The 72089-nt window shown below is 37.5% G+C and overlaps 3 protein-coding genes, 2 long non-coding RNA genes and 1 pseudogene across 9 annotated transcripts; 5 read left to right on the top strand and 1 right to left on the bottom strand.

The window, feature by feature from the left end:
- The first annotated feature begins 4453 nt into the window (after window positions 1-4453).
- LOC148296257 (uncharacterized) lies at window positions 4454-6309 on the top strand. Its single transcript, XR_015833566.1, has 3 exons — window positions 4454-4556; window positions 4658-4742; window positions 6223-6309. It is a non-coding gene; the product is annotated as an uncharacterized LOC148296257 (long non-coding RNA).
- A 16992-nt stretch (window positions 6310-23301) lies between these two features.
- On the top strand, window positions 23302-25032 carry LOC148296256 (uncharacterized). Its single transcript, XR_015833676.1, has 3 exons — window positions 23302-23430; window positions 23532-23616; window positions 24917-25032. It is a non-coding gene; the product is annotated as an uncharacterized LOC148296256 (long non-coding RNA).
- A 15844-nt stretch (window positions 25033-40876) lies between these two features.
- LOC110772727 (DNA repair protein XRCC3 homolog pseudogene) lies at window positions 40877-41419 on the top strand (annotated as a pseudogene).
- Window positions 41420-42118: 699 nt separating this feature from the next.
- On the bottom strand, window positions 42119-43309 carry LOC110772728 (uncharacterized). Its single transcript, XM_021977186.1, has one exon. It carries the CDS (start codon window positions 43307-43309, stop codon window positions 42119-42121), a length of 1191 nt encoding a protein of 396 aa, XP_021832878.1.
- Window positions 43310-49825: 6516 nt separating this feature from the next.
- Window positions 49826-69538, top strand: LOC110772333 (uncharacterized). Of its 5 annotated transcripts, XM_088249417.1 has the most exons (8): window positions 49829-50184; window positions 50274-50333; window positions 50422-50615; window positions 51315-51397; window positions 52544-53007; window positions 53530-54399; window positions 54766-55354; window positions 69266-69538. In XM_088249417.1, the coding sequence occupies exons 5-7, from the start codon at window positions 52609-52611 to the stop codon at window positions 55306-55308; spliced, it is 1812 nt and encodes a 603-aa protein (XP_088105543.1). In that variant the 5' UTR covers window positions 49829-50184; window positions 50274-50333; window positions 50422-50615; window positions 51315-51397; window positions 52544-52608; the 3' UTR covers window positions 55309-55354; window positions 69266-69538. The 5 variants fall into 5 exon arrangements, with proteins under 5 accessions (XP_088105544.1, XP_088105541.1, XP_088105542.1 ...); XM_088249418.1 differs by having other exon boundaries at window positions 49826-50184; window positions 51315-53007; window positions 54766-54830; XM_088249415.1 differs by having other exon boundaries at window positions 49828-50184; window positions 51315-53007.
- Window positions 61831-62794, top strand: LOC148296255 (uncharacterized). Its single transcript, XM_088247873.1, has 2 exons — window positions 61831-61973; window positions 62018-62794. Exons 1-2 carry the CDS (start codon window positions 61831-61833, stop codon window positions 62502-62504), a joined length of 630 nt encoding a protein of 209 aa, XP_088103999.1. The 3' UTR covers window positions 62505-62794.
- Window positions 69539-72089: the final 2551 nt, after the last annotated feature.

Raw genomic sequence — 72089 nt, 5'->3', positions numbered from 1 at the left:
CCGGTTTGCAATCCATCATATTAAACCTTTCAAGTACCTTGGAAATATACTTGCTTTGTGACAGCCACAACTTGCCTTCCTTTCTGTCTCTCCTTATCTCCATTCCTAGGATCTTTTGTGCAGCACCAAGATCCTTCATGTCAAACTCCCTTCCAAGTAATGTCTTCAAATTCTGGATTTTTGACATGTCCTTACATGCAATTAGCATGTCATCAACATAAAGAAGCAAAAGGATGAAGTTACCATCCTTGAATGCATGAGAGTACACACAACAATCAGATTCACATCTTCTATACCCAATCTTCATCATGTAAGAATCGAAGCACTTGTTCCACTGCCTTGGAGATTGCTTCAGTCCATACAAAGACTTCTTCAACCTGCAAACCAGATTTTCCTTCCCTGCTTCAATGAACCCTTGAGGTTGGCTCATGTAGATGTCTTCCTCCAATTCACCATGAAGGAAAGCAGTCTTCACATCCATTTGCTCCACCTCCATGTCCTCTTGTGCTACTATGGAGAGTAGTAGTCGTATAGAAGTATGTTTCACCACCGGAGAGAAGATTTCATCATAATCAACTCCCTCCTTTTGCAAGAATCCTTTTGCCACCAACCGAGCTTTGAATAAGGTGGCACCCTTCTCATGCATTTCTTCTTTCTTCCTAAACACCCATTTGCAGCCAATAACCTTGCGACCTTTGGGTTTAGGAACTAACTCCCAAACTGAGTTTTGGTGTAGAGATTCCATCTCTTGCATCATAGCTTCCATCCAACTTTCCCGTTCCTTGTTCTCAACAGCTTCTTGGAACGTGGTTGGTTCTTCTTCACTAGCATTTAGGGCATAGTGAACTGCATCCATCTCCCATCCAAACCTTTGAGGTGGTTTGATGGTTCTCTTGGGCCTGGACCGAGCTATAGATGATGGCTCCACCTGTTCTTGAGCCTCTTCTTCTTCTTGAGTGTGTTGTTGATGCTGCCCAGCTTCTTCCTCTTCAATGTCGGACTCCACCTCCTCCTGAACGTCTTCAGTTGGCTGTTTCTGAGTAGTCTTTCTTGACACCTTCTTGAGTGGAACTTCAAAGGTTGTTTCTTTCTCAACAACATCCTCCTTTGCCTCTGAATTCTTGACTTTGTTCATAGGTATGGTCTTCTCATCAAACACAACATTTCTGCTGAGTATCTTCTTGTGGTTCACTGGATCCCACAGCTTGTAGCCCTTCACACCACTCTCAAATCCAATGAAAATACATTCAAGAGACTTTGGCTTCAACTTGGATCTTTCATCACTAGGAATAAGTGCATATGCACTGCACCCAAACACCTTAAGATTCGAATAATCGATTGACCTTTTAGACCATACCTCCTCTGCACACTTGAACTCAAGATTTCTTGAAGGCGATCGGTTAACCAAATAGGCAGCGTGGTTAACCGTTTCTGCCCAAAAAGATTCGGGCAACCCTGCATGAATTCTCATACATCTCTCACGCTCCATGAGAGTTCGGTTCATCCTCTCCGCAGCTCCATTTTGTTGGGGTGTCTTCTTCACGGTAAAGTGCCTCTTAATGCCTTCACTTTTGCAAAACTCAAGGAACTTGCTGTCCTTATATTCACCACCATTGTCACTCTTTAGGATCTTGATCTTTCTTCCGGTTAGGTTCTCTACTTCCGCCTTCCACTCTTTGAATTTGGTGAAGACCTCAGATTTCTCCTTCATGAAGTAGACCCAAACCTTCCTGGAAAAATCATCCAAGAAAGTCACAAAATAGCGAGCTCCACCCTTCGATTTAACCGGTGATGGCCCCCATACATCCGTGTGAATATAATCTAGCACACCCGTGCTTTCTTCCTCTTTGTTTCGCTGCTTGAAAGCTATTTTTGATTGCTTTCCCATGGTACAAAATCTGCAGAACTCAAGCTTGCAACTTTGAACACCTTTCAACAATTTTCTGTTGTGTAGTTCCTGCATGCCCCTCTCACTCATGTGCCCTAGCCTCAAATGCCAAAGCTGAGTTTCATCTTCCGAGTCCTTGCTTGTAGATACAGCTGCTCCACCTATGATTGTTGTACCACACAACCTATATAGACAATTAGGTTGAATCTCACCCTTCATAATCACAAGTGAACCTTTTGAGACTATGAGTTTCCCTCCATTTGCTTTGAATGAATAACCATTCTTATCAAGAGTTCCAAGGGAAATGAGATTCTTACGCAACTTTGGAATGTGCCTTACCATTCCAAGCGTCCTAACAGCCCCATCATGCATCTTTACCTTGATTGTACCGGTTCCTTTGACTCTACACATTGAGCCATCCCCCATCATCACTTCACTGCTATCTTCTTTCTCATACGTGTCAAACCACTCCTTGTTTGAGCACATATGATATGAGCATCCGGAATCCAAAATCCAATCGGAAGAGGAACACCTTGAAGAATTAGCCAATGCATTTGTTTTAACATTGCTATTAACACACAAAAGCTCACCATCACTTTCCGTGACATCCTCCGCTGTGTTTGCTGCATTCTTCCCTTTGTTCTTCTTCTCCTTCCATATGGGGCAATTCTTTTTCCAATGCTCCTTTGACCCACACTCGAAACAACCATCTTTCGCCTTGGATTTGGACCTTCCTCTATTGCCTTTCTTGCCTTCACGCCTCTTTGAACGACCTCTCTCTCCGGTCTTTGCAACTAGACCTTCACCTTGAGAGTTTTCTCCCGAACGTTGAGTCATCCTATGGTGTGTCATGATGTCTTGCACCACAGGCTCAAAATCAAGAGTAACCTTTCCGAACATAAGAGTGGTTCGGAAGTGTTTATAGGATGAAGGTAAGGATGTCAACAACATGAGAGCCTTATCCTCCGGACTATAATTCACATCCATTCTCTGCAAGTCAGCAACACATCTATTGAAACTACTTAGATGTTCCATTAGATTTCCTCCCTCCTCCATCTTAAGATTCAGGAGTTCTTCCTTGAGGAAGAGTTTGTTGGACAACGATTTCCCTGCAAACATCTCTTCGAGCTTCTCCCATGTTTGCTTCGCTGTATCCTTTATCACGTTGATGAGCACCTCATCGGAGAGATAGTTTTCGATAGCTCCTCTGGCTAACTCGTCAAGAACTCCCCACTCATCATCCGTCATGCTTGCTGGCTTCTTCTCCTTGCCAACCAACACTACATGGAGCTGTTGTTGTGTAAGAGCTGACTTCATCCTTCGTTGCCAAAGAGTGAAGTTCTCCTTCCCTGTGAAAGGCTTTAACTCCACCTTCATACTTGCTGCCTGTGGTGGCTTCATATGCTGTGAACTGCTACCACTCTCAGCTTCCATGTCACTTGCCATCTTCAACACACTAGCACTCCAAGAGAAGAACTAGCTCCAGCTGCCAAACACAGCTCTGATACCACTTGTTGAGAATTAATGACTAACTCACTGCCCTTTTAAGATCTTGTTGTTGATGGACTTTGGACAAAGAACTCAATGATGGATGAGTCTTACACACACACACAGAAATTAACCAAGCACAAATGACACAAGTGTTTATAGAGGTTCAGCAAATTGCCTACATCCTCTTTGATGATCACCTTGAGAAATTTCACTAATGAAGATAGGTTACAACTTTGGTTTACAAAGGAAACCCCCTTAGAACACTACCCTCACAATCTGTTTCTCTCACACCCTTGCTCAACACCTTGATACACTTAGAGAACTCTCTTGCTCTCCCCTTAGTTTTTCTGAACACACAACTAAAACTTCAGCTCTAACTCAACTTGGAATCCCAGCTTCTTCCACTTACAATTATTCAACTTGTTTTCTCCTCTTGTGTTATCTTACTTCACCCCATTTCCTACACAAGCCAATAGACAAGAGATAAGATATCAGCTTGTCCTCCACGTTCTTCCCTTTAGTCACCACTTAGACTAAATGTCAGATCAAGTAGGTAAATAGAATCCAACTCAGCCACCTCCCACTTACACCAGAAAATGGAGAGTGATATCTTTGAAATAAGATAACCAATTAGCCATGAGTGCTCTCCCAACTATCCAGCAAGTAGTCAACGTTCATTTAACTCAGAAGTGACCCACTAAGCCTCTGAAATCTTGTGGAAAGCGATAGCCATTGAAAACACTGTTGAAAACGCGTAAGAAATCGTCACAGCACGACTGGGACGACCGGTCGCCAGGAACTGGCGACCGGTCGCTTTTGGTTTTTCCTCCAGACCTTGAATCTGCTTCTAAACGACCGGTCGCAAATGCTAAGCGACCGGTCTCTAGCTTCCTGCGACCGGTCGCAAAGAACTGGCGACCGGTCGCTCGTTGATGTTGCTCCAGACTTCGAATCTGCTTCAAAACGACCGGTCGCAAATGCCTAGCGACCGGTCGCTTTTAGGCAGATTCAAAATCTTCCTTTCAGCGCCAAAACCAACCTTGTATCCTTAGGTGAGCCATTTTCCCAACATAAGGGTATTCTATTAATTTGTTTTCCTCTGTGTGCAGTCTTGCAAACGTTGATCCTATTGATGTTGCCAGAAATATTGCAGGGTTAAACCCAGAAACTACCCTCGGTCAGCATTTAGTTTATTTATATCACTAAATATTGACTCTTGTAATCTAAGCTCTATGTGGGGTTTCTTATCGTTCATTCATATTCTTTTGATATTTGCAGTTGTGGTAGTTTTGAAGACCTTTACAACAGCTGAAACTATGTTGAATGTTCAAACCCTTCGGGAATGGATTTCGTCTTCTCTCGGGTTAGTGCACTGCTAGCACTTGTTCAAGTATACGAACACGTTGTTTCAGTTCAGGATTTGCTTAATAATATTTGGGTTAATTTAAACAAACGTGAATGAGCTTGGGAGTGGGCGAAATGAATCATATTTGGAATAGCTTGGGAGTGGGCAAACGTGAATGTACGTTTAAATAATGTATTTGGGATAGCCGCTCGGCTATACTGTTTAAATAATGTATTTGGGATAGCCGCTCGGCTATACTGTTTAAATAATATATTTGGACAGTATAGCCGCTCGGCCATACCCTTCAAATATGTTAATTCAAGAATGTAGAGTATAGCCGAAATAAAAAGGGCCCGCCTAGCCCGCCTAAGCGGCTGATTTTTGGAAAACTTCAATGGTATTTTTTTTTTTCAGTTTTCTTTTTTCCTGGCGGGTCTGGCATTTCTGCAAAACACATCAAGCTGGGGTTTTAGCGACTCACGTTTATCAACAACGTAAAGGTTAGTTCTTCCTAACAATTCACCCTTTTTTTTCTGTGCATTCTTTAAGCTGTGGTCTTGGAGTGCATTCGTTTGAAATTTCTCAAATTGTCGATAGCTCTGAACAAGTAGTCGAGTTGTTAAGATTGGAGCTTTGTGATAAATATTGGGCTCTACACAAACTATTGAGGCTTTGGACAGGAATGGGAATGGATTTAATAGAAACTGGAAATCCAGATGCATTCAAGCAGTATCTGTTGGAGTATGATAACACCATTCATTTGTAGTTTAGTTAAAATCACCTTATACTAATCCAATAGTTGTGTTATGCACGTTTGTGGTGCATTCGGGCATTGATTGCTGAATTCTTCTGTTGGGTGATGCTTAGACATTTAAGTTGATTTGGTTATTTTTATTTTTGTTACGAAATGGAAAGCAGAAGCAGCTTTGTTAGTATTAGATGTGGGTTTGGCATAGCAATTTGAATTGGTTAGCTACATGATTGCCTAGAGGATCGGTAACTTGGGGATTATTTTCTGTCTTGTGAGTTTTGCTACCATAATTGGAATTATTTTCTTTTTAGTTTCTCTTCCTGTTGGTTTGAATGGTCTGATTGTGAATTTGCTACAATGTTATGAATGCGGGGTCGAAACTTGGCTCATTTACTTGATAGTATTTTCTAATTTTCATGCTATATCGTTAAGGAGTACCATTTTGACTCAATTATTGTGGATTTCATATCAGTCAATATTAAAGATCTGGGAATGGGCTTGCAGTTGCATTATAATCTGTTGTTTTTTTGTGTCACTACTGGTTGGTGTAATTTGAGGAAAGTGTTTGATCTGAATCTGTTTTTCTTCTTGTTTTTCACGTGGGTAGTTTAATTAAGTGGTTGGATTCTACTTTTTACTTTGGAATCATTAGATTAGCATGTTGGCTAGCTGTAATCGGTTATTGTTTTCACTTATAACTGTTACAAATTGTCTTACTTTTATGCCTTTTGGTTTCTGTTTATACAGATGGCTGGAACTTTTGGTTTCGGCCATGACTGGCTGGGTGAAGGAGCTTTTTGAGGAATTATTGTAACAAGAATTTCAGAAATTGAGGTCTCTTGTGGCTTTTGGAATATTATTATATCTATGCATATTACGAGATTCGATAGATGTTCTTTAAAGAAATATCCATTATTGAATAAATTACCTGTAGATATGCCATCATTATGCAAAATCTGACTGAGAGGCTTAGGCCCCTTGTGGGTTTGAAAGGCTAGGATTATTGTGTTATTTGGAAATTGAGTGAAGACCAAAGGTTAAGAGGAACCTTTTAATTAACAGTTACTAATTCATGTTTCTTTTTGTGACTAATTTTTAGATTGGCTAATTTTTATTTTATTTTATGATTTTTTAGGTTTATTGAGTTAATGGATTGTTGTTTTTCTGGGGCTGATGAGAACACTCAGACTTAGATTTGTCCAAAGGCACTGTTCATGGGCGTGAGGCATATTGTCAATTGTGAGGTTGGTGCCTAATATCAAGTACTTAAATTTGAAGGGTGCAAAAGTTAATTGGGATGGTCTTTGTCACGTTGCTGCCCGAATGCAAAGATTTGGTGATGTTGGACGTTAGAGATTGTTCTGGTTTCGATGAGAATGACGATGAAATATCAAAGCTTGTGTCTCATATTAGTAAATTTATGTGCGAGAGGGTTCTGAATTTCCTGAATTTCTTCGTGGTATGGACAATTTTGTTCTTCTTGTTGATGGATACTCATTTCATGTGCATGTGGAGGAGACGTGGGATGAAATGCTCAATGATTTGTGCGATGCCTTCAATGATTTGGGCGACGAGGAATGAAGAACTATTTGATTGTACTAAGCAATATCTCATCTTTTTTTAAATTTACAACACTGAAGAGCAATTATTTGTGTTGAATGGGGTGTGGTGTGGTGTTCATCTTGTGTTTTTGGACATTGTACTCTAATGAGGGCTTGTTATAAGTTCCTATCTTGATTTCATTATAAGATGTGTGCTTCACTACATTTTCTGTAATATCACATGTGCTCGCGATTGTTCTTCAGCCTTGCCTCTGCCTCTATTTCTATCTTAACTTTCCCTAACCACCAAAGGTTTTCCTAGCTAAATTTCTTTGAGGTTCAGGAAAAGTTTCTTGGTGAAAGAATGTTGGTTGCGCCAGCTTAACAACAGGCACAACTTCTCTTTGTAGACAAATGAAATAATATGTTATATTTAAGAATGAGATGCTATTTCTCATCTAACATATGTTGTTTGAATTCTCATTTTGAATAGTTCATATATCAATGTCATATGACCTCTGATACCTTCAATAAATTTCAAAACAGAGCTGCAAACTTCTCTTTGTTGTCTCGTTAGACTGTTTTGTATCCAATTTTTCTTCTAGAAAGTAAATAGCTATACAAGCAATTTTATACTATGAAATTCAACATCCTTTGATTCACAAAATGTTGGGGGATTTTGTTGTTGTTGTTGTATTTATGGGTTTAACCTGTATTATTTATTATAAATAAAATTCATTTTTTATTATTGCCCAATGGGCTAATAGCTGGAAATCATTAGAATGAGAGGTATCATAAAGAATTTAAATTCTCATTCCCTAATATTGCTTGTATAAATAAAATAATTGAAGAAATAACTCTAGCCTAGTGGGCTAAAGTGGTATTTTAGCCCTAAACCCTAAAATGATATGATAAAATTGTATATTTAAAACGTATAGCCGGTCGGCTTTACTCTCTTAATACGTTTGGATATTTTAAACCTATAGCCGTTCGGCTATACTCTTTAAATATTAATATATTCGAAGAGGACGGAGCTTGAACTCGCAGAGGACGGAGGTTGAATACAAACGAACACGAAGCTTGAACTCGCAGAGGACGGAGCTTGCAGACGCAGACAAGTTTCGGCTGCTTCGTCCCCCTTGTTCGGCACCGAAAAATGACCCAACCCGCCTAGGAGGCCCGCCCAGCCACCTAGCGCCCGCCTAGCCGCCTAGCCAGATTTTTTGAACAGTGCGATTGACTGAAAGTCTGAAACCCGAAATTGAAAAAGTTTACCTGCAAAATTGAGCTTGAGATTGAGATTTGGAAGCCGAAGCAAGCACAAGTCATGGGAACCCTAAATACAAAATTTGCTGACTTGGTGTCTGTCTTCGGTGGAAGTAAATGATGAAGCTATCCTATCATGGAGTTTCTATGGTCTTGCCAATAACAAGGTTCGGTTTTTAGGCCCAATCTCAAATTCTGACTGTTTATTTCTGGTTTGGTTAAGCAATAGATTGATTGGTTTGGTTCTTCTTGCTTTAAACTTGATAAATCTTTATGCATTCAATATTCTTCCATTGATGGTTCTTCTTGGTTGGACTGCTTTTCATTCTTTGGATATTGCATTTCTGTCATAGATTTTGACATTTGATCATGCCCTCTTGTTTGCTGATAGAAAATTAAAAAAAAAATGAAAATTTGTCTCATCCTCCTCTTGCATAGGAACACAAAACCAACCCACGAGAGAACAGAAAAATAAAAAATAAAAAATTACACCACCTTAGTCCTGACCCAAATGACTTGTGGAAACTGTCAAGCTAACTGTAGGGAGAACTGTATTTGATTTTACCTTAAAGACTGATCCGAAACCACCTTCTCCAAGTTTATTGTTGTTTGAAAAGTTTTTGGTTGCACAAACAACAGCGGCCAAGTCAAATAATGGTAATTCCAGATCTTCATTTTGGCCGGGCTTCAGTTCTCCTGTGAAGTACTTAGTGAAGTAAATAATGTAGCATGGAACCTTAGCTTAGAAACCAGAGAGGCAACAGCACAAATTTTCTATAGAACTGAACCTACCTATCTTAGAAGATGGAGGGGCAGAAGAGTACAAAATCAAATAGCTTACCATATATTTGTTGCTGGTTCTTCCTCACATATAATAGCAGGGGTAGGCCCAGGATCAGCAGTCCAGTGGACAACACAGTACTGGTTACTATGATCTTTGTATTGTGTCCTCGATCGAGGACTAGGAATGAAGTATTTGAAAGCAGAAGATTGAGGAGTCAGAAAAAAGTCTTTGATAGGAGTTCAATGTTCACTTCGTCGCATTTTTGCAATGGAAGATGTTGGTTTAGTTGAGGCTCATGTAATCTCTCTTAATATCAAAAACAAAAAAACAAATCCATGTTTTTTACACTTGGTCGCTCCTGGCTCTGATTGTTTCCCCCCTTGGCTGATCCCACATGAAAAAAAGCCTACATGATCCCAATCTAAACTAACATTACTATATTAACCCAAAGATATCAATCAGGAAATAAAAGATGGCAATCACAGGCCATATAAGCTGAACCTTTGAACATCAGCACTATGAGCCAGTTTGGTACAGCACTGCCTTCGAAGCTATCATATAACCATATTTTGATCTTGCCATCCACTGATGTTGAAAAGACAACTGAGGCATGAAAAAAAGTGTTGGATAATATATTGCAGGAACCGGAAAGTAAATCAGATGATTCAAAAGAAAAACATCACCAGAACCACAACATCAATACCCAAAGCAGCCCTTACATGGACATTTTCTTTGGTATGAGGACAGACAGAATAGACAGGAGCTTCATGACCTTCAAAAGTAAACAGTCTTTGGCTACAAAATATATCCCAAACCTTAAACATACATTAATGAAACCAACCTTGACGGTCTTGTCATTAGCACAAGTTATGACCAAAAGTTGGTCGTGAGGGGAAAAGAATGCCAAAATCATTTACACTTCCTAAGTGCGCTTTGCATATGCAACCCCTGTTCAATGAAACACGACGGCAGTGAATATGAACTACAAGAAATGAAAATCAGCAACTCCATACCATTTTAACTATGAGAACATTCTCACCAAATATACAACCATCAGGACTCTGTTGGATACGATTAACAGATACATATGAATCTTTGACCAGAGCTTCCTGAAATAATTGACATTGGTTCAAATTTCGGATCATATCAGTAAGGTTGAAGGAGTAGTACATAATCCAGAAGCAGATGCACCTTTAAGGCCAACATGCCTGCATTAAGATTCCAGACTCTAAAATTTCTTGAAAGCAACTTTTTCCCTGAACTAACATCCCATAGTCCTATGTCTCCAACACCCCCAGGTTCCAATTGAAGAATCACATTAGCAGGATTCATGAGTGAACTATCAAAAGTAGTTACCGCACACGATCATCCTAAAAGGACAGGAAATTTATAAACGATGGCAGAAAAAAGAAAAGAAAAAAAAGAACGTAGTTTCTCGTTACTTAACATAGAAGAGCAGCCTGCCAAGTGGGATATTAAAATCCATGCTCATTGGAGATGAGCCCTCATTTAGTGTCAGGGCAAAAGTAGTGAGCAACAGACAGGTGACTTTGGCCAGGATCAGTGACAACTGATTTTACCTAAACAAATGAAAGAAAGCCAAGGTCAAGACACACAAGTTCTATAATTATGTAATTCTGTACATAAAATTGATTCAGATTACCTCATCCATAATCAGAAAGAACATTTTTTTGGACAAGCATGGATAGTCAATAACCTCTATAGCTGTAGCCACAAAATTTTGGGTGAAATGCAGCTTTTGGATCCGTTAGATGGGCAAAAAGAGTAAATAAAAAACTCCCAATGAGATGCAAGATAATACAGTTGCTGTAGAAGACGAAAAACCCTCATCTTCGGCCCAAAAATTGCTGAATCATTGGTTGAGATTCAGTTCAGGTTTACCATATACTAGGCATATGAAGTCTCATCTGATCCTACTTTCTGCAACAGGAACACTTGGAGAGCAATGAGGGTGATCCTGAGTTACTTGTTTATATTCCGTGAGTATCCACTTTTGTGGTTTTATGTGTTATCTTCAGGACATTAGTTAAAGAATGCATAAACATGAAATGGACGGGGACAGGGAGATCCATTGGTTGACTAGTTGTACCCATTTTTCGATATTCTCATTCAATTTCAATGGTAACATGTTTTGTTAGATCTCCATAGTCGGATTTGTTTGAGTTTGAGTATGGGATTCAATTTCAATGGTTAAGTTTGGGACAATATTGATGTTGCTAGTAGTGGGCCAAGGATCCGTCCCTATGAAATCTTAACATAATTGGTTGCATGTGTGGCCCACTAAAAATTGGTCCCACGTGAGGAGGAGTGTTGAAGAATACACAGAGTCCCACATTGGAAACTTAAATAATTAGAAAGTCCCATATATTAAATGATTCCACTCCTAATAACATCGAGGCCTTTTGTATAAAACCCCACACCTGCAAAATAGGTGGTTAAGTTGGGGACAATATCGATGTTACTAGTGGTGGGCCAAGGGAACGTCCCTCTGAAATTTTAACATGGTATCATAGCAGATTGATTGATTAGGCCTAAATTACTGGGCCTTTACCCTTACCCCTTACCCCTTACCCAATATGTGAACACCCCAAAACCAATTGGCAATGGGAGGAGTAGCCCAACTCCTTATAAGCCCTTGCTAGATTTTTCAACTTTCCAATGTGGGACTTTTTACCTTCACATTCTCACAAACATAACACTTAATTTGTGTGTCATTTATAATTATCTTTTGTTCTTGTGCTCATTTGTTATATCTATGTTAAACATAGCTGTACTTATTTTTGAAACATTTGTGTTGCATGTTGAGAAATTTTATTAAAACCTACCCTTCTAGAAGAAGTTATCTCTGATGTCGTTACATTACATTCTGATTGAGTTATATTTTGTTCATTTATTTCTCATACAATTACATCAGATGTCAAGATCAAGAGCATTTCAATTATTGGTGGTGCTGATGGAACAAGTCCTTCCAAGGTGAGGGCGTAAGTTCAAACTTTAATATTTTCTACCTAAGGCCTGGATTTCTTATATTGGTGTAGTTCAAACAAAATAAAGACAAACTGAGGCATGAAGCATGAAAAAAAGTGTTGGATAATATTATGCAGGAAAAGGAAAGTAAAACAGAAAGTTATACTATTTTTTATAATAAATATGACAGTATCGCCGGGCGGCTATACTATTTGTTGGAACTCATTGATGTCCCACATCGGCCAGAGGGCCAAAGAGAAAGTAGTTTAAATAGAAATACCCTTTTCTAACTAACAACGAGGTCTTTTGTGATAAAACCCCACACATGAGGATTGTGCAGGTGGTAAAGTGGGGACAGTATCAGTGTTATTGGAGTGGGCCCTCGGCCCGTTAACTTGGAAAATTTGACATGGTATCGTAGCCAGGTTGCGGGCCCGTACTTGCCACGTGATGGGTGGGTCCCCATTTGGCGCCGCGCGATGGGTGAGTCCCCGTTTGGCTCCACGTAGGCCAAAGGTGCCACGTGATGGGTGGGTCCCCGTTTGGCCCCGCGCGATGGGTGAGTCCCTACATGGCTCCACGTGGTTGCCGATGTGGATCTCCACGTGTGACCCATAAAAATGGGGTCTCACGTGCGGGGGAGTGTTGGAACTCATTGTTGTCACACATCGGCCAGAGGGCCAAAGAGAAAGTAGTTTAAATAGAAATACCATTTTCTAACTAACACCGAGGCCTTTTCTGATAAAACCCCACACATGAGGATTGTGCAGGTGGTAAAGTGGGGACAGTATCGGTGTTATTGGAGTGGGCCCTCGGCCCGTTAACCTGGAAAAAAGATCCCAATACAGCCGCGGGCTATGCTATTTATATTTTAAAAAAAAGGGACTCGCCTGGGGCCTAGTGCCCATTTCCCCACGTGTAAAAATAGTATCGCTGAGCGGTTATGCTATTTTTAAATAATAAAAACCGTGGTATAGCTGCGCAGCTATACGCTTTTTATTTTTTAAAACACTCAGTATAGCCGTACGGCTATACTATTTATAATAAAAAATAGTACCACCGCCTGGCGCCTTTCGCTCACTTCGCCATGTGTTAAAATAGTATAGTCGTACTATGTTTTATAATAAAAAGGGTAATATGTTGAATTGCCCCCTGAACTTGTACATAACTCTCAATTTACCCCCTGACCTTTTTTTTTAGCGAATTAAGGGCTTGAATTAAATTTTATTATCAATGTTCCCCCCACCGTCAAAATTTGAACATTTCATCCATTAATCTGTTAATTTGACTAACGTTGACTCTCTTTTGAGGGTTGTTTTGGTCATTCAACGCCTTTTTTTGGAAAAAAAATTGAACAAAAAGAGGAAAATTGAACAAAAAAAGAAAAAAAGAAAAAGACACTAAAGAAAATTGAACAAAATCGAACCCAGCCCCCCACCCCTCGATTTCTTTCTCCCCTCAATTCTCCAATGACCACCCCTGCCCCACAAACCCAGAAATCCCAGCCAGCAACCAGAAACCACTTTTGGTTTTTCACCCCTCCCCCACAAACCCAGAAACCCCAGCCAGAAACCCAAAAACCTAGAGCTCAATATTGCAAAGATCCCCAAATCACAATTTATCACCATAATTATATGAACTGGTTTTTGTTTCTCTCACAGCTGAAGAGTGTGGTGTTCAGGGCTTGGGTATAGATTAACAGTCAAAACGGAAGAGAAGAATCCAATCCCTCCCATTTCCAAAACATGGCACCTCGCTCGCTTGGCCGTCCAAGATCACAACAAGACGAAGGCCTTTACTCTTTTTTGCCTTTTAATTTCAATATTATGCTGGAATTTTAATTAATTAGATAATTAAGATATTTATTGAAAATTGTGCAGAATGCTCTGCTTGAGTTTGTGAGTGTGGTAGTGTGGTGAAGGGGTTTTGAGTTTTCTAGGAAAGTTTTGATTTTTTTGGGAAAATTTGGACGGTCTGAGAAAAGGAATATTGGGATGATAGAGAGGGGAGAGGGGAAGAGGGGACTTTGTCTTTGGTTTCTGAAGCAAGAAGACAAATTGCTTTCTCCACAAATAAAGAAATAGTACCGTCTGACGATTGAGGCAATCCATGCCTGAAAGAAGAAGCTTTACGAAGCCAAAGTCTGGGTGAAGCCATGGATGGGTTTTAAGGAAGTGCAGGAGTTCAAGCACGCTGGTGACTGTAATGAAATGTCGTCGTTTACCCCTTCCGATCTTGGTGTTAAGGAAGGTGGGCATTGTTGGTAATTTTTAACAACAATATTAAAACCTTGCAAGTGCACAAATCAAATGATAGTATAGTAAGCAAGCAAGGGTCATTCCCACAGAGATTGTAATCTAAAGAGATGTTTATCAATGTCACACAAAGAAAACTAGAACACAATTAAACACGAAAACAAAATAAAGATTGAAATCACAAGGACTTCCACACACACGCCAACACCAAGGGGGTTTTGATTTGATTTTGTAAATAAAAGAAAACAAAACAGAATTTAAATTAGAGTTTAAGAGAAATTAGTTTAAAATCAATCAAGAACAATAGCTAGGACTCACTATCCACCTCCAAACAATCAATCAATCCATAAACAACAATAGATAATCAATTTCTAGCAAGCATATGATGACGACACTCACAACAAGATCATGGCATTTGACTCGAGTTGTATGATTCTCTCTTAAGTGTATGTAAAGTGTATGGCATTTACATCAATACGTGTATTCTTAATTGAAATCCAGTGTGGCATTTACTCAATTTAACAATCAAGAATCCATTAAGATCAAAGAGAATATGAGTGTCACAAAAACCCTAAAACATGGCATTTGTTATTAGGAATTCAAGAATCGATTTCTCATAACTAGTTCTTAACCCAATTATTCGTTGCAAACAAGAACACATTCAATATGGCAATTGACCTATGTTCTACAACAATTTAATTCCGATACATGCTTCAAAGTTAGCTACTCAAAGAAACAAAATATCAGAATTCACATAACATCGAGAAACCGAAATCATCCAGCTTGTAGAAACTGAAAAATCCATTCAAACTTGTTTATAGAATTGAAATCATGTTTAGGGCTTCAAGATTAAGCCCTAACTAACAAGAAATTAGTTACTCATGTTCTGGGATGAACTCAAAAATAAATACATAAGAACTGAAAATTAAAAGAAGAAAGGAAAAGAAAGAACTCGCTGGCAGCTTTTTCCTCTTGCGCGGTTGATCTCCTTCGGACGTGTATCCTCTGTATGGGGCCTTGGCTGGTCTTTTATATGACTTAAATCAAAGTCCTAAACCCTAAAATTTACTGAAAAGTCGTCCAAGAAGTCTTGGTAAACAAGGAATCCAAATAGGAAAGTAAAGATCACAATTCCTAACTCCACAGGGAAATACAGCTCAGCCCAATTGTCACACGATTTGGGGATCTTCGGCCTTCTATAAAAATCAGGAAAAATATATTTTAGAAAGATAAATGTCTTATCTTTCCAACCATATATAGCACGTAACTTGGAAAATTCGGGAAGGCTTCCGTTTCTTCATATTCACGTAACATGTACGAAACTGTCCTGTCTGCACGTGGGCTAACTTTACTTGTAATACTGTACCAATTGGCTCGGTAGAAAATTCTGGAAAAATCACAGATTGAACTTCAAGGTGTTAGCTTTCATCTCCAATTGACCTTGCACTAAAATTCCTCCGAAAAGTTGATTTTCCCTTAAAAACCTTCCAAGAGCGCAGAAAAGCTGAAAATCAGAAAAGTGAAGTAATAAGCCCTTTTTAAGTCTAATTCTTCTACAAAGCCTAAGTAAAGAGAGTACATAAATGAGTATATTTATGGACTTATCAGGCATGGTCCCGGGTAGCAACTTGTGCCCTTTCGATTTTTTGTGCTTTTTCACTTCGTATTGGGTTTTTGAGGTTAGGTGGAGCCGTCGGAGATTGCGGTGGTTGTGGATGTGGTTGACACTGGAAGAATTGAAGGTGGGGTTGGGTTTAACATTGCTGGTCATTGGATCTAATCGGCCCATTGACCTCAAGCAAAGAAAATTTTAAAAACAATTAACTAGCCCATTTTCCATATACTTATTATTTTTAATGACAAAAATAACCCTCAAAAGAGAGTCAACATAAGTCAAATGGACGGATTAATGGATGAAATGTTTGAATTTTGACGGTGGGGGGAACATTGATAATAAAATTTAATTCGAGCCCTTAATTCACTAAAAAAAAGGTCAAGGTGTAAATTGAGAATTATGTACAAGTTCAGGGGGCAATTCAGCAGATTACCCTAATAAAAAAACCTTAATATAGCCGTGCGGCTATACTTTTTAAGTATATTATATTTAATAGGGAAATAGCTCAAAATGCCACCCATTTTATAATTTTTTCTGAAAATACCACCCCTCCCTTAAAAATTTAAAACTATCACCTATAAATACATCTTTCTTTTCGACTGATTGCACCCATATCACTTTTTTAGAAATTGTGTTCTCTCTCAACTCTCTTGGCTCCGTCTCTCTCTGTCGCTCAGCTCTCTTGCGCAGCTCTCTCTCTCCGACGCAGTGGTCTTCCTCCCTCATCGGTGTCTGTTCATCCAAGCTTAACTCCAGGGTTCACATCCACAAGGTACTGTTCATCGTCCTTTTCTTAGAAATTTGGGGTTTTTGTGAATTTGGTTTAGGATGTATGGATTTGTATGAAATTGGTTTAGGGTTTTAGGGTTTAAGGGTTGCTCTGAAATTGGTTTAGGGTTTATGGGTTTCTATGAAATTGGTTTAGGGGTTTCTCTAGGGTTTAGGGTTTATGGGTTTCTTTGAAATTGGTTTAGGGGTTTCTTCGAAATTGGTTTAGGGTTTAGGGGTTCCTTGGTACACCACATCTTTCTGAACCTTTAATTCTGCTGAGCGTTGGTTTTTAGATGCTTGTATTAACTACAAACTTGCATTCTCTTTCGTTAAGTGGAATGAATTTGAGACGTGTGCTATATTTTAACCCAAGCAATGACATTCTCAGCCTGTACTTTTCAGGATCTCACAACTCACGTGACGATTAGGCATGGTAAATGGAGATGAGGGTTGTATTCCTTGACGGTCTCTTCACCACCAAGGGCAGCTCATACTCATGGTCTCAGCTCACAAGCTCGCAATCAACACTAGATTTGGCTCTGGCATCGTCGCCTAGGACTTCCATCCTTTGGCTATCTTAAACGTTCGTTTCTGTCTTTGTTCCGTGGTTTAGATAATCCTCAATTTCGGTGTGAAACCTGTGTATTGGCCAAAAGCCATAGAACCGTTTTTCCCTTAAGTGATAATAAAACGGAATTTCCATTTAATTTGGTTCACTTTGATGTTTGGGGTCCTGCTAAAGTTTTTTCCCATAGCAAGAGATGGTTTGTTACATTTATTGATGACTGCAGTCGCATGACTTGGGTATACTTGCTAGCTCATAAAAGTGATGTTTCTGCTACAATCCGTGAATTTCATGCTATGATTACCACACAGTTCCAGACCTCCATCAAAGTATTTCGATCCGATAATGGTGGGGAATATGTGAACAATGTCTTAGCTCAATTCTTCCGGAACCACGACATCATTCATCAAACCTCCACCTCTTTTACTCCGCAACAAAATGGTGTTGCCGAACAAAAGAATCGACAATTACTTGAGGTTGCTCATGCATACATGCTTATGGGGACATGCTCTTATCTCTGCAGTCTATGTAATTAATCGGGTGCCTAGTAGTGTTTTGGATTTTCAGACTCCACTGGACACCTTGGCTCGTCACGTCTCTCTTCTTACCGTCCTCAAGTTGCCTCCTCGCATATTTGGTTGTGTTGTATATGCTCATGTTCCCCCTCATCAAAGGAGTAAGCTGGATCCTTGTGCCATTCGATGTGTGCTCGTTGGGTATGGATCAAATAAAAAAGGATACAAGTGTTACCATCCTCCTACTCACAAGCTCTTTGTCACTATGGATGACACATTTCAAGAAGATTAATCCTACTTTGAAGCTTCCACGCCCCCTTCTCTTCAGAGGGAGAGGAGGAGTGAAGAGAAGGAAGAAAAAATTCAAGACTGCCCTGAAGCGATTGGTCGGCAGCCAGAAACGACCGGTCGCGAAACAATCTGCCAAAAAATGACATGTCGCCTTGAACCCAACGACCAGTCGCCTTGCTCCAGCGATGTTGAAAATCCAAGCTGTCCAAAAACGACCGGTCGTCTAGAACCTAGTGACCAGTCGCTTTGCTCCACTGACCTCGAGGGTGTTTTTTTGGACAGCGATGAATGTACTGAAGAAATTTCGTTCTTATTCAGTGAAGACCCCGGAGGAGACAATCCAAATGTCTACAATGATCAACTACAAAATACAACTCCTCATGCCGTACCATTGGACCAATCGTCTAGTGATGAAGAAACACTCGAGGTATTTTCCGAACCACCTAATATTGCACCATATACTCTCCCACCTAGGACCACTAGAGGAAAACCTAAACCTCAATATTTTCCTGACCTTACTGTCAAATCAAAATATCCCATTAATAACCATGTGTCAACTCATAGATTGTCAAAGTCGTATGCATCCTTTGTCAATCAATTATCTACTATATGTGTTCCAAATAAGTGGCAGGATGCTGTAACAGATTCCAGATGGGCTGAAGCAATGACAATTGAAATGGAAGCTCTGAAAAAGAATTCTACAGGGGAAATGGTTCCTTTACCACAAGGGAAGAAATCAGTTGGATGTCGGTGGATATACACCGTTAAATACAAAGCTGATGGATCCATAGACCGATACAAAGCTCGATTAGTGGCCAAAGGGTATACACAAACATATGGAATTGACTACCAGGAGACATTTGCACCTGTTGCCAAGATCAACACTGTATGTGTTCTCATGTCATTGGTTGCAAATCTTGACTGGCCACTACTGCAGTATGATGTAAAGAATGCATTTCTTCACGGGGACTTGCAAGAAGAAGTGTATATGGATCCACCACTAGGGATCTCTATGATATATGGTCCCAACACAGTATGCAAGCTGAGAAAATCATTATATGGGCTAAAGCAGTCATCATGAGCCTAGTTTGGAAGATTCACTGATTCCATGAAGCACTTCGGGTACACTCAGAGCAACTTGGATCATACATTATTCTTAAAGCGTCGTGGTGACAAACTTATGGCCCTTATCATCTATGTTGATGATATGGTGGTTACCTGTAATGACAATGAAGAAATGAAGAAGCTCCTTGCTAGTGAATTTGAGATGAAGGAATTAGGTGAGTTACAATATTTTCTTGGCATAGAAGTTGCTAGATCAAAACATGGCATATTTCTACCCCCAACGAAAATATGTGTTAGATTTGTTAACAGAAACTGGAATGCTAGATTGCAAGCCAGCTGACACACCTATTGAGTAGAACCACAAGTTAGGGATGTATCCAGATCAAGTACCTACTGGTAAAGAAAGGTATCAAAGATTAGTTGGGCGACTGATCTATCTGTCACACACATGCCCCGACATAGCTTATGCTGTGAGTATGGTAAGTCAGTTTATGCATCAACCAAGTGAGGCACACATGAATGGAGTATCACGGATTATAAGATACTTGAAGACTGCCCCTGCAAAAGGGTTGATGTTCTCCAAACATACACACATGGACATAAAAGGATACACAGATGCTGATTGGGTAGGATCCATCACAGATAGACGTTCTACTTCTGGATATTTTACATTTGTGCGTGGCAACTTAGTCACTTGGATGAGTAAGAAGCAAAGAGTTGTGTCTAGATCAAGTGCTGAAGCAGAGTTTAGGGGAATGGCTCAAGGAGTGTGTGAATTGCTTTGGTTACGGAGATTACTGAAGGATCTTGGAACTAAACCATTGAAAGCTACAAACATGTACTATGATAATAAAGCTGCTATCGAGATAGCACATAATCCAGTACAACACAACCGTACCAAACATGTGGAAGTCAACTGACATTTCATCAAAGAGAAACTAGAAAGTGGTATAATTAAGTTTCCGTTCGTAAACTCCGAAAACCAACTTGTTGACATTCTGACGAAGGCTGTATCAAGTAAAGTTTTTTATGGCTCACTTGACAAGTTGGGCATGCGTGATATCTTTGCACCAACTTGAGAGGGAGTGTTAGTCAATGATTTGAGGGGGAGTATTGGACAGCTTGGCACAAATACTGGAAAAGCATGTTTGCCACCTAGAAACCCATTTCCATGTTTTAGGGAAACACAAAGAGCTGGAAACACACTTCCATGTTTTGTGATTTTGTTTGTATTGTAACTAACGAATAGTTATATCTATACTTGTATATATGTTCCCAGATTAGTAATGAAAGAATAAATGAATTGAAAGGCTGCAAAACCTCTCTTATTACACTCTCATTACACTATCTTTGGCATAAACTTCACCGCCTAGTCTAAGCATCCGGCCCGACCTTGGAGATCAACCATACACCCATAATTTTGGATCTTAGGAACAATACTGTAGACACTAGTCATCTTGTTGAAGTATGTGTACCCTTCATTGACTAAGCCTCCATGGCTACAAGCAGATAGAAGAGCTGCGAAAGTGACATGATCCGGCTTTATTGCTAGAGCTTCCTTTTCTGAGTAGAGATCAATAGCTTTCTGGACTTGCCCTTCCATGGCATGTGCTGCTATCATAGCAGTCCACAAACGCAATTTTTTCAGTCATATATGAGAATATCTCATAGGCTTCTTCAATGCTTCCACACTTTCCGTACATGTCAATCAAAGCAGTTCCCAACATAATATCCAACTCAATATGATTCTTTTTTATGTAAACATGCACCCAAATGCCATGATTCAGGGCTGCAACACTAGCACAGGAAGACAGAACACTGGCTAGTGTGATCTTGTCCGGCTAAACATTTGAACTCCGCATCGCATGAAATAACTCAAATACTTCTTTGAATCAATGAGATATGGAATAACAGTTGATCATGGTGTTCCAAGAAATCACATCCTTCTCAGGAATCTCATTGAAGAAGAGTCTAGCCTTCTTAATATCTCCACTTCTGCAGAACCCATCCAACATCGAATTCCAAGACACAACTCTCTTGCAAGGCAACTGCTCAAAAACTAAGCGAGCCTCAGCCAGTTTTTCACATTTGGCATACAAGTCTATCAGAGCATTCCAAAGAAACCCTTCAACATTCATTCCATATTTTGAAAATCAGACGTTGAATGGATCTGCCTAACTTGCAATCTCCCCCATGAGCACATGCTGAAAGTACTGTGACCAAAAGAACCTCATCAAGGCTCAAATATGTTTTTCTCATTTGCCTGAATAACTCCAGACTTTCATAATAGTAACCTCCTTGAACATAACCTGAAATCATCGTCATCCATGAAATCAAGTTCCTCTCCATCATCTGGTCAAACAGGCACCTAGCAGCATGTATTTGATTAGATTTTACATAAATTAGAGTGTACCAGTACCCAACAACATCACTTGAAGAACTAAAATAAAATACCTGGGCTCTTTGCTGCAATTGAGAGATACTGCTCCCGGAGAGAGCGCATCTTGTGTTACAGATAAATTTTTGGCTCAACAGAAGAAGTTGGAAGTGGATTTGATGTTGCTTGTTAAGGCTAAATACATAAGGTTAGAGCAATCTTAGAAAAAACCTGAAAGACTAAAAAAAATCTTGTTTAAAAAAGAAAAAGAAAATCAGCTAGTGTGGCTGATGAGCAGGAAACATTGGTTAATGAGGACCAATACGAAACGAATTTCAGTTTACCAGAACATATCGTAGTTGCAAAATGTTCCCAGTCGAGAGAGACAAAGACAATTCACAAACATGATCAATGAAAAGGGTTTTAATAACTGGATTTGGACAAAAATCAGTAAGTGTAGACACCGAGCTGGTCATTGGTTAATGAGGACAAATACTTGACAAAAATAAATTTATGTCACCAGAACATATCTTACTTCCAAATTGTTTTCAATTGGCAGAGGAAAAGGAACATTTTCCTGTGGTTCCCAAACATGATCAACGAAAAGAGTCTTAATGACTGGATTTGGACGAGGGTCTTTACACTGTTAATGCTGCCAATTCAAGCTGTCAAGTTAAACACACAAGTCAGTGTCTCTCCCCATTACAAAAAATAGAAAGTGACTAAATCTTTTACTAAATATGAGAATAACAAGTACTCTCTCTCACACACAAACGCGCACAGGCATATGTATGAACATATGCAATTACAAAATAGAAAGGAAGACCAAAACTAGAGAGGAAGCATTACCTTTGGTTAATGAGTTTATGTAATCTATGACTTTTGATGCTAGGATACTTCAGTTTGCCACGGAAAACTGGATTTGCCTCAATTATTTGCCTGAGAGTGCCTTACGATCCCCGTTGGATTGAACCCATACACATGTGATGCATTTCTTTGAACAGCTCCTCATTACCTTTGGCAAAAACTTTGAGATCCTTCATGAGTTTATCTAATGCCTTGGCACGACAATTGCTATCAAGAATGAACCAAAAACATGCAGAACATGGTATTTTTTTATAGAGATTGTTTATGTATAGATTGTAAGAAGCTTAAAAAAAAAATGATGTTCTCACTTGTCAATGGCCTCAAGGAAATTTTGCTTTCTAATCTGGAAATAGATCATCGTCGAGTAGCAATTGTTATTTCTATTTCATAGTGACATATTGGAGACATCAAATCAGGTTGAGAGGAAAAATGATGTTCTCACTTTGTAACTATATTATTTAACGGGTACAGCCGCGCGGCCATACGTTTTGAATATATTATTTCAAGAGTATAGCCATGCGGCTATACCCGACTAGGCGGCCCATTTTTGGAAAACTTGAATGGCGTTTATTTTCTTCAGATTTCTTTTTTCCTGTCTGGTCTGGCATCTCTGCAAATACATCAAGCTAGGGTTTTAGCGACTCATGTTTATCAACAACGTAAAGGCATCTCTGAAAATCAGCAACGTTTTAAGCCTGAAACCTTGGAAATTGGCAGAGGTTAAACCCAGAAACTAGTGTCTTGTGGGGGGAAGGGATTGGGTGAATATAGTGTTGTTTAATTAATGTTTTCTATGCCACAATATGCAGGCTGCATCCCTCAAAGAAAAGATTAACCGAATGTTTGTTGGAGAGCATGGCCCATAAAGAGTGGCAGTATTCCGTTTCTGAAAAATATTTGTAGCATATATAATTTATTATTTATTGTCAGAGGATGGATGATTCGGGTATAAGGGTATTCTATTAATTTGTTTTCCTCTGTGTGCAGTCTTGCAAACGTTGATCCTATTGATGTTGCCAGAAATATTGCAGGGTTAAACCCAGAAACTACCCTCGGTCAGCATTTAGTTTATTTATATCACTAAATATTGACTCTTGTAATCTAAGCTCTATGTGGGGTTTCTTATCGTTCATTCATATTATTTTGATATTTGCAGTTGTGGTAGTTTTGAAGACCTTTACAACAGCTGAAACTATGTTGAATGTTCAAACCCTTCGGGAATGGATTTCGTCTTCTCTCGGGTTAGTGCACTGCTAGCACTTGTTCAAGTATACGAACACGTTGTTTCAGTTCAGGATTTGCTTAATAATATTTGGGTTAATTTAAACAAACGTGAATGAGCTTGGGAGTGGGCGAAATGAATCATATTTGGAATAGCTTGGGAGTGGGCAAACTTGAATGTACGTTTAAATAATGTATTTGGGATAGCCGCTCGGCTATACTGTTTAAATAATATATTTGGACAGTATAGCCGCTCGGCCATACCCTTCAAATATGTTAATTCAAGAGTGTAGAGTATAGCCGAAATAAAAAAGGCCCGCCTAGCCCGCCTAGGCGGCTGATTTTTGGAAAACTTCAATGGTGTTTTTTTTCTTCTTTCAGTTTTCTTTTTCCTGGCGGGTCTGGCATTTCTGCAGAACACATCAAGCTGGGGTTTTAGCGACTCACGTTTATCAACAACGTAAAGGTTAGTTCTTCCTAACAATTCACCCTTTTTTTTCTGTGCATGGATTTAATAGAAACTGGAAATCCAGATTTATTCAAGCAGTATCTGTTGGAGTATGATAACACCATTCATTTGTAGTTTAGCTAAAATCACCTTATACTAATCCAATAGTTGTGTTATGCATGTTTGTGGTGCATTCGGGCATTGATTGCTGAATTCTTCTGTTGGGTGATACTTAGACATTTAAGTTGATTTGGTTATTTTTATTTTTGTTACGAAATGGAAAGCAGAAGCAGCTTTGTTAGTATTAGATGTGGGTTTGGCATAGCAATTTGAATTGGTTAGCTACATGATTGCCTAGAGGATCGGTAACTTGGGGATTATTTTCTGTCTTGTGAGTTTTGCTACCATAATTGGAATTATTTTCTTTTTAGTTTCTCTTCCTATTGGTTTGAATGGTCTGATTGTGAATTTGCTACAATGTTATGAATGCGGGGTCGAAACTTGGCTCATTTACTTGATAGTATTTTCTAATTTTCATGCCATATCGTTAAGGAGTACCATTTTGACTCAATTATTGTGGATTTCATATCAGTCAATATTAAAGATCTGGGAATGGGCTTGCAGTTGCATTATAATCTGTTTTTTTTTTTTTTTGTGTCACTACTGGTTGGTGTAATTTGAGGAAAGTGTTTGATCTAAATCTGTTTTTCTTCTTGTTTTGCACTTGGGTAGTTTAATTAAGTGGTTGGATTCTACTTTTTACTCTGGAATCATTAGATTAGCATGTTGGCTAGCTGTAATCGGTTATTGTTTTCACTTATAACTATTACAAATTGTCTTACTTTTATGCCTTTTGGTTTCTGTTTATACAGATGGCTAGAACTTTTGGTTTTGGCCATGACTGGCTGGGTGAAGGAGCTTTTTGAGGAATTATTGTAACAAGAATTTCAGAAATTGAGGTCTCTTGTGGTTTTTGGAATATTATTATCTATGCATATTACGAGATTCGATAGATTGTTCTTTAAAGAAATATCCATTATTGAATAAATTATCTGTAGATATGCCATCATTATGCAAAATCTGACTGAGAGGCTTAGGCCCTTTGTGGGTTTGAAAGGCTAGGATTATTGTGTTATTTGGAAATTGAGTGAAGACCAAAGGTTAAGAGGAACCTTTTAAGTAACAGTTACTAATTCATGTTTCTTTTGTGACTAATTTTTAGATTGGCTAATTTTTATTTTATTTTATGATTTTTTAGGTTTATTGAGTTGATGGATTGTTGTTTTTCTGGGGCTGATGAGAACACTCAGACTTAGATTTGTCCAAAGGCCATTCTAAGATGTGTGCTTAATTTGGAAAATGGCCATTCTAAATTCCTTCACTACATTTTCTATAATATCACATGTGCTCGCGATTGTTCTTCAGCCTTGCCTCAGCCTCTATTTCTATCTTAACTTTCCCTAACCACCAAAGGTTTTCCTAGCTAAATTTCTTTGAGGTTCAGGAAAAGTTTCTTGGTGAAAGAATGTTGGTTGCGCCAGCTTAACAAAAGGCACAACCAGTAGACAAATTAAATAATATGTTATATTTAAGAATGAGATGCTACTTCTCATCTAACACATGTTGTTTGAATTCTCATTTTGAATAGTTCATATATCATTGTCATATGACCTCTGATACCTTCAATAAATTTCAAAACAGAGCTGCAAACTTCTCTTCGTTGTCTCGTTAGACTGTTTTGTATCCAATTTTTCTTCTAGAAAGTAAATAGCTATACAAGCAATTTTATACTATGAAATTCAACATCTTTTGATCCACAAAATGTTGGGGGATTTTGTTGTATTTATGGGTTTAACCTGTATTATTTATTATAAATAAAATTCATTTTTTATTCTTGCCCAATGGGCTAATAGCTGGAAATCATTAGAATGAGAGGTATCATAAAGATTTTAAATTCTCATTCCCTAATATTGCTTGTATAAATAAAATAATTGAAGAAATAACTCTAGCCCAATGGGCTAAAGTGGTATTTTACCCCTGAACCCTAAAATGATATGATAAAATTGTATATTTAAACAGTATAGCCGGGCGGCTTTACTTTCTAAATACGTTTGGATATTTTAAACCTATAGCCGTTCGGCTATAAATATTAATATATTCGAATATTTTAAGGGTATAGCCTCACGGCTATACGCTTTGAATACAAACGAACACGTGGCTTGCACTCGCAGAGGACGAAGCTTGCAGACGCAGACAAGTTTCGGCTGCTTCGTCCCCCTTGTTCGGCACCGAAAAATGACCCAACCCGCCTAGGAGGCCTGCACAGCCGCCTAGCGCCTGCCTAGCCGCCTAGCCATACGCCTAGCCAGATTTTTTGAACACTGCGATTGACTGAAAGTCTGAAACCCGAAATTGAAAAAGTTTACCTGCAAATTTGAGCTTGAGATTGAGATTTGGAAGCCGAAGCAAGCACAAGTCATGGGAACCCTAAATACAAAATTTTCCGACTTGGTGTCTGTCTTCGGTGGAAGTAAATGATGAAGCTATCCTATCATGGAGTTTCTATGGTCTTGCCAATAACAAGGTTCGGTTTTTAGGCCCCAATCTCAAATTCTAACTATTTATTTCTGGTTTGGTTAAGCAATAGATTGATTGGTTTGGTTCTTCTTGCTTTAAACTTGATAAATCTATATGCATTCAATATTCATCCATTGATGCTTCTTCTTGGTTGGACTGCTTTTCATTCTTTGGATATTGCATTTCTGTTATAGATTTTGACTTTTGATCATGCCCTCTTGTTTGCTGATAGAAAATTTAAAAAAAATGAAAGATTTGTCTCATCCTCCTCTTGCATAGGAACACAAAACCAACCCACGAGAGAACTGAAAAATAAAAAATAAAAAATTACACCACCTTAGTCCTGACCCAAATGGCATTTGGAAACTGTCAAGCTAACTGTAGGGAGAACTGTATTTGATTTTACCTTAAAGACTGATCCCAAACCACCTTCTCCAAGTTTATTGTTGTTTGATAAGTTTTTGGTTGCACAAACAACAGCGGCCAAGTCTAATAATGGTAATTCCAGATCTTCCTTTTGGCCGGGCTTCAGTTCTCCTGTGAAGTACTTAGTGAAGTAAATAATGTAGCATGGAACCTTAGCTTAGAAACCAGAGAGGCAACAGCACAAATTTTCTATAGAACTGAACCTACCTATCTTAGAAGATGGAGGGGCAGAAGAGTACAAAATCAAATAGCTTACCATATATTTGTTGCTGGTTCTTCCTCACATACAATAGCAGGGTTAGGCCCAGGATCAGCAGTCCAGTAGACAACACTGTACTGGTTACTATGATCTTTGTATTGTGTCCTCGATCGAGGACTAGGAATGAAGTATTTGAAAGCAGAAGATTGAGGAGTCAGAAATTCATAAAGAAGACATTAAGAAGAAATCTAGGCCTGGATTTCTTATATTTGTGTAGTTCGAACAAAATAAATATAAAAAAAGTCTTTGATAGGAGTTCAATGTTCACTTCGTCGCATTTTTGCAATGGAAGATGTTGGTTTAGTTGAGGCTCATGTAATCTCTCTTAATATCAAAAACAAAAAAACAAATCCACGTTTTTTTACACTTGGTCGCTCCTGGCTCTGATTGTTTCCCCCCTTGGCTGATCCCACATGAAAAAAAGCCTACATGATCCCAATCAAAACTAACATTACTATATTAACCCAAAGATATCAATCAGGAAATTAAAGATGGCAAGCGCAGGCCATAGAAGCTGAACCTTTGAACATCAGCACTATGAGCCAGTTTGGTACAGCACTGCCTTCAAAGCTATCATATAACCATATTTTGATCTTGCCATCCACTGATGTTGAAAAGACAACTGAGGCATGAAGCATGAAAAAAAGTGTTGGATAATATATTGCAGGAACCGGAAAGTAAATCAGATGATTCAAAACAAAAACATCACCAGAACCACAACATCAATACCCAAAGTGGCCCTTACATGGACATTTTCTTTGGTATGAGGACAGACAGAATAGACAGGAGCTTCATGACCTTCAAAAGTAAACAGTCTTTGGCTACAAAATATATCCCAAACCTTAAACATACATTAATGAAACCAACCTTGACGGTCTTGTCATCAACACAAGTTATGACCAAAAGTTGGTCGCGAGGGGAAAAGAATGCCAAAATCATTTACTCTTCCTAAGTGAGCATCAATCTACGTAAGAAAAATTATGGGTTAGGTTTAAAGTCACATACTCAAAAGTTGCAGTTTCCTTGAGAATTTGTGTTCTTTTTCAAAACTTACTTCCAATTGTTGTTGCCTCCATTATAAGAATATAATTGCACAATGCGCTTTGCATATGCAACCCGTGTTCAATGAAGAACACGACGGCAGTGAATATGAACTACAAGAAATGAAAATCAGCAACTCCATACCATTTTAAGTATGAGAACATTCTCAACAAATATACAACCATCAGGACTCTGTCGGATACGATTAACAGATACATATGAATCTTTGACCAGAGCTTCCTGAAATAATTGACATTGGTTCAAATTTCGGATCATATCAGTAAGGCCTCGTTTGGGATTGCTTTTTTTCGTCAAAAACCTGCTTCACTTTATAGTTAAGCAGTTTAAGGTGTTTGGTAAAAATAAAATATCCCGATTATTTTAAAAGCAATGGCCTTTTGACAGCAGCTTTTAAAAGCAGGCTCTGGGTTGTTTTTTAAAAGAAGCTGAGATTAACATTTAATGAATTTTTTTAATTCCCAAAATACCATCATTCATTTTTAAAAATGACACCACCTCCACTTCCACATCCAACTCCACCAATTGCACCACCACATTCACTATCTCCACAACCACCGCCACCACCACCACCACCACATCTACCACCACCACCACCACAACCACCACCTTCTCCACCTCCACCACCACCTCCAAAACCTCCACATCCACCACCACCTCCACAACCGCCATCCCCACCACCACCACTACCACAACAACCAACTCCACTTTCATCACCACCTCCACTTCCACATCCAACTCCACCACTTGCACCACAACCACCACTACCACAACAACCAACTCCACCTTCATCACCACCTCCACTTCCACATCCAACTCCACCACTTGCACCACCACATTCACTACCTCCACAACCACCGCCGCCACCACCACCACCACCACATCCTACTCCTCCTCATCCTCCACCACCACCACCACAACCACGACCTCCTCCACCTCCTCCACCACCACCACCTCTCCACCTCCACCTCCACCTCCACCACCACCACAACCACCACCTCCTCCAAAATCTCCACATCCACCACCACCTCCACAACCAACACCACCACCACCACCATGATGCCACTACCACCACCACCACCACCACCACCACCTCCACAACCGCCATCCTCACCACCACTACTTCCACAACAACCAACTCCACCTTCATCACCACCACCACCTCCACTCCATCACTACCACTACCACCACATGATTAGTACATAGCACTTTTAACATCCTGTCTATTTTAGTCATTATTCACAATTACAACAATTTTATATTAAAATTTACCAAACGGTTTTGACACTGCTTTTTGTACTAACAGCACTTTAAAAATACTGTTTACCAAACATGAAGCTGCTTTACTTTATAGCTAATTATTTTTAAAGCACAGCAGAAACAACTTTTTTTAAAAGTGACAGCAATCCCAAACTAGGCCTAAGGTTGAAAGAGTAGTACATAATCCAAAAGCATATGCACCTTTAAGGCCAATGGGCCTGCATCAAGATTCCAGACTCTAAAATTTCTTGAAAGCAACTTTTTCCCTGAACTAACATCCCATTGTCCTATGTCTCCAACACCCCCAGGTTCCAACTAAAGAATCACATTAGCAGGATTCATGAGTGAACTATCAAAAGTAGTTACCGCACACGATCATCCTAAAAAGACAGGAAATTTATAAACGATGGGAGAAAAAATAAAAGAACAAAAAGAACGTAGTTTCTCATTTCTTAACATAGAAGAAGAGTCTGCCAAGTGGGATGAAAATCCATGCTCATTGGATATGAGCCCTCATTTAGTGTCAGGGCAACAGTAGTGGGCAAAACATTGGGTATGGCAACCGCGGACATGTGACTTTGGCCAGGATCAGTGACAACTGATTTTACCTAAATAAATGAAAGAAAACCAAGGTCAAGACACACAAGTTCTATAATTATGTAATTCTGTACATAAAATTGATTCAGATTACCTCATCCATAATCAAAAAGAATATTTTTTTGGACAAGCATGGATAGTCAATAACCTCTATAGCTGTAGCCACAAAACTTTAATCAAAAGTTAATAATAACAATTATGCAATGTGTAAAATGATGACACTCTTCAAACATAAATTAGAGGGTACCAGTACCCAACAACATCACTTCAAGAACTAAAATAAAATACCTGGGCTCTTTGCAGCATTGAGAGATACTGCTCCCGGAGAGCGCATCTTATGTTACAGACAAATTTTTGGCTCAGCAGAAGAAGTTGGAAATGGATTTGATGTTGCTTGTGAAGGATAAATACAGAAGGTAAGAGCAATCTTAGAAGAAACCAGAAAGACTAAACAAAATCTTGTTTAAAAATAGAAAAAGAAAAATCAGCTAGTACGGGTGATGAGCAGGAAACATTGGTTAATGAGGACCAATACGAAAAGAATTTCAGTTTACCAGAACATATCTTACTTGCAAACTGTTCCCAGTCGATAGAGACAAAGACAAACAGTCCTGCCATTCACAAACACGATCAATGAAAAGGGTTTTAATAACTGGATTTGGACAAAAATAAGTAAGTGTAGACACCGAGCATGACATTGGTTAATGAGGACAAATACTTAAGAAAAATAAATTTATGTCACCATAGCATATCTTACTTCCAAATCGTTTTCAATTGGTTGAGACAAAGGAACATTTTCCTGTGGTTCACAAACATGATCAACGAAAAGAGTCTTAATGACTGGATTTGGACGAGGGTCTTTACACTGTTAATGCTGCCAATTCAAGCTGTCAAGTTAAACACACAAGTCAGTGTCTCTCCCAATTAAGAAAAACAGAAAGTGACTAAATCTTTTACTAAATATGAGAATAACAAGTACTCTCTCACACACACAAATGCGCACAGGCATATGTATGAACATATGCAATCACAAAATAGAAAGGAAGACCAAAACTAGAGTGGAAGCATTGCCTTTGGTTAATGAGTTTATGTAATCTATGACTTTTGATGCTAGGATACATTTCAATTTACTAAATTTCTCTGAGGTTCAGGAAAAGTTTCTTGGTGAAAGAATGTTGGTTGTGCCAGCTTAACAACAAGCAGAACAGTAGACAAATGAAATAATATGTTATATTTAAGAATGAGATGCTTCTTCTCATCTAACACATGTTGTTTGAATTCTCATTTTGAATAGTTCATATATCAATGTCATATGACCTCTGATACCTTCAATAATTTCAAAACAGAGCTGCAAACTTCTCTTCGTTGTCTCGTTAGACTATTTTGTGTCCAATTTTTCTTCTAGAAAGTAAATTTCTATACAAGCAATTTTATACTATAAAATTCAAAAGTAAATTTCTATACAAGCAATTTTATACTATAAAATTCAACATCCTTTGATCCACAAAATGTTGGGGGATTTTGTTGTTGTTGTTGTTGTATTTATGGGCTTAATCTGTATTATTTATTATAAATAAAATTCATTTTTTATTCTTGCCCAATGGGCTAATAGCTGGAAATCATTAGAATGGGAGGTATCATAAAGAATTTAAATTCTCATTCCCCAATATCCCTTGTATAAATAAAATAATTGAAGAAATAACTCTAGCCCAGTGGGCTAAGGTGGTATTTTAGACCTAAACCCTAAAATGATATGATAAATTGTATATTTAAAACGTATAGCCGGGCGTTACTTTCAAAATACGTTTGGATATTTTCAAAGTATAGCCGGTTGGCTATACTCTTTAAATATTAATAAATTCGAATATTTTAATGGTATAGCCGCACGGCTATACGTTGTGAATACAAAACGAACACGAAGCTTGCACTCGCAGAGGATGGAGCTTGCAGACGCAGACAAGTTTCGGCTGCTTCGTCCCCCTTGTTCGGCACCGAAAAATGACCGAACCCGCCTAGGAGGCCCGCCCAGCCTTCTAGCGCCCGCCTGCCCAGCCTTCTAGCGCCCGCCTAGCCGCCTAGCCGCCTAGCCATCCGCATAGCCAGATTTTTTGAACACTGCGATTGACTGAAAGTCTGAAACCTGAAATTGAAAAAGTTTACCTGCAAATTTGAGCTTGAGATTGAGATTTGGAAGCCGAAGCAAGCACAATGGGAACCCTAAATACAAAATTTGCTGACTTGGTGTCTGTCTTCGGTGGAAGTAAATGATGAAGCTATCCTATCATGGAGTTTCGATGGTCTTGCCAATAACAAGGTTCGGTTTTTAGGCCCCAATCTCAAATTCTAACTATTTATTTCTGGTTTGGTTAAGCAATAGATTGATTGGTTTGGTTCTTCTTGCTTGAAACTTGATAAATCTTTATGCATTCAATATTCATCCATTGATGGTTCTTCTTGGTTGGACTGCTTTTCATTCTTTGGATATTGCATTTCTGTTATAGATTTTGACATTTGATCTTGCCCTCTTGTTTGCTGATAGAATGACTGGCTGAGTGAAGGAGCTTTTGAGGAATTATTGTAACAAGAATTTCAGAAATTTAGGTCTCTTGTGGCTTTTGGAATATTATTATCTCTGCATATTATGAGATTCGATAGATTGTTCTTTAAAGAAATATCCATTATTGAATAAATTCTCTGTAGATATGCCATCATCATGCAAAATCTGATTGAGAGGCTTAGGCCCCTTATGGGTTTGAAAGGCTGGGATTATTGTGTTATTTGGAAATTGAGTGAAGACCAAAGGTTAAGAGGAACCTTTTAATTCACAGTTACTAATTCATGTTTCTTTTTGTGACTAATTTTTAGATTGGCTCATTTTTATTTTATTTTATTATTTTTTAGGTTTATTGAGTTGATGGATTGTTGTTTTTCTGGGGCTGATGAGAACACTCAGACTAATGGAGGAAATGAACTTATTTTTCCAGTTTATCCAGTCCTTCCATGCAGAGATACAATGCAGCATTCAGGAACAAATTCCTGTGATCTTCTTGCCCAGCTTCCTTCTTCTCTGTCCTTAGATTCTGGGTACCTATATATCCTTTCATTTTCGCATTTTTGTTTACTCATTCAATCATAATTACCAATTACGATACATATCTTGACAAAAGAAATTAATTAGTGTTTTTATATCATTAACCATGGGTGCTCATGAGCAGGATTTATGCACATCCATTAATATCAAACCAGCCCATTTGGTTGAACTCATCTTCTAACAGAGATTCAAGTGCCATGGCAGTTAGCTCAAGTTCCCATTTTTCCTAGCTAGTTCCAAAAGAAAGTCCTTTTCTCAACATATAATTAAATGTAACTATATATTTCTACTTACATTTTGCAGGAAAGAGATGGGACCAGAGTTTTGGTTCCAAGTGCAGAGGGCTGATTGCGCTGTTTGTCTCGAAAGATGTATTATATTTTATGATGCTTCACTCAAACCCTGCTTTAATTTCTCATGTTAGATTTGAAATTTTATTTTGGTCACATCTCTCACAAATAGTTTTTTTTTTTTTTTTTTGTAACTGTCAAATTCACAAGTCTCTGATGACCAACAATTGATTGATTATATCACAGCCCAATGCAACATTTCACTGGAGCAAGACACCCTGCTTGGTGTTGGCTGCAATACAAGCTTCCCTGTCAATATAAATGACATGAGCACTGAAATACAACCATAGCCCTTTCCAGGCAATGAGAATGAAGGAAATGATAATCTAAACAGTAATCATTTCCAGCAGCCACCTGTTGTTTCCCCAGTGGATCATGATTCAAATGTGCCATACGACATATCAGTTGATCGAATCCTTCTCTGCAGCACGTCTCCAATGAATGTCCTGCAACATGTCACTTACAACTCAGAGAACGGCATGAAGAATGTCCTTGTTTTTGTGAGAATGGATAATGCCCTTGTATTTGATAGAGGTCATGTGTTGAGCTGAACACGAATGATCGTCAAAAATTTCATCTTTTCTATATGGTTTTGCATGTATAGTTGATGTCTTGAATGATTCTTATTCATTGCTTAGAGCATCCACAGTGAGGGGGTGTATGTTAAATATACATCCCGAGTCACCGGAATCGTCTCCAATGGTGAGATGTAAATGGATGTAAATATACATCACCACCATGGGGATGTAAAATAAAATGTATATTTACATCCATTTTTACATCCCTTGCAGGCGGGACCCACCCGAGAAAAGAGAAGAAAAATGAAGAAAAGTCAACATAAACAGCTGGGACCCACGGCTACACCCCCGAATTTACACCCCCCACTGGAGCAAAAAACATATTTACACCCCCCGGAGGTGTAAAGGGGATGTAAAAGTGGCTTTACACCCCTGAATTTACACCCCCCCCCCCCCCCACTGTGGATGCTCTTAGTACCAAAAGATGGCGAGACCCTCAAGGTCGATGATAAGAGCAATGATTTTTAAATTTGTATTTTAGTATTTTTCTGATGTGAAAATACAGTAGCTAATAGTACTATAGAATGTTATGTAATAATATTTCTTCAATTCTTATACAAGTTGTACGAGGATCATTGACAAATATATCAATCATATTGAAGAGATACATATATGGTGCTTGTTGTACCTTATTTATAATGATATAGCATTTTCCTTCATCATAGACATTATATCTCCACACATAGAGAGTGCTTTATGATCCCTGCTGGATTGAACCAATACACATTTGATGCATTTCTTTGAAAAGCTGCTCATTACTTTTGGCAAAAACTTCGAGATCCTTCATGAGGATATCTAACGCCTTGGAGCGACAATTGCTGTCAAGAATGAACCAAAAATATGCAGAACATAGTTTTTTTTTTTTTTAAAAAAAAAAGATTCTTTATGTATAGAATATAAGAAACATAAAAAAAATGATGTTCTCACTTGTCAATGGCCTCAAGGAAATTTTGCTTTCTGATCTGGAAATAGATCTTCATTGCATAGCAATTGTTATTTCTATCTCATATTGACTTATTGGAGACATCACATCAGGTTGACAGGAAAAATGTGAGGGTCATACTTTGAACAATTAAACTTAGTTTACCTAGACTGCAAAATGGTTCTTTTTCATTGCTCATAAGTTTGACTCCAGCTCTTCAGTTAACTGCTTCTAGAATATTGGTTTTGATCATTATTTCATCCCTTTCAATTTGCTTCTCTGTTTTTCCCACCCAGCAGGCCCCCACACAAAAATCTAGAGGGCCAAAATGACGTCGTTAAATAACAGAAGTCACATTAGAGTAGAAGCCATGTATGAAATAATTGTAGTTTCCAATATGCATCATCACCAGAAGAAACTAGTACATTCAGAGTGTTCGAGAAGCCAAGGCTAGTGACTCTTTTAGCGTGACCCTCAAGCTTCCTTGTAACCTGCAAAATATATAAATAAACGCAATGACAAACTTTTCGGGTTTGCTTCATCACAACATCGAGCATGATTTGTTTTTTTTTTTTAAATTTTATTTTATACAAGAACAAACAAACTACCACGTCTGAGTGGAGATTGTATCGGTTGGTGCCATCGGAAAAGCCTTGAAGGATGTCATTGCTGTTGGTATTGGTGTTGCATTCCTAAAAGGACACAAATTAATGTGCAAACAAACAATTAAAAATGCCCGCAAGTGCACGAATCTATCGAAGTTTAGATTATGTAAATACGGGGTCGATCCCACGAAGAACTTGTCGGTTCCCTATAAGTTCTAATTCGAGTACAAAGAGAACACTTAATTGACACACCACAAATGCACAAATGCAAAATGGAAACTAAAAATAAGTAAAGAAATGTAAAAGAAATGAAACAACACAAGAAAACTAAAAACAAACACAAACAGCATTTTCTATCGCCATTTTATCACCTGTTTATCATCAGTGAACAGTGACGACCGGTCGTTTTTCGGCAGAGTCGAAATTTCAATAAACGTGTGATGAGCGACCGGTCGTGAACAGTGACGACCGGTCGTTTTTGGGCAGAGTCGTTTTCTCTGTTTTTCAGTTTCGACCTCTGTCCAGTTTTTGACCTATAACTTTCCAACCGTATGTTCAAAATTCACGTTCTTTATACAGTTGGATTCAGCACAGAAAATGCAAGAACACAACGCGGACCAAAAGTCCAAAACAATTACATAAACAAATAAAATTTAGTAACAAAGACACATAACGTGTCGAACACGCAACTCACACACATTGGGGGGGGGGGGGGGTTTGATTTGTTTGAAGTGACCTATTTCTATTGCATGAAAGTAAATGGACTTTGAAATTAAATGAGAATGGCAGAGATGAATTATCAAAATGTGAAATCAAAATGTAACAAACACTAGGGTTTCGGAATCCACCCTAAACAATTCTACCCATGTTCATGAATACTGAAGTGATGAATTCTAAATGTATTGATGAAGATGTTCGCAATCAAGACCATGGGTCGTGGCTCAAGACGCATTGATTCTCTCTAATATACGTAAAGTGCATGGTTCGTGCTACAATACTTGTGCCCTCCTCATAACCGAACCTAGGTATGGTTCGTACTTCGATTCAATTACAAGGAAAACCCATTAAGTTCAAAGAGAATATGAAAATCACAAGAATCCTAATAGCATGGTGTTTACATTAGGTATTCAAGAAACCAATTCACATGGATGGTTCTTACTCCATCCATCTATTGCTTAGGAAAACATGAAGATACACATAATCCCAACAACCTCAAGAAGCATGCTTTCAAAGGTGATCAATCAAAGAAGAACATACATCAAGGATAGATTAATTTGGTAAATTGGAATTCATCAACAATATCTAGAAATTCATACACTCAAGCATCAAAACAATAAGGTATTCATGTTTAGGGCTTCAACCTAAGCCCTAGCTATGGAGTTTAGTTGCTCATACTTATTCCAAATACAAACTCAAAATAAAATTAGAAAGAGTTTACAGATTTTGAGAAAATGATGAAAGCTTCAAGATCATCAATGGTGGAAGTCTTCTTCTCCACTTTTCTTGGCTGCACCTTGGCTTTTTCCTAGCTCCAAGCTCTCCAAAATCTGCTCTCAATGTGTAGAATGATGGAATGACCTCCTTTCCCACGTTCAAAAGCCTCTCCAATATCAGATTGCACTTCCTTTTGCTTCCCTCTCTCCTCCTTTCCAGCTTTTACTTTTAGTATTCTAATGCAAAGTCTTCACCCATTGTCTTCTTGTCCCCTTGCAAATGATGAAGCCTTGTCCTCACAAAGATGCCAAATGCTTCAGAAAATATCTCATCTACTTAGGTAATTCCTTGTTACCAAGAGTTATGGTAACAAGAAATTAAGATGACACAAAGGAGGTAAAAGCTGGCCAAATCCGGATTTCCAGAGCTGTGGTAACATGCTGGATTGGTTGGATAGGCAATACTTGTCCAATGGAGCTCAAATTTGGATATGTTGTAGTTAACATCCATTGGAACAAGTCTCATGAAGATCATGACCTCATCCGAGCACCAGACCATGTTGATCCCAGGCCAAGAAGTTGACCTATGAAAATGAACAAAAACAAAGTTTATAACCAATAATGCACTTTTAGCTCATTTTCATTCCAACCAAGGTAAAATCTAAGAAAACACAAAAAGGAAGTAAAAAGCTATAAAATGTCAAGAACTAACTCAAAATAGTGGGTGAATAACATGAAAAATCATGTGTAAAAATGAACCGAACAATTGGTGGCAGCTTCTTAGGTCCTCTTCAAACAGGTCCTTTTGATTTTTTTTTTTTTGGGTATAGCCGGTTGGCTATACTCTTTAAATATATTAATTTTAGGAGTACAGCCGCGCGCGCTATACGTTTTAAATATATTATTTCAAGAGCATAGCTAGGCGGTTGTACTATTTATAAAATAAAATAGAAAGGACCCGCCTAGGCCCATTTTTGGAAAACTTGCGTTTTTTTTTTCATATTTCTTTTTTCCTGGCGGGTCTGGCATCTCTGCAAATACATCAAGCTAGGGTTTTAGCCACTCACGTTTATCAACAACGTAATGGCATCTTTGAAAATCAGTATTTCCCATTTTCTGTTTTGGTTTATGTTATGTTTGGTTGCTAGGAAGCTGATGATGAACAAATATTCGCTTACCTGAATATTCAGTTTCATGTTTCTTTTGTTGTATTGATTAGTTTTGTTACAAACTGAGCTGGTCTGGTTAACTGATCCAAAAGGAGTATGCTGCTTTTTGGGGCTCCAATTGTTGAGTCATCTCTTCTTTTGAAATTTTTCTTTTTAAATTTCATTTTTGTCATTTCTCAGTAATGTAATTTGGGTGAAATGCAGCTTTTGGATCCGTTAGATGGGCAAAAAGAGTAAATCAAAAACTCCCAAAGTAATATTGATGTTGCTAGTAGTGGGCCAAGGATTCGTCCCTATGAAATCTTAACATAATTGGTTGCATGTGTGGCCCACTAAAAAGTGGTTCCACATGAGGAGGAGTGTTGAAGAATACACAGAGTTCCACATTGGAAACTTAAATAATTAGAAAGTCCCATTTATTAAATGGTTCCACTCCTAATAACATCGAGGCCTTTTGTATAAAACCCCACACCTGCAAAATAGGTGGTTAAGTTGGGGACAATATCGATGTTACTAGTGGTGGGCCAAGGGTCCATCCCTCTGAAATTTTAACATGGTATCAGAGCAGATTGATTGATTAGGCCTGAATTAACACTTAATTTGTCGGAGGAGCAGTCCAACTCCTTATAAGCCCTTGCTAGGTTTCTCAACTTTCCAATGTGAGACTTTTTACTTTCACATTCTCACAAACATAACACTTAATTTGTGTCATTTATAATTATCTTTTGTTCTTGTTCTCATTTGCTATATCTGATGTTAAACATAGCTGTACTTATTTTTGAAACATTTGTGTTGCGTGTTGAGAAATTTTATTAAAACCTACCATTCTAGATGAAGTTATCTCTGATGTCGTTACATTACATTCTGATTGAGTTATACTTTGTTCATTTGTTTCTCATACAATTACATCAGATGTCAAGATCAAGAGCATTTCAATTATTGGCGGTGCTGACGGAACAAGTCCTTCCAAGATGAGGGCGTAAGTTCGAACTTTAATATTTTCTACCTAAGGCCTGGATTTCTTATATTGGTGTAGTTCGAACAAAATAAAGACAAACTGAGGCATGAAGCATGAAAAAAAGTGTTGGATAATATTATGCAGGAAAAGGAAAGTAAATCAGATGATTCAAAAGTTAATGAGTATAGCCTTTTATAATAAATACCACAGTATAGCCGGGCAGCTATACTATTTTCATGATAAAAAAGATCCTAGTATAGCAGCGGGCTATACTATTTATATTTTTTAAAAAGGGACCTGCCTGGGGCCTAGCGCCCATTTCCCCACGTGTAAAAATAGTATCGCTGAGCGGCTATACTATTTTTACATAATAAAAACCGTGGTATAGCCGCGCAGCTATACTCTTTTTATTTCTTTTTAAACACTCAGTGTAGCCGCACGGCTATACTATTTATAATAAAAAATAGTACCACCGCCGGGCGCCTTTCGTCAGCTTCGCCATGTGTAAAAATAGTATAGCCGTACTATTTTTTATAATAAAAAACCTTAATATAGCCGTGCGGCTATACATTTTAAGTATATTATATTTAATAGGGAAATATCTCAAAATGCCACACATTTTATAATTTTTTCTAAAAATACCACCCCTCCCTTAAAATTTAAAAACTACCACCTATAAATACGTGGGGAAATGTCTCCACAATGCTCTTCCTCCCTCAACGATGTCTGTTCATCCAAGCTTAACTCCACGGTTCACATCCACAAGGTACTGTTCATCGTCATTTTCTTAGAAATTTGGGGTTTTTGTGAATTTGGTTTAGGTTGTATGGATTTGTATGAAATTGGTTTAGGGGTTTCTTCGAAATTGGTTTAGGGTTTTAGGGTTTAGGGGTTGCTCTGAAATTTGTTTAGGGTTTATGGGTTTCTATGAAATTTGTTTAGGGGTTTCTTCGAAATTGGTTTAGGGTTTAGGGGTTCCTTGGTACACCACATCTTTCTTACCCTTTAATTCTACTGAGCATTGGTTTTTAGATGCTTGTATTAACTACAAACTTGCATTCTCTTTCATTAAGTGGAATGAATTTGAGACGTGTGCTATATTTTAACCCAAGCAATGACATTCTCAGCCTGTATAACTATCTAATAATATCTATTATATAAGAGCACGAGTTCGTTCGAGTGGTTAACGGTGTTTACAAATCTTGCCTTGCATCACCATCACATCCCACCTTAAATTACAGAAACATGACACCACAAAACCTCATGCTCCTTCCTCTTTCAACCCCTAAATTATCCATCGGATGCCCAATACTAGATGGCTGCTTGGGCGGTGGGATACCCTGCAACTCCATAACAGAATTGGTAGGGGAGACCGGTTCCGGAAAGACGCAACTTTGTCTCCAACTTATGGTTAGAGCTTAGCTCGCACCCTCACATGACGGACTAGGGGGCTCCTCCCTCTACATATCCACAGAATTCAGCTTCTCATTTCGTCGATTGCAACAACTAGGCAACCTTTATCATGCATCATACCCCAACTTAATAGGGATGGAGCCATTGGAAGACATATATGTTCATGGCGTTCATGATGCTCAACAACTCATCCATGTCCTTCGAGACATACAAGCATTTATTGCCATTAATCACACCCGGTTACCTGTGAAACTCATTGTCATTGATTCCATTGCTGCATTATTCAGATCACAATATCAGACAACACCGACAGATTTGAAACGGTGGTATGAAATATTCTTCAAGATATCTGGGACATTGAAGGCTTTAGCAAATAAGTTTGGGTTGGCGGTGGTTGTCACTAACCAAGTGGTGGATTTTATTGGGCCACATGATGGAGTGAATGGGGTGAGGTTGGGAAACTTGGAGTGCCTGCACACATCAGGCAGACGGGTGAGTGCAACTTTGGGACTGGCTTGGGCACATTGTATAAATTCAAGGGTGTTCTTAGCAAGACATCTGCAATCTGTTGGGGTTAACAGTCGTAATGCTCCTTCACCAATTATATCTACTCAAACACATAGGACATTTGACCTTGTATTTCCCCCCATTTGCCCCATGCATCGGCTGAATTTGTAATAAGAAAAGAAGGTGTAGTAGGAGTATCACGGTAACTGTGTTATAATGGAATTCTAAGAACTTTAGTGTTTTGGATCCATTTGGAGTTACATTTTAGGCCCTTTAATTTCGTACTCACAGTTTACATTGCAATACCAATACCAGTACAATAAATGTACAATATAATGACAATCTGAAGGCAATAAAATTACAATATGATAGCGATACTGTCACAATAAATAGGGAACATAGCATGTTGTATAGCAATACAACCCAAATTATACAAATTTAACACAATTCACATTCAACAAACACGAAACCCACCACAAATAAAATTAAAGTTGACATTACCTAACAAAGCAACAGAAATCATATTGTCTAAGATACATTGCGCCGTGGAATATTATTTTTACAGGTGGTTTTATTGTGGCCTATGGAACCGCACCTTGAGCACTTTCTTGTAATGGTGCCCTCTCCTTGCGAGGGAATTTTTAGCTTCTTTCATCTGCCTGGCATGACCTTTGCCATGGGAGGCAGCACAACTCGACTTTGAATATGTTAAGGAATAACCCACATTGCGTGAGGCTGTACCGGGTAGATACTATCCGAATAAGCATCCAACCAAGTATTCCGAGTATAACACCGAGAAGCCTTCGAGTATACATTTAGTTTCAAGAAGCGGCAAACTACAACTACATGCTTGCAAGGTAGCTGCTTAAGCTAAAACTTTCTACAACTACAACTGTTGTTCGTCAAATCCACGAGGCCTTCCATATCACCGTCCAAAACATTAAATTGTACATTATTTAGTTTAACGACATTCATCCTTGCAGCATCCTCCAACCTATTCCTCAACTTCTTCTCACCAAAATTGGGGCACAATGTTGTTGTGCAATTCATGGCCAACTCACGACGTTCGATAAACCATTTCACAAGGAGATTAATAATTTCCCCTATCAAATGAACCACTGGCAGCATCCTTGCAAACCTAAGGAATGAGTTTATTGACTCCGCAATATTTGTTGTCATTACATTGTAGCGGCGTCCATCCATGTGAGCTCTAGACCACTTATGTAACCCAGCCTGTTCAATATATTGAGCAACATGTTCCTTTCTCTTGATCTTCCGAAAATGACAATCAAACTCAGCAATGGAATTAGATTTCGCAGCCTGCTCAAAGTGCATAAGTATTTGATCACGTTTTTTCAACTTGCAAGTGCGTTTCATGTTCCCCTTCATATGATAAAAGCATATGCCATGTTGCGCTATTGGAAAAACTTTGTTCCACACATTCTCTATGCTAACATTGCGATCAGAAATGATAACAAGATTGGGACACTCACCAATGACTTCATGAAGTTTAGTGAAAAACCAATGCCATGATGCATCCGTCTCCAAATCCCCGATCCCAAAAGCAAGAGGATATATATTTCGATTGCCATCGAATGCATTTGCTACAAACATAACATCCTTGTACTTGGATTTTAAATGAGTGGCATCCACGGCTATCACTGGGCGCATGGAAGAACAAAACCCTCTAATACATGCGCCGACCGCCATAAATAAATACACAAAGTGATTGTTCTCATCAGTTTGGATATGTGTCTTTGTGCCAGGATTCATAAGCTTCAATTCATAGCAATAGGCTGGAAGGATATAATAAGCCTTCTCGACTAATCCTCTAACGGACAATAGAGCTAACTCCCTTGTTTTCCAAGCTTTCGAATAATGGATGGTGAAACCAAAGTTGTGTTTCACATCTCTCATTATGTCACTTGGTGTGTATATTGTCCGAGAATCCTTCAACTTCCTTTTAAATGAAGTGGCTACAAGTGCTGCAGTTGCTTGACGATGGTCGTCATGTACGAACCTCAAATCACATTCATGGACAGCTGTACACCTCACAATCATGAAGTTTTATTCTCCAATTCTCGATGCTCGAACCTGCCATGGGCATGGACGTTGACAACAAACCAAAAGCAACCTCTTAGTGCAAGAGAATTGCACCTTAAATTCAAAGTGGCCTCTGAATTCCGTCAACCATAACTCGATCAACAATGCTCCCTTACTAGAGAAAATTTGCCCAACTGTAATTTTCGGATTCTAATCACTTCGCGAATACCTTGTGTCCAAATATGCTTCTCCATCATTTACATCGACCACATTGTACCGGTTCTGTTCACCCATTTGACTCAAATAATGTTCACGAGTGGGTTCAGATTCTCCTCCTAAATGCATTATTGACAATTGGGCAGATGTGTTCAAATGGCCCAAAATAGGAGGGGTAGAGTACACTGACACTTCATTTCTTTCAGTACCATTATCACCACCATGCATCTCCTCCACCTCGCTAAAATCAATCATGTCCATAAAATCTGTCCCAACATCACCTCCCACATCAGCAACATTTGTATCATTCTGAGTTACTTCATTGCTTTCAACAATGGCAGCTGAAGAACGACCCATCCGACTACTATCTATTGTGATATGCATACTATCAACTACATCATTTGTCAGTCCATTATCTTCTATACTCACGAGTAAGAGAGCTAGTTTTGAAGGTGTTACCTCACAATTGTACTTCATAAAAAATTTGACATCATCATCGTCCTCAATCTTTATGTGCTTCCACTCATTCGAGGCCACCAAAACTGAGAACTTTAAGCAAACCTTGTCTTCCCTGCTGTTTGTATTACCAATCTAATGCACACGATCCAACAGTTCAGCAAATGTGATGGTCCGTGGAACTATTAAGCTTTTTGAGTCACCCCCTTCGTATTTGCACATCTTCTTTGAGGTTACCCATTTTCCATTATAGCAAACCAGAATTACAATTGTCTCCATTTCTGACCATGAAAAAAATTATTTCATTAACACAATACAACCACAATAACCAGGCAATACAATGGCAATATAACAGCAATATAACATCAATATAACACTATATAACGGCAATATAACAGCAATACCACAGCAAAATAACAAGAACACAACAACAATACAACACTAACACATCAGTGAACAAGGATTCATCACAATCACACTCTACAAATCCACTACATCAAATGGAAAATCTAAAGTTTCAAGATTCAAATATCCAGAGTAATCTAAATGCAATTGGTAAAAGCCCAGATGGATGAGCATGAAGATTCAAAAAACCTAACCCAAAGCAATTACAGCCAAAACCAATTTAACAGAAACCCAAGCAATCAAAATAAAACCAATTTCACAGAATCCAACAGATATTAAGAAAATAACCATCAACACTACATATTCGAGTTCAGTGATCCAATAGAGCTTCAAGGTTTCCAACAGCTATTCAGAAGACATACCTAAAATATGGGGTCAAGGGAGGGGTTCGTGATTCAGAACAGAGAGCGAGACAGAGCTGCGAGAGAGAGAGAGAGAGAGAGAGAGAGATCTGCGCTAGAGCAAAGAGAGAGACAGAGACAGAGAGACAAAGAAAGAAAATGGGGCTGAGCGAGCTGAGAGAGAACCAAATTTCTGAAAATGTGATATGTGTGCAATAAGTGGACAATAAATATATATTTATAGGTGATAGTTGCAAAAAAAAAAAAAAAAATGGGGAGGGGTGGTATTTTCAGAAAAAAAATTATAAAATGGGTGGCATTTTGAGCTATTTCCCTAATATATAACATAGATATAGGCTTTAAAATACACAATATATATAGGACGACGTCATTTTGACGTCGAGGGAAAGAAAAAAAGGAGGGAAAGAAAAAAAAGGAACCGCAAGCAGCGCTGCGTGCTGGAGGATGCTGCGCACTGGGGAGGAGTAGCGCTGCGCTCTCTTTGGGGACTTTCGTCGAGTAGTTTGCAGGGGTCAATTTTCTCCCCTCTAATGGTAGATCCCAGAGTTGCAGGAGTCACTTGACCACCTTTGCTCCTCTGTGGATCCGTCCTTGATGAGATGTAAGAGAAATTAAACAGGATCTCCCCACAGCGTAATAGTTTGCTTAAATTGCTTGAATTAATGAAAAGAAAATTAAACTTTTTCGATTAGGACCAATTCCAGTAACCTTTATTTGTTGAGTTGTTTTGTTGACTCCATGTATGCAATTACTAGTATTTTAGTATTTGCATGTAGATGCGCAGTATGACTTGACAATTTATATGCAATTGCTTAGGGTGGATATGCAATTAGCAAGACTGCACGCATTAGCTCCCATAAAAAAATTCTTTTTTCATATGATGACTGATTTCTTTTAGCGCACATAGTTAATTACAAATGAAATGAACAGTTACATAGATGCAATAGATTTGAATATCTGATCTAGCTCCATCCATCTAATAGAAAACAAGCCGTGTATAGCACTATTCCTATGGTTTATTTACCAGCTCGTTGTAGATATGGGGTAGCAATCCACAAAAATCATAACAAAAAAATTTAGATACTAAATCAAGCAATCTGGAAGGACTTGTATTTCTAAGTGCTGTCTGGAACCCAATCAAGCAATTGATTAAAGCATTGGCTACTAAATCAATCATGATGATCTCAGAAATCCTAACACACCTTTCCACACATAAAAAGCCTTTTCTTTTTCGTTTAGCACAAATTCGTCGAATGCCTTACAAGTTGAGGAATAATGATAATGATAGTGATGAAGATGATGATAGTGATGAAGATAATGATAAATTTTTTACATTAAAATCTTATGATTACAATATATTAAAATCACAATTGGATGCACTCTCTTTAGTGACGTGGCATACTAGAGTCCACCTCCAACATGGAAAAATTTATTTTAAAATAATAAAATATATTATTAAACACCTTTTTTTTAAAAAAGTAAGAAAAATGTCCATTTTCTCTCTGTTGCCCTCCCTCTCTCTTCGAGCTCAAAATCTCTCTTCTCTTTCTCTCTTTCCAGCGCTCACCAACACCAATCCACCCATCGATTAACTCATTCCCTCATCCTTCATAGCTCCCTCTTCCTCTTTCTCTCTTCATATAATCCTAATCCCTAATTTCACCATTCATGATTCATCGGCTGCTTCTTGATCTCTAATATTGGTTTTTGTTGGGCTAAGGTTGGCGGTGGAAGCAGCAAGAGAGGGCTCGAATCTTGGGTGCAGATAGTAGATTTAGGGGCAGAGAGAGACATAGACAGAGGGATGGGGATTGGCTTTTTGATGGTAAGGGGAAAGTGACACACCAAATTTTGGTCAAGGGGCAAAGTGTGTACTTTAGGGAAATGTGGGATTTGATCAATAGTTTAAAGGGCATGTAGCAATTAAGCCAATAAATAAAAGGAATTTTTTTTTTATAAAAAAAATTTAAAATAAGAAAGGAAGAAGGAGAATTTAAAAGCCAAAAAAAAAAAAGGGGACAGGGTACTGTCCACACACTTTCTTTTTACTCTGCTTCTGCTACTTTTCTCTGTCAGTTCCCATCACCATATAGGTTCGTCATCATCTTCTTCTTCTTTAGAAAACCCAAACTCGTGGATGCTATTCATCACTCTAGAAGTCCGATTTTGAAAGCTCAAATCAGAAAACTTCCTTCATTAAAATTGTTCGTCTGCTCGAATATTATAACATACCCGAAAAGGAGCATCATCAGATCAGTCTAGCTACCTCGAACCGGCTATGACATTTCTGTGTTCATCCATGGCTGGTGAGTTTCTGCAGCTCGGTTTTCAACGGTTTTCTTTAATCTCCAGTGCTCGTTTGACAAAACGTCCTTCTCTAAGTTTGTTCCTCAGTTTTAGAACTATGACATATCCACAAATCAGAGCAATCCAACTACTCTAGCTATGTCTGTGGTAAGCATGTTTGTCACTTCCTCGAATTCTGCTATTATCACTGTACAATACCTTATTCACTCTTGTATGTCACTTTTCTTTTGCTCAGATGACAATACTTCCTTCATGAAGGTTGTTCATAACTCTTTTCTCTACAACATATCCAAAAATAGTGGCAGTCCAACAAGTGTAGCTTTCTCGGTAGTGGTACACCTGAAACAAGCTTTTGTTAGTTTTCAAGTGTTGTTTGAGTTTTCTCTTTGGGAGCTTCACCCAAGATTTCGGACCAATATTAAGGTAAAGTTTTAAGATGCTTTGATTTCTAGAATAAGTATAAGGATCAAAAGTGGAAGGATCAAAAGATAATTTAAATTATCTTAAGGTAAAGTTGAAAGGGGAAGGATCAAAAGATAATTTAAAATAAGTATAAGTGCCAAAGTGAAAATAAAGGAAAATGTAAGGACCAAAGTGAAATTATGGATAAGTCTGAAGACTGAAATGTATTGGAAAAAGTATTTGGGGGCAAAGTGAAAATAAAGGAAAGTATAAGGACAAAAGTGAAATTATTGACAAGTGTGAGGACTAAAGTGCAATTAAAGCTAGTTATAACTACTAAATTGCAAATAAGGATTGTTAGTAACAATTTTGAACCATTGGACTAGGAATCAGTTGCCCAAGCAAGAACAATTTGAATTCAAGGGTGCAGAATGCAAGTGAGTCATCAACTTTGGATTCTATGTAGGAGGACTCACTCCCGAACTTGTATTTTTGGATATGTATGACATAGTATAAATTGTTGTGTGTGAAAACTGCGATGTTTGTGATTGCCTAATTAACACTTGTTTTTCTTTATTTTCTTTACTATTTATTTATTTATTTTGTTGGGTGAGCAAAACACAAGTGGTTCCTTTACAAAAGTGGTTCCTTTAAACTGCGATTTATTTTGTCTATTACAATTAATCACATCATCTACCCCATTACTCCATTAAAAAATAAAAATAAATAAATGAAGAAAAATTGCTACCTCTTCTCTTTTGCGCCAATAACTTGCCAATTTTTTTTTCCCTTTTACTTTATTGTCTTGTTTTGCACAATTTGCCTCTTTTTTCCACACCTCTTCGCATTTGTCAACATCTACTACCTTACCTATCCAATATTTCATCCCTTTGTCTCTCTGTCTATTTCCTCACATTCACTCTCTCTTTGTCATTGTTTTCCTTTTCTGATCTTTATTCCCTCTCCGCCTATGTTGCACGGACACGGATACGGGGACACGGGAACGCGACACGGCGACACGGCGACACGGAAAATCTCAAAAAAGTAGGACACGGACACGGCTAGGACACGGCAATTAAAATAATAATTAATTCTCAATATTTCAAGACAGAGAAACAAGACTTTTATTAAAAATAAAAAACCAAATACAGATAAAATCATACAAAGATACAAAACACATCAAAACAGAGAAACAAAATAAAACATGGTTCACATTCATTATGTCTAATAGTCTAATACCCAATTAATAAAACAAATTCAAATATACTCAACAACTAATAACAAGACTTTTATTAAAAATAAAAAAAGCTCCAAACAGATACAATCATACAAAATACCCACACACAAAAAACACAACAGAGAAACAAAATTAAAAATCTGTGAAGCCTAACTTGAGTTTGCAAGAAGGAATCGTCCTTCTTGGTCACGATTTGCAAGAAAGAATCGTCCTTCTTGTTTTGTTTCTCTTCAAAAAAAAAAAAGATGAAATAATCTTCACCTCACCACCAAATTCAACTCTTCTACTGCTATGAAAAGGGAGATAAGAAAAGAAAATAGAGATAGAGAACATAAAAAAAGAATTTGAAAACAAAGGGAAAAATGTGGGATTCATTTAGGTTTAAAAAAGTCTTTTTCCACTTTTAACCCATGTTTTTAAAAATATTTCAAATCAGTCCACTAAAGTTTCAAAAATCACGTTTAGACCCCAATTTTTATTTTTAAAATTTTAATCTGGTCCCTTCCGTGTCTTGACCGTGTCGGAGCCGTGTCTTGACCATGTCGGCGGCGTGTCTTGACCGTGTCCCAGCCGTTGACCGTGTCCAACGCGTGTCGGAGGCGTGTCGGCGTGTCCGACACTCCGACACTCCATCAATTTGGAGTGTCGGTGCAACATAGCTCTCCGCTACCCCGAGTCCACTCCTCTCTTTCGGTGGTCTCCCTTACTTGCGCACTATCTTCTCGTCTCCCTCATTCTTTTATTTATCTGCCCTTCAATCTCACAGCATTATTTTCTCTCCTTTTTCCCTCCTCCTTTTCTTCCACTAGTCTCATTTTAAAATTGGCCATATGCCTTTCCCATACTTTACCTTTTAGGGAAATATCGCTAAATACCACCCACAATTAAATTTAATCTGCAAATATCTAGCCACACATTTTGCAAATACAATCTATAAATCACACATGAAAAACAATGGAAAACAATAAAACAGAAATTAAACTAAATGACGATGAATATACCGATAGCGAGTGTAATCGTCGTGGTGCAAACCATGCTGCACCTGAGCAGATCAAGAGATGCAATACTGTAAAAATCAAATTAAAAAAAACAGAAGACGACAAAGATGTAGTGATTTGAAAAACGAATGCATCATAGTGCAAACCGTTAATGGAGAATTTAGGGGCGATCTGACGTGGGTAACCATCAATCAACTAGTGGGTACTTTTCAGACGTGGGCTGCCCACACTTTGTTTTTTTTCTTCTTCTGCTCCTTTTCTCTTTCATTTTCCTATCACCACCAACGTTCATCATCTTCTTCTTCTTCTTCTTCTTCAGAAAACCCAAACTCGTGGGTACTATTCATCACTCTATAAGTCCGATTTCGAAAGCTCAAATCAGAAAACTTCCTTCATCAAAGTTGTTCGTCTGCTCGAATACTATAACATACCCAAAAATGAGCATCATCAGATCGGTCTAGCTTCCTCGAGCCGGCTATGACATTTCTGTATTTATCCATGGCTGGTGAGGTGAGTTTTCTGCAGCTCGGTTTTCAACAGTTTTCTTTAATCTCCAGTGCTCGTTTGACAAAACGTCCTTCTCTAATGTTGTTCCTCAGTTTGAGAACTATGACATATCCAAAAATCAGAGCAATCCAACTACTCTAGCTATGCCTGTGGTAAGCATGTTCATCACTTCCTCGGATTCTGCTGTTATCACTGTAGAGTACCTGATTCACTCTTGTATGTCACTTTTCCCTTGCTCAGATGACAATACTTCCTTCATGAAGGTTGTTCAGAATTCTTTTCTCTACAACATATCCAAACACAATGGCAGTCCAACAAGTGTAGCTTTCTCGGCAGTGGTACAACTGAAACAAGCTTTTGTTAGTTTTCAAGTGTTGTTTGAGTTGGTTATTTCTCTTTGGGAGCTTCACCCAGGATTTCGGACCAATATTAAGGTAAAGTTTTAAGATGCTTTGATTTCTGGAAATTTGTGTCCGAGTTGTTGGCCGAAGCCGGTTTTGAAAGTGGAAGGACCAAAAGATAATTTAAAATAAGTGTAAGTGTCAAAGTGAAAACAAAGGAAAATGTAAGGACTAAAGTGAAATTATGGATAAGTCTGAAGACTGAAATGTATTGGAAAAAGTATAGGAGCCAAAGTGAAAAATAAAGGAAAGTATAAGGACAAAAGTGAAATTATTGACAAGTGTGAGGACTAAAGTGAAATTAAAGCTAGTTATAATGACTAAATTGAAAATAAGGATTTTTAGTAACATTTTTGAAATGTTGGACTAGGAATCAGTTGCCCAAGCAAGAACAATTTTATTTCAAAGGTGTAGAATGCAAGTGAGGCATAGTATATATTGTTGTGTGCGAAAACTGCAATGTTTGATTGCCTAATTAACACTTTAGTTTTTCTTGACTATTTATTTATTTCTTTTGTTGGGTGAGCAAAACACAAGTGGTTCCTTTAAACTTTAGTAGGAAAACTCTTGTTCGTAACTTTTGTAATATTCTTTCTTTATTTTGGGGATTAAGGGCCTGTTTGTTTACTTTCTCTAGTTCCATTGCTTTTCTTCTTTTGCTTGTTCTATTTCTCTCATCTTACAACACAAATATATATACATCGATCTTTATTTCTTGGTTTATTTCTCCAGTCTTTGTAGGTAGTTGTTGTGTGGCGTTAGTGGAATACTAAGCATTCGGATTGCGGATAGTGCTAATTTGCTGCTAACTCCAGGTTTGTTTTTCTTAGACATTTTAAATTTCAATTATCGACTACCTCTTAGCACGCGCTTAGGCATTGGCCAGTTGACTTTTGTTTTTTTGTTTTTTGTTTTTTTACTATGAGGGAGAAATCAAACAGTGCTCGTTTGATAAAAATCACTTTCGTTGACAACAAAGCGTTAGGGTAACTATACATTTATATATAAAAACAAAAGAAATGAAAAAACAAAGAAGACATATGAAAGAAAAATGGAAATAGTTTTAACTGCTAGTTAATGGGCTTGAATTAGTTTTAATTTTTTATTACTTAATGATTAGGTGTGTGCTAATTTGCCTTTCAAATATTAAATTGTTGTTATTTAGCAAACTAGTTAACCAAAGGTATTTGAGGTTTTTTTTTTTATAATGTTTCACCATTTGCGGTCTCTGCCTTAATATATATAGATTTCATTTTACAATTATACATCCATTTTTTTAGATTGTTTTCTTAAATAAACTTTTAAAGGGAGGAAACTGTTGCAGTGAGCTCCAGTGGTGAGATAATGCGAGGTATTGGGTTAGGATTAGGATATATGTAGGGTTCAATTACCTCCAACATAACGAGAAAAATAATGATAAAAAAAAAAAAGGAAGGGTGTTTTATAGAATTTTGAATGTTTCACCAAAATAATGGGTTACTTTTAAGATAGTATCTTATTTTCAAATTGTCCAACCGACACTCCAGTGTTGTGCTAAATATCCAAGACCTTGTCGTTGATGGACTATGCAACTGTCACAAACAAGCCACACAAAGATAAATCATACACAAGCCGAAAAGTAAACACGCACACAAAGAACACAAGAATTTATAGAGGTTCAGCGTTGTACCCACGTCCTCTTGGTGATCCCCTAGAAATCCACTAGTATGAAAGAACCCCCTTTGATCTCTCACAAACCCTATATGATCATTTAAATGTCTTAGCCATAAAAATCCACGATGTTCAAATGTTGCGGAATGATGAGTTTCTTTTAAAAAGCCAGCCTATAAGATTTCATGTATCTATCAATATTAGTTGGTCATACGAAAAAGACAGTTTCAAGAATCGAATGCCTAGTTATCTGTTCGAAAATAGTTTGATGCTTCGTGGTGATGTAAAGCAATATTTGGAGATTGGAGCAGTTAGATACTTCTTGAAGCAATGTGAAGACTTAAGCCTACACCACACGTACAATTTAAAGAGTTTGATGCTTTTGAAGCAATCTTATGATCAAGGGGGCTTTCAACGCTTGAAAGTTTTATCTTTCAGTTATGACAAGGACATAGAGTATCTTATGAATGGAAAAGATTGGACTTGTCAACATCCACACAAGCGCTCCTTTATGAACCTAAGATCCATTGCAATTCACCATTGTGATAAGTTAAAATATGTCTTTTCACTATCCGTAGCACAAAACTTGGTACAACTCCAAAGCTTAACAGTTGAAAGATGTGCTAAAGTGGAAGAGATCATATCAAAGGAGAGAATGGAAGATGATAATGCATCTCACATGATAAAATTGTCAAGATTAACAGTTTTGAAGCTTTCTAATCTACCCAAGCTTCTTGGTTTCTACACGAGCAACCAACACGACTTTACCAATGAGGTATATATGTATCTAAATATGTTAGTTAAACAAATAATAAATCTTTTGATGCTTAAATGGTACATATATATACATATACAGAAATTCTCTTATGCGGACATCCGAACGTTATTATCGTGCGGACGCCATGTATTTTGTACTACCCCTCCCTGCTTTCCTGCCTGTTTACAATAGTATCCGCACGATAATAACGTACGGACATCCGGATAAGAGAATAACTATATATATATATATATATATATATATGCTTTTGCAATAAATATGTCATTGAATATTGGTTTGCGTTATTATTTCTATATACATAAGTTTGTCTGCATATGCAATAAATGTTTATTGGTAAATAGTAATTGAGAGAAATAGTGGGTAGGAAAAGGATTTCTCAAATTTTATGATAGAGGATGTGGGAATATAATTAAGGCAATTTGGAAATAAGAGAAATGGTGGAAGTTCATTACTTATGTATTTCTTTCTTTTTGGCTCATGTGTAAGTTCATTATTTATGTAGAATTCATTAATGTACAGATTATAGAGCCCAATGATGAAAGTGTGAACAAGATGAAAGAGACTAGGAATGACAATCAAGTTGCTGGGTCGACCTCATCTAAATCAAAAGTAGCACAAGTGGGAGCAAGTTGTAATGCACTATTTCCTTCAAATTGCATTTCGTGGTTACCAAATCTAAAGGAACTAGAGTTGAAGTATTTGACAAGCGATGTGGTATTTGATTTAGAAGGGCATGTCTCAACATTTTCTCAATTACAGACATTCAAAGCGAGGTTTTTATATGAGGTTGAACATTTGTGGAAAAACGTTCAACTTGGATTCCAAGGTTTTCAAAATGTAAGATCTTTAATAATTGGAGATTGTCACAGTCTGAAATATCTATGCCCCTATGAAATTTACAAGCTCCTTGTGAATCTCCAACAAGTCGAAATATATACATGTGAGAATATGGAAACTATAGTACTGGCAGCTGCTTCCGCAAAGGACAATATCCATGAAGAAGGGAAAGAGACAGGTGGCAGTGGCGCGATGACTTTGTTTCCCAAACTACCGATCAATGGCTTCAGACTGTACGACTTGCCAAACCTCGAGAGATTTTGCCTTGATGCCTATTCTTTTGCATGGTCCTCCTCCACGAGATATATGTACGTGGATGAATGTCCCAAATTAAAGACATTGGGTTTTGCACTAGTAAGCAAAAAGCTGCTTGCAGCAGTTGCAGAGAATTTGAGTGATGATCATGTAAGAGGTAGAGAAGAATCAAGATCTAGATGTGCATCATCAACTGGATCTGGATCTTTATTTGGATGTGCGCCACTAGTCTGCTTACAAAGTCGTCCATCTACTCGCAACTTTACTCAAATATTGCCCCGCCCTGTAAATAGAGAGGTACGTCATTATTCTAAAGCGATATTTATTTTGTGAAAATTGGTCTTAGGTTCAGATGTCATTGAAGATAAAGAATAAATAAAAAAAATAAAAAAAAGTTAAATGGGCTTGGCCCATGACAATTGTAAACACCTGCTCATTTTCATATGGGAAATGATCACCATTATTTTCGCAAATAGTCTTATTAATATCTAGAATGTGATAATATACAATAATTAAACTGCTTAGTTAAACAGCAAACAATAAACATTTCTTTTTTCTTTTTTAAACAACATTCTTGATTTCTAGAGTGTGATAATATCCCATATGTGTATGATTGAAACACTGACAAACTAATATACAATTACTTTTCTACCCGTTTGCCAGGCTACGCTGGCAAATCTTCAGAACTCAAGTGCTAACTACAATCTAGAAGATCTCCATGTAGTAAGGTGCGATTTATTGGAAGTGATATTTTTGGTTCAAGAAACCCCTTCTACTCAAGCATTTGATAAGCTGAGGAAATTAGTATTGTGGTTGTTACCAATGCTGAGCCACATATGGGAAAAGGGTTTACAAGTTAGCTCAGGCTTTGGAAACCTGAGATTCCTAGGTGTATGGCAATGTCACAATTTGAGATACTTGTTTTCACCGCACATAGCCAAACTTCTTACCTGTCTTGAGACAATAGAAGTTTCCAATTGTAGTGCGATGGAGAAAATTGTTGGAGAGGCAAAAGGAGGAGGAGAAAGTATTAAGGATGAATTGACATTTCCGCACATGAATTATATCCAACTTGTGGATTTACCCAAACTTGAATCTTTCTACTCTCAAGCTCATACTTTGAAGTGGTCGTCAGCCTTGGAGAAAATCACAGTTCGAAATTGTCCAGAATTAAAAGCGTTTGCTTCTAAGTCTTTGTATGTGTAAGCACCCAACATGTGTCTATGAAACGTCCACATGGAGAGAAAAGAAGGTATGTTTTTAATTTAACCAAGCGCTTAATATATTTTCATGAATTGGCGTTGCTTTATCTTTCTTATGTCATTAGTCAATTACAGCAATAGGTCCATCTCCACATTTTTCATTTGACGAATTTCACATTTACAAACCTTTTTTTTTATTGCTAAGAAATTAAATGGGTTTGTTTATAGAAATTAAATGGTGTAGGGTTTATTTATAGTTTTATTGCTAAGAATGAGTATATGACTAAATATCTCCCCAAAAGCTACGTTCTGATGACCTCCTAATTCCTAAGCATATAAGTAAATTAGTATTCATGTGTTGACATAGCTTCCACCTGTTTTAATTAATATATGTATAGCTACATCTAAATGAAACTTGGTTAGTAAAAATAGTACTCATATTTAAATTACAGTATATGAATTTAGAGAGAAGAAAATTATACCGAGTTCAATCAAGAGCCTCGGATGGTTAGAGACTCGTGCTGATAACGTAATATGAAACTAGAAAGATTTAGAAGAAATTGAGAGAGAATGGTATCAATCTTTTGATACTCGTAGGAACTGATATCTTCATTCAATTGATGCATGGTATTTATAGGCAAATGAGAAACTCTATTCACCACACTATGCAAATATAAAACTATATCTTAGTAGGTACAATATAGTAGGCACGACATAGTGGTAGGTTTTATAGCAAAAGATGTATGGTGGGCATCCATCATTTTCCCACTTATCTATAACACTCCCCCTTGGATGTCCACCATGCATGAAATATACCTCGTTAAAAACCTCTGCCAGTAAAACCCAGTGGGACAAAACCTGGTCAAAGGGAAAAAGAGTACATATTCATGTGTATCATATAATTTTGTGTTATATTCCATATAACACAGACGAACGTGTGACACTGCCTCATTAAAACCTTGCCAGGAAAAACCCAGTGGGATAAAAACCTGGACGAAGGAAAAAGAGTACAGTGTGTGGATATCTTTATGACTCACACGCTCCCCCTGATGCTGTCAAAAGATTTGCGAGTTTACGCATCCCAATATCGTGAACCATCTTTCTGAACCTTGTAGTTGGTAATGCTTTAGTGAACAAATCTGCAAAGTTGTCGCTTGATTGTATTTGTTGGATATGTATTTCACCACTTTTCTGAAGCTCATGGGTGTGGAAGAACTTTGGTGAAATGTGCTTGGTTCTGTCACCCTTGATGTAACCATTCTTGATTTGTGTAATACAAGCTGCATTGTCTTCATATATTGTTGTTGGAGTATTTTTATTTGAAGACAATCCACACGTTTCTAGTATATGTTGAGTCATATTCCTCAGCCATATGCATTCACGACTTGCTTCATGTAGTGCTAATATTTCGGAATGGTTCGAAGAAGTGGCGACTAGAGTTTGCTTTATGGATCTCCATGATATGGCAGCGCCACCACAAGTGAATACATAACCAGTTTGAGATTTGCCTTGATGTGGATCAGAAAGATAACCAGCATCTGCATAACCGACTATTTGTGGTTTTGATTTCTCTGAATAATATAAACCCATGTCGGTTGTTCCATGAAGGTATCTCAATATATGTTTGATACCCTTCCAGTGCCTTTTTGTTGGTGCAGAGCTATGTCTTGCTAACAGATTTACTGAGAAAGCAATATCAGGTCGTGTACAATTTGCTAGAAACATTAAAGCTCCAATTGCACTAAGGTATGGTACCTCTGGACCAAGTAGCTCTTCATTATCTTCTCTTGGGCGAAAAACATCTTTCTTTACATCAAGTGATCGAACAACCATAGGGCTACTTAATGGATGAGCCTTTTCCATGTAGAATCGTTTCAACAATTTTTCTGTATATGTTGATTGATGGATAAAAATTCCATTTGGCAAATGCTCTATTTGCAAGCCAAGGCAAAATTTAGTCTTCCCAAGATTTTTCATCTCGAATTCTTTTGTTAGATATGCAGCAGTTTTTGTAAGCTCTTCAGGGGTCCCTACAAGATTTAAATCATCCACATAAACTGCAATAATAGCAAATCCATTTTCCGTTCTTTTGATAAAGACACACGGACAAATAGGATTGTTTATATACCCTTCTTGTAAGAGGTATTCGCTAAGGTGGTTGTACCACATTCTCCCTGATTGCTTTAGTCCATACAAGGACCGTTGTAATTTGATCGAATACAAACCACATTGCTTTGGAATATTTGTTACAGGATTTTTAAAACCTTCGGGGATTGTCATATAAATATCAGTATCAAGTGATCCATATAAATATGCTGTAACAACATCCATAAGTCGCATATCAAGCTTTCCTGTGACAACCAGGCTAATCAAGTAGCGCAATGTAATTGCGTCTATCACGGGGGAATATGTTTCATTATAATCAATCCCGGGTTTCTGCGAGAAACCTTGTGCTACAAGACGTGCTTTGTATCTTACAATCTCATTTTTCTCATTTCGTTTTCGTACAAACACCCATTTGTGTCCAACATGTTTTATGCCTTCAGGTGTTCGGACTACTGGTCCAAATACTTTACGGTTTTCCAATTAATCTAACGCTGCTTGTATAGCATCTTTCCATTTTGGCCAATCTTTTCTATGTCGACATTCTTCAACCGTTTTTGGTTCAGGATCCTCATTGTCTTTTGCAATATCTATTGCAACTTTGTAAGCAAATATATTATCTATAATCACTTCCTTTCTATTCCAGCTTTCTCCTGTACTCATGTAATTTAAACTAATCTCATAATGTATATCTTCGGGTGCATATGCCGCTACAGGGGCTGTGTTTTTATCAACTTTAAACTGATCAGTTAGGGCCCGTCTGGTAACGTTTTCAGAGAGTGTTTTCTAAGAATATTTTCAGAGAATGAAAACAAGAAAACAAATTTGCATTTTCAGGAAATGAAAATGCGTCTGGTAGATTAATTGGAAAACATCTTCAGAAAACAAAAACAATGAAAACGTGTCTGGTAGTACAATTTGATAATAAAAATAATATGTGAGTTATTTTTTAAGCATATTTTTGCTAATTTATGTTCTAAAAAACATTTTTTTAAAAGTATAATTTGACAAATAAAAAGTTATATTGTTTTTTAAAAGTTAAATTTATTTTTATCTCTTTTTTTTTCTTCCTCTTTTCTTCTTTTTTCCTTTTCTTTCTTCCTCTCTCCTTTCTCTTTTCTTCTCCCTTTCCGGGCCATTCCTTTCTTTCTTCCTCTACTTTCTCTTTCATTCTCCCTTCCCTTTTTTTTACTATCTCTTCATGCCGCTGCACCCACTCCTTCCTTCCATGGCATGAATCCCACCAACCCACCTCTCTCTCTCTCTCTCTCTCCCTTCCCCCCTCCTTAATTGGGTGGTGATGGCGATGGTGATGCTTTGATTGGGTATGGGTGGTGGAGGTGCTAGGGGTCGATTGCTTTTTTACTAGGTGGCGAGATGTGTATTGGGTTCGATTGGGTGTTGGTCGTGATTCCATTGGCATGGTGTTGGTGTTGGTGTCGGTTGGGTTTGATAGGTGGTGGTGATGTGGGGACTGGGTCTGTGAGGTTTGGTGGCAATGGCAGAGTCATGGCGGTTGAGATGATGATGGTCTGACAATCGTGGCCGTGGTATGTTTGATTTTGGTTTATGTTTTGGTGTGATTTTCGTTTCGTTTCTGTTTTGCTGGGTAGAGTGATGGGGTTGTGGGTTTCTGTTTATGGTTTAGGAGTTTGTTTTCTGTGAGAATGAAAACATATTTTTTCTGTTTTTCCAAAGTACACGTTATGTTGTTTTCATTTTATGAAAACATTCTCACTGTTTTCTGTTTTAGTCTACCGAACGGATTCTTGGTTTGTTTTCATTCTCAGAAAATGAAAACGGGCGGTGAAAACTTAACCGAACAGCCCCTTATTGTCTCTTCGGGAGCACTCATTTGTTTTATGGTTTTCTGTTCTTCTGGAATATGCACTAGTGTCTTTTTCTTTCGGGGATTTTTATCTTTAGCACCCACAGGACGCCCACGCTTCAGGCGTGCCTTTGATGTATTATCATGTTGTCCTTCAGGGATATCAATCCTTGCGGGAGTATTTACGGCCGGTATATAAGACTTTATCACTTTCTTTGTATCAGTAAATGCGTCCGGTAATTGATTTGCAATGTTTTGCAAATGAATGATCCTTTGAACTTCATGTTCACTTTGATTTGTATGTGGATCAAGATGAGATAGTGATGGTACATTCCATGTAATTTCACGCCGTTCTTCTAGAATCGGTAGTTTTCCTCCCCCTAACGGCGGGAAAACTGTCTCATTAAAGTGGCAGTCTGCAAATCGTGCCAAGAACATGTCACCCGTTGAGGGTTCAAGATATCTAATGATGGATGGAGAATCAAATCCAATGTAAATGCCAAGACGTCGTTGGTGACCCATTTTAGTTCGTTGTGGTGGAGAAATTGGGACATAAACAGCACAACCAAAAAATTTTAAATGGGAAATGTTAGGTTGTTGTCCAAAAATAAGTTGTAATGGAGAGTATTGATGAATAGAGCTTGGACGAATGCGAACTAAAGATGCAGCATGTAATATAGCATGTCCCCAGATTGAAGTAGGTAATTGTGATCTAAAAATTAGGGGTCTAGCAATCATTTGAAGGCGTTTGATAAAATTTTCTGCTAAACCATTTTGAGTATGAGTGTGTGCAACAGGGTGTTCAACATTAATACCAATTGACATGCAATAATCATCAAAGGCTTGAGATGTAAATTCACCAGCATTATCAAGACGAATAGCTTTAATAGGATAATCAGGAAAATGTGCCCTTAATTTAATTATTTGAGCAAGTAGTTTTGCAAAAGCATTAGACCTTGTATAAAGTAAGCAAACATGTGACCATTTGGAAGATGCATCTATTAATACCATAAAATAACGAAAAGGTCCACATGGTGGGTGAATAGGTCCACAAATATCTCCTTGAATCCGATGTAAAAACATGGGAGATTCACCAACAACTTTTACCATTGATGGTTTAATAACCAACTTTCCTTGTGAACAAGCCACACATGGGCAATCACTCTGTGGAAGAATCTTCTGGTCCTTCAATGGGTGACCAAATGTATTTCCAATTATCCGACGCATCATTGTTGTCCCTGGATGACCAAGTCTATCATGCCAGAGCATGAATAGTTTCTGATTATTAAACTTCTGGTTTATATAATTTGATTCTACTGCACTTATGGTAGTATAATATAATCCTGATGAGAAAGCTGGAAGTTTTTCCACTACATGCTTCTGGCATGAGTTAATATAAGTGATGTAAAGATATTCTTTGTTCCCCTCATTCATGGTTTCAATATGAAATCCATTAAGACGAAGATCTTTAAAACTCAGTAGATTTCTTCTGGATTTGACTGAATACAAAGCACTTTCTATATAAATATTTGTTCCCCCAGGGAGTATTATTGTGGCTCTCCCGGAGCCTTCAATTAACTTGGAAGTACCCGAAATGGTATTTACATTGGCTTTAGCTATTTTTAAGTGCGTGAAATATTTCTTATCTCGAAGAATCGTATGCGTTGTTGCACTGTCTACTAGACATACATCTCCATCACATCTTTTGGAATAGCTCAAAGCATTGAAATTTTTCATATTTCTATATAAGATGATAAAGATAATTAGATCATGGATCCATCTTATTGAATTAAAAACATTACACAAAATGCAGAAATTGAAACACTCAGCATACAACAAGCCCTTTATTTTAAATATTATACACAACATGCGGAATTTTAAACACACAATATAAAGTACAATGCAAAGTTCAACATTGAATCATTCATCGTTCATGTCATCATTGGCATCATGGCCATCATTGCCATTATTGCCACCATCATTGCCATTTTCTTCATTAATTATGGGATCAGTGTTTCCATTTATTTCTGTAAAGAAATCAGAAACTTCTAAATGGGTGATATCTAACGGCTCGTTATCATCATCAAGAAGATTATCGAAATCAGTGTAGTTTGTTTCCTTTTCCTTTCCTTTTCCCTTGATTGATTCTTGATATAGATTAACAAGATGTTTTGGTGTACGACATGTACGTGACCAGTGTCCTTTCACTCCACATCTATAACAAGCATCATCATCTTTCTTTTGGAAATTATACATCACTTTTCCTTTTCCTTTTCTATCACTATTATTCCACTGCTGGTGGTGTGATACGTTTTTCTTATTTGAATGACTTACTTGATTTCGGTAATTGTCATAATTACGACCACGACCTCGTCCTCGGCCGCGTCCATGACCACGCCCATATCGGCTTGCATTTGCTTCAGGCCATAATGTTTGTATATTCTCATTTGCATTCGCTTCAATGGTTTTGATCCCGTTGGATGAGACTGATGATTTTTCATTAAAAGTTCATTGTTTTGTTCTGCAACAAGAAGACATGAAATCAGTTGAGAATATTTCTTAAACCCCCTTTCTCTGTATTGCTGCTGCAGGAGCATGTTGGATGAAAAATACAGAGAAAGGGGGTTTAAGAAATATTCTCAACTGATTTCATGTCTTCTTGTTGCAGAACAAAACAATGAACTTTTAATGAAAAATCATCAGTCTCATCCAACGGGATCAAAACCATTGAAGCGAATGCAAATGAGAATATACAAACATTATGGCCTGAAGCAAATGCAAGCCGATATGGGCGTGGTCATGGACGCGGCCGAGGACGAGGTCGTGGTCGTAATTATGACAATTACCGAAATCAAGTAAGTCATTCAAATAAGAAAAACGTATCACACCACCAGCAGTGGAATAATAGTGATAGAAAAGGAAAAGGAAAAGTGATGTATAATTTCCAAAAGAAAGATGATGATGCTTGTTATAGATGTGGAGTGAAAGGACACTGGTCACGTACATGTCGTACACCAAAACATCTTGTTAATCTATATCAAGAATCAATCAAGGGAAAAGGAAAGGAAAAGGAAACAAACTACACTGATTTCGATAATCTTCTTGATGATGATAACGAGCCGTTAGATATCACCCATTTAGAAGTTTCTGATTTCTTTACAGAAATAAATGGAAACACTGATCCCATAATTAATGAAGAAAATGGCAATGATGGTGGCAATAATGGCAATGATGGCCATGATGCCAATGATGACATGAACGATGAATGATTCAATGTTGAACTTTGCATTGTACTTTATATTGTGTGTTTAAAATTCCGCATGTTGTGTATAATATTTAAAATAAAGGGCTTGTTGTATGCTGAGTGTTTCAATTTCTGCATTTTGTGTAATGTTTTTAATTCAATAAGATGGATCCATGATCTAATTATCTTTATCATCTTATATAGAAATATGAAAAATTTCAATGCTTTGAGCTATTCCAAAAGATGTGATGGAGATGTATGTCTAGTAGACAGTGCAACAACGCATACGATTCTTCGAGATAAGAAATATTTCACGCACTTAAAAATAGCTAAAGCCAATGTAAATACCATTTCGGGTACTTCCAAGTTAATTGAAGGCTCCGGGAGAGCCACAATAATACTCCCTGGGGGAACAAATATTTATATAGAAAGTGCTTTGTATTCAGTCAAATCCAGAAGAAATCTACTGAGTTTTAAAGATCTTCGTCTTAATGGATTTCATATTGAAACCATGAATGAGGGGAACAAAGAATATCTTTACATCACTTATATTAACTCATGCCAGAAGCATGTAGTGGAAAAACTTCCAGCTTTCTCATCAGGATTATATTATACTACCATAAGTGCAGTAGAATCAAATTATATAAACCAGAAGTTTAATAATCAGAAACTATTCATGCTCTGGCATGATAGACTTGGTCATCCAGGGACAACAATGATGCGTCGGATAATTGGAAATACATTTGGTCACCCATTGAAGGACCAGAAGATTCTTCCACAGAGTGATTGCCCATGTGTGGCTTGTTCACAAGGAAAGTTGGTTATTAAACCATCAATGGTAAAAGTTGTTGGTGAATCTCCCATGTTTTTACATCGGATTCAAGGAGATATTTGTGGACCTATTCACCCACCATGTGGACCTTTTCGTTATTTTATGGTATTAATAGATGCATCTTCCAAATGGTCACATGTTTGCTTACTTTATACAAGGTCTAATGCTTTTGCAAAACTACTTGCTCAAATAATTAAATTAAGGGCACATTTTCCTGATTATCCTATTAAAGCTATTCGTCTTGATAATGCTGGTGAATTTACATCTCAAGCCTTTGATGATTATTGCATGTCAATTGGTATTAATGTTGAACACCCTGTTGCACACACTCATACTCAAAATGGTTTAGCAGAAAATTTTATCAAACGCCTTCAAATGATTGCTAGACCCCTAATTTTTAGATCACAATTACCTACTTCAATCTGGGGACATGCTATATTACATGCTGCATCTTTAGTTCGCATTCGTCCAAGCTCTATTCATCAATACTCTCCATTACAACTTGTTTTTGGACAACAACCTAACATTTCCCATTTAAAAATTTTTGGTTGTGTTGTTTATGTCCCAATTTCTCCACCACAACGAACTAAAATGGGTCACCAACGACGTCTTGGCATTTACATTGGATTTGATTCTCCATCCATCATTAGATATCTTGAACCCTCAACGGGTGACATGTTCTTGGCACGATTTGCAGACTGCCACTTTAATGAGACAGTTTTCCCGCCGTTAGGGGGAGGAAAACTACCGATTCTAGAAGAACGGCGTGAAATTACATGGAATGTACCATCACTATCTCATCTTGATCCACATACAAATCAAAGTGAACATGAAGTTCAAAGGATCATTCATTTGCAAAACATTGCAAATCAATTACCGGACGCATTTACTGATACAAAGAAAGTGATAAAGTCTTATATACCGGCCGTAAATACTCCCGCAAGGATTGATATCCCTGAAGGACAACATGATAATACATCAAAGGCACGCCTGAAGCGTGGGCGTCCTGTGGGTGCTAAAGATAAAAATCCCCGAAAGAAAAAGACACTAGTGCATATTCCAGAAGAACAGAAAACCATAAAACAAATGAGTGCTCCCGAAGAGACAATAACTGATCAGTTTAAAGTTGATAAAAACACAGCCCCTGTAGCGGCATATGCACCCGAAGATATACATTATGAGATTAGTTTAAATTACATGAGTACAGGAGAAAGCTGGAATAGAAAGGAAGTGATTATAGATAATATATTTGCTTACAAAGTTGCAATAGATATTGCAAAAGACAATGAGGATCCTGAACCAAAAACGGTTGAAGAATGTCGACATAGAAAAGATTGGCCAAAATGGAAAGATGCTATACAAGCAGCGTTAGATTAATTGGAAAACCGTAAAGTATTTGGACCAGTAGTCCGAACACCTGAAGGCATAAAACATGTTGGACACAAATGGGTGTTTGTACGAAAACGAAATGAGAAAAATGAGATTGTAAGATACAAAGCACGTCTTGTAGCACAAGGTTTCTCGCAGAAACCCGGGATTGATTATAATGAAACATATTCCCCCGTGATAGACGCAATTACATTGCGCTACTTGATTAGCCTGGTTGTCACAGGAAAGCTTGATATGCGACTTATGGATGTTGTTACAGCATATTTATATGGATCACTTGATACTGATATTTATATGACAATCCCCGAAGGTTTTAAAAATCCTGTAACAAATATTCCAAAGCAATGTGGTTTGTATTCGATCAAATTACAACGGTCCTTGTATGGACTAAAGCAATCAGGGAGAATGTGGTACAACCACCTTAGCGAATACCTCTTACAAGAAGGGTATATAAACAATCCTATTTGTCTGTGTGTCTTTATCAAAAGAACGGAAAATGGATTTGCTATTATTGCAGTTTATGTGGATGATTTAAATCTTGTAGGGACCCCTGAAGAGCTTACAAAAACTGCTGCATATCTAACAAAAGAATTCGAGATGAAAAATCTTGGGAAGACTAAATTTTGCCTTGGCTTGCAAATAGAGCATTTGCCAAATGGAATTTTTATCCATCAATCAACATATACAGAAAAATTGTTGAAACGATTCTACATGGAAAAGGCTCATCCATTAAGTAGCCCTATGGTTGTTCGATCACTTGATGTAAAGAAAGATGTTTTTCGCCCAAGAGAAGATAATGAAGAGCTACTTGGTCCAGAGGTACCATACCTTAGTGCAATTGGAGCTTTAATGTTTCTAGCAAATTGTACACGACCTGATATTGCTTTCTCAGTAAATCTGTTAGCAAGACATAGCTCTGCACCAACAAAAAGGCACTGGAAGGGTATCAAACATATATTGAGATACCTTCATGGAACAACCGACATGGGTTTATATTATTCAGAGAAATCAAAACCACAAATAGTCGGTTATGCAGATGCTGGTTATCTTTCTGATCCACATCAAGGCAAATCTCAAACTGGTTATGTATTCACTTGTGGTGGCGCTGCCATATCATGGAGATCCATAAAGCAAACTCTAGTCGCCACTTCTTCGAACCATTCCGAAATATTAGCACTACATGAAGCAAGTCGTGAATGCATATGGCTGAGGAATATGACTCAACATATACTAGAAACGTGTGGATTGTCTTCAAATAAAAATACTCCAACAACAATATATGAAGACAATGCAGCTTGTATTACACAAATCAAGAATGGTTACATCAAGGGTGACAGAACCAAGCACATTTCACCAAAGTTCTTCCACACCCATGAGCTTCAGAAAAGTGGTGAAATACATATCCAACAAATACAATCAAGCGACAACTTTGCAGATTTGTTCACTAAAGCATTACCAACTACAAGGTTCAGAAAGATGGTTCACGATATTGGGATGCGTAAACTCGCAAATCTTTTGACAGCATCAGGGGGAGCGTGTGAGTCATAAAGATATCCACACACTGTACTCTTTTTCCTTCGTCCAGGTTTTTATCCCACTGGGTTTTTCCTGGCAAGGTTTTAATGAGGCAGTGTCACACGTTCGTCTGTGTTATATGGAATATAACACAAAATTATATGATACACATGAATATGTACTCTTTTTCCCTTTGACCAGGTTTTGTCCCACTGGGTTTTACTGGCAGAGGTTTTTAACGAGGTATATTTCATGCATGGTGGACATCCATGGGGGAGTGTTATAGATAAGTGGGAAAATGATGGATGCCCACCATACATCTTTTGCTATAAAACCTACCACTATGTCGTGCCTACTATATTGTACCTACTAAGATATAGTTTTATATTTGCATAGTGTGGTGAATAGAGTTTCTCATTTGCCTATAAATACCATGCATCAATTGAATGAAGATATCAGTTCCTACGAGTATCAAAAGATTGATACCATTCTCTCTCAATTTCTTCTAAATCTTTCTAGTTTCATATTACGTTATCAGCACGAGTCTCTAACCATCCGAGGCTCTTGATTGAACTCGGTATAATTTTCTTCTCTCTAAATTCATATACTGTAATTTAAATATGAGTACTATTTTTACTAACCAAGTTTCATTTAGATGTAGCTATACATATATTAATTAAAACAGGTGGAAGCTATGTCAACACATGAATACTAATTTACTTATATGCTTAGGAATTAGGAGGTCATCAGAACGTAGCTTTTGGGGAGATATTTAGTCATATACTCATTCTTAGCAATAAAACTATAAATAAACCCTACACCATTTAATTTCTATAAACAAACCCAAAAAATGACAGCTGACCATATTGAATTTAATTTTAATTATTAAATTACTTTGATGTCCTATTGAGTGTTGGGCTTAGGTTTGTTTTAAGAAATCAATGGCAGTTTTGTAATTTAAAAGAAGTTAAAAGCATTTTTGTTATGTTGTAAATAGGGCACGTTAATGGGCCGGGCCGGGCTTTAAAGAGGAGAGAGAAAATACCAGGCCGGGTTTTTTTAGAAAATTCAAAGCCCAAGCCCGACCCATGGGCCGGGCTTGAGAAAGCCCATCGGGCTGGGCCGGGCCGAAATGGGCCTACTTCAATTGAAAAAAATCATAAACTTAATCATAAGGGCATTTTAGTCCAAATTTGAGATTAAACTCACTTAATTCCAATATTTTCACATCAAACCAAATTCATAAAACACCCAATAAAGTCACACAACTTAATAAGATTTTCCACAAAAATAATAAAACCAAGTATTATTTTTGAGGTTATTACATAATTAGACCATAATAGTTTTAAGAAATAATTTTAAAAAATAATAAGTATCAACAAAATATTTTTTTTTTAAAGGATGGTATGAATAAATAAGCAAATGTTTGGTGATGTGTTCAAGAAAAGCATGATTATATTTGGTGGTACAATTATGTTTCGTGATATGAATATATTTGGTGATATGATATGTTGTTCATCTTATTTTTATATATATATAATTGTTGTATTAATAATTGACACAAATTAATGTGCTAATCATCCAATTATAAACTATGAATAAGTAAAGAAAAGTAAGGGCATGTTTACGTATCAATAATGGGTATGGGAGGAAAGGGAATGATTTCCATTCCTGACTTCCCCTGCGTTTACTTGCAATCAGGAATGAAAAAATAAGTGGGCTCCACCTCAAAATCCGTAATCACATGCCCTCAAAACTAGGTATCAGATCAACTAGGGGGGAATAGTCGATACGATTCCCATTCCTGTTTTCTCTTAATAACTTCCAAAAATACCCTTACCACTTTACCATAATTCCAACTAGGGGGAGTTTAATCGTATGAAGATTATGCAGGTTATTATTATTTGATTGTTTACTAGTTACGTAGGTGAAAGATATATATTTATTGAAGTTTATTTTTTTGTTTGAAATTGGCTCTGGACAAAGGTGTTATTAACGTGATCATTGAACTGGGCTCTTGATGTTCATCTTGTTCAGCATATTGATTCCTCATGTTTACATTGCCTTACTGGTTTGATGCATGATTAGTTTGGTCTCCTTAGCCAATTTGAGAATTATATATGTGCTGTGGTGAAAATGTGCAGGACATTTTAGTAATCAAATTAATTTGGATTTTGATTCATGAAAATTAGTAAACAATAACAATGGGAATCAACCCCATTCCTTTGCTAATTCCATATGTTTAGTAAACAGCTTAATGGGAATGATTCTTCCCATACTGATTTAGTAGTTCCCCGATTCCCATACTGATACATAAACATGTAAATGAAATGAAACAAATTATATATGTGATTTAAGTGAAATAATCATAATCATAAACTCTTATTTATTCATAATTATATATGTATGTGGGCCTAATGGGCCGGGCTTTTGTGGGCGGGCCGGGTAGGGCTTTCTTGGGCTTAATCGGGCCAGGCCTATGGGTCGGGCTGGGCTTCAGACACCCAAGCCCAAGCCTAGCCCAGCCCAAGGCGAGCCGGGCTATCTCAAAGCCCATAATGGGCTAGGCCGGGCTTTTTTTAATGGGCTGGGCGAGCCCCCATCGGCCCATGAGCCCGCGGGCCAAATGATGAGGCTTAGTTATAAATGGGCTTTAGGTGTGTTTTTAAAGTCCATTTCATATAGGTTTTTTTTTTTTAATTTGGGCTCCTATATTGGGTATAATAGTGAGTCTCCCACTTTTGGGCTCATTCCTATGTTAGTCAACTTTACAATACACCCCTCATGGACTATAATTAATACAAAATAATCTCTAATCATAATAAATGTTCTCATGAATTATTTAATGAAAAATAAAAAATTGGATTTATTTGAAAATTACCGAATTTTATGGCTCGTTAAAATGCTTCTAAGGATGATATCATTTTTTACAGTAGTACTTAACCATTAATATTTGTCCAGTAGCACTTGCATAATATTCATTACATGCATTTTCTATTTTAATCATAGATAATAATTTTTATTCTTTATTTTTCATAATCTTTGAGAAGAATATCACCAAGAAGCTAGGGACCAGACTACATGATATGTTGCGGTGCACATCTACAAGATACCATGACATACCAATTTCGTTCTTATCAGATACCGTCGCTTTCATAACTGATTATGCATGTTCTTGATTAATGTTCTTCAAATCCAGCCATTACATGAGAACATCACATAATTTAGTTATTATATGTTCTCTTTAATTGTATTGAATAAAATGGATATATTTGGACCTTCCTTATCATATATGTAAAATATTGAGTAAACTATTGCCTACAAAAGCACTAAATTGAAATGAGTGGTTTTCTTTCATAAATGTAGTATGATTCTACTATTATATTCATATTGAAATACAATTTTGACAAGTATTGATTTGTGGTGGGGGGCCATAGGCTTAAGTATAGCAATTTTTCTTTGCATTTGTTACCACATCGCAAGGCCACCTTTGGCCTTAATACAGCTCTGCCCCTGATGATATTGAATCTTTGGATATTTGGCCCAAAACGTGGGGCCAACTTTGCCACGAGTTGATGTCGATCTAGCCATCAGTATGTCAAAGGGTGAACAGATTTATATTCTTAGCATCAGTATGAATTAAGACCCACAATGAATCCCTAACAACCTTTAAATTCTTGGGAAATAGCTCTAAATGCCACCCTTTTTATAATTTTAACTGAAAATACCACCTCTTCCCACAAATTTTGCAAATATAACCTATAAATACATACTTATTGCCCACTTATTGGCCAGATAACACTTTTGGTCAGTTTTTGGTTTCTCTCTCTCTCTCTCTCTCTCTCTCTCTCTCTAGCTAACTACGCCTCTTCTCACGAAGAAGAAGATCAAGAACAACCTACAAACCCACAGCTTTGCCCTCAAAACCCAGTTCTTCCTATTCCTCTCTGTTTTCTTCTCTACCCAAATCCAAACCCAAACCTTGTCTTTCTTCGAATCCCTTCTGCAACCTAAACAAACCCAAACAAAATCATCTTTTCTGAATATGACAGCATGTCTTGGCATTAGGTGGCCATTGTTTGAGCATTTTGGTCCAATTTTGGAGGGTTTTGAAGTTTGGGTTTACATGCCCTCTTCAAGAACAGCTTCTCCAGAAAATGAATTGTTGGGAATACGTAAGTTTTGATGCTAAATTGAATTTGATTACTGAAATTGGAATTGTGATTGATTTCGTCTGTATTTTGTGTAGAAAGTGACGTATTGGGATTGATTTTGTTTGTCTGAAACAACAAATGTGTTTGTTCTTTGTCGATTGATTCTTGCATTTGGTATTGGGATTTTCTATGAACTTATGATTATATCATAGTGAGGTAGCATCGTTGATTTGCTATTGCAATTGTATTGCAATTGTATTGTAGTGGTATTGCTTTTGTATTACTATGGTATTGCTGTTATATTGATTTTTTTTGGTGTTTTATTGATATGTTACTGCAATTTAATAGTAATATATGTTGATATCATTTTTCTTTATCTGCTTGTGATTTGAGTAGGAGTTGAGATTATTCATGGCTGAAGTATTATTTACGATCTCTCTCTCTCTCTCTCTCTGCTCTTTGTATTTTTCTCAACATTTATGTGTTAATTTAATGCATGGTATTGTTTTGGAACCATAATCATTGTCAATCTCATTGTTTCTTTAAAAGATTGCTGTGAAATTGTTACTTCATTTTCTTCTTTCCTATGTTTTAAGATATTTTTGTTTGGAGAAAAAGAACTCTGTTTTTGTAATGTAAAAGACTAGGTATCTATGTCCCACATCTTGGGACTAATTGAATGTGTTTTTTGATATTGAAAGGAAGCTAGCATCTTTGGTTGAAAAAATGAAGGTGTTACTGCTGAAGTAATTTCTACTTGATTTCAATTTGCCTATAAAACTTGTTGACTGATGCTCAACTGTTAGATTACTTTATTATATGTTTAATATCTTTCACACAATCTGAAAGACATATAAACATAAAGACATACCTGGAGCCATCTTCCTTGAGTACACGACCTCTGAACTCATGCAATCCATAGCAACAGCAATCCTATCAAGAACACGAACGGCTCAAGACTTCTGCTCTCTCTCAGAATATGTTTCAGCTCTCTCTTTATGATGAGAATAGGGTTAGAGAACGTGTCTGATGAGAGCAGGGCCTTAAGCTTATATAGGGTTAGGTCAAGTCGTCTCTACTGATCACCGAGGGCCGACTTGACTAATTTTCCAAGCCCACCAAATCGATTCACGCATAAAAGGAAATAAATAGGACCCCTTAATAGGCATCAAAACCCTTCCTTATTTCACAAGGTTTTGGGCCTCAAGGTACAACTTAATTTAAACTCTTATTAAAACCTAATATAACTTAGTATCTAGTGCACTGATCTAAATAGGAAAACATAACATTCTCCCACTAGATCAAGCACTAGAACACTAAGCTTCTGTATTCCGAAAGGTTTGATAATATTTATTGGCCACGAGTTTAAAACAGTTAAGTCCTTCCCCTCAAGCTACAATGGTAAGCGATTAGACAAAATGAACTATAGACAAGCACTGCTCTCTTTATTAAAAACAGGCCATCTATAATCACATAATGCAATCTCAAAACATATGAAGCATCTACAACGCGAACCCTAATATGTACTAATCCTTAATGTGAATCTTTATGCATTTCAGTACAAGTACCCCTTTGACTTAGCACGAGTCAATCCGCAATGTTATTAAAACAATAGTATCACAAAAGTGACCATAAACTCACATGCATAAACAAAATTACATAATAAGTTTAAATAGCTAAATAGTCAAAATGGTTAGAATTTATTCAATAATAAATAAAG

This window comes from Prunus avium, chromosome 2 (genome assembly GCF_965620075.1).
Source record: "Prunus avium chromosome 2, drPruAviu1.hap1.1, whole genome shotgun sequence".
NCBI classification, from domain to species: domain Eukaryota; kingdom Viridiplantae; phylum Streptophyta; class Magnoliopsida; order Rosales; family Rosaceae; genus Prunus; species Prunus avium.
The sequence above is the reverse complement of the archived record's forward strand: the minus strand, read 5'-3'. Positions and strand labels throughout refer to the sequence as shown.

Excerpts from the sequence above, each read along its gene's own strand:
- LOC148296255 (XM_088247873.1), top strand. The coding sequence starts at position 61,831 with ATGTTGGATGAAAAATACAGAGAAAGGGGGTTTAAGAAATATTCTCAA. Across the intron at positions 61,974-62,017 it reads TCAAAACCATTGAAGCGAAT|CCGATATGGGCGTGGTCATG; the intron begins GCAAATGAGAAT and ends AGCAAATGCAAG.
- LOC110772333 (XM_088249415.1), top strand. The coding sequence starts at position 52,369 with ATGTTGCGGAATGATGAGTTTCTTTTAAAAAGCCAGCCTATAAGATTT. Across the intron at positions 53,008-53,529 it reads AACACGACTTTACCAATGAG|ATTATAGAGCCCAATGATGA; the intron begins GTATATATGTAT and ends ATTAATGTACAG. Across the intron at positions 54,400-54,765 it reads CCCGCCCTGTAAATAGAGAG|GCTACGCTGGCAAATCTTCA; the intron begins GTACGTCATTAT and ends CCCGTTTGCCAG.
- LOC110772728 (XM_021977186.1), bottom strand. The coding sequence starts at position 43,309 with ATGATTGTGAGGTGTACAGCTGTCCATGAATGTGATTTGAGGTTCGTA.